Source organism: Falco biarmicus, chromosome 1 (assembly GCF_023638135.1).
Source record: "Falco biarmicus isolate bFalBia1 chromosome 1, bFalBia1.pri, whole genome shotgun sequence".
Taxonomy (NCBI): domain Eukaryota; kingdom Metazoa; phylum Chordata; class Aves; order Falconiformes; family Falconidae; genus Falco; species Falco biarmicus.
Genome location: NC_079288.1, coordinates 85,973,174 through 86,034,121, shown reverse-complemented (window position 1 = coordinate 86,034,121; position 60,948 = coordinate 85,973,174). Strand labels below are relative to the sequence as shown.

Here is a 60,948-nt window from a genome sequence, read left to right as displayed (position 1 = left end):
TTTATTTAAAAACCTTACTCTGATGGAAATCCTTTCACCAGAGCTTGTTTCCTACCACCATCTGCACAGCAGCCTGCCCTCCTCCTGCCCTCCTCCACTCCCACGGGTCATGGCTGCATCCGGATTCCTCCTGCAGCATCTGGGAGAAGACAGGGCTGGTGCAACTCCTTCATCCCTGCATGACGCAGAACTGAGGCTGTCCTCTTCTGACTTCTTTTAATCATAAATTCTTGCATGTGGGAGTGATTACCCTTGTGGAATTACAAAAAAGTCTTTGAGAAAAAAGGAGGTGGATAATTTGCAGGTTTTTCTTCTTCCCTCCCTCCCTCATCGCCTACAACACCTGTTTTAAAAATCAGACACAGAAACAATTCACAGCGGCGTTTTAGACAGGTTTGTGCATGTATTTGGTACAAAGAAACAAAAATATGTGCATTCTGTTTCATAGAGCTTACATCAATCTGACAGAACTTGAATCACAAAACAGAAATACTCCGGCTAATAAATACATCTGGGGATGAAAAATAAAAATCTATACATAAAAAATTCCAATGTCTGCTAAAGAAAATGTACACTTATATACACACTGTAAACAATAGTAATGCAACCCAACGGCAGTCCAGCTCAGGCTGACAGACCTTCCTTCTCCCTTAAATAGGACTCATGAGAGTCTACAGACGTAAAAGTGGCTGTTCACCATCTTCAGCACTCAGTTTGTTGAAGCAGTGAGGTCTGACGATGCAACAGTGACATGAAGCCAGTGCATTGAGGTGAGAGCTGCTGGGTGACCAAGGTAGAGGTGTGCTGGGAAATGGCCTGCTTGGCAGATTTGGAGAAACAGGGCCATACCCTCAGCTACTTATACCCTTGTGGGGCCAGGGGAGTCAGTGGGATCAGACCAAATTCACCTCCTGAAAGTTTGAGCCCCTTTTTCCAAACCTGGGAGACCTTGGAGGTTAAGGGAATCAAAAAGAAATGCAGAATTTTAGATACTCGGGTCATATTTCATACATTGTCCTTCTTCCCTGCCAGCAAAGGCATCTTTGTCTACTCTACATCAAGTTCCACATGAACAGCCTCAGAGTCCAGAGACATTGCTGCTTCTGACGAAAATACTAAATGAAAGGGGGCTCTGGATTAGGTGGGAAACCAGTATTTTGCCTGAATGCAACACAGCAGAGCTCCAGAGTCACCTACAGCACCGTCTAGGGTATTTCTTGGGGCCAGATCAAATGCAGTAAGTAAAAGAGCCAGAGCTGAGGCATTTATGTGTGTGTATGCATATGTGTGCTTAAACCGACTTTATCCTTATTTTCTCCCTTGTAGGCCTGTTAAGAATTGGGATGGAGAAGCAGGAAACATCCAGACTAATCCATCTTTCCCTTCTGGGTGCTGTCAAGGGGCTAGAGGCTGTAAATATAAGTATTTCAAAATTGGAAAAAAAAAAAGAAAAGGAAAAGTATATTTAAAACATCAGGGAGAAGCAAAAGCAATAATGTCAACTCATTCATGGGAATGTCAGCAATTGCTAAAAGCCCCTGCAAAGTCTCCATTTCTGGGAGAATGTCTGCCCATTATAGGAGGATGTCTGCTATTTTGGGGATGACGCACATATATAAGTATAGTAAAGTGTGTATGCGTAATTGTATGGTCACGGGTGCACATTACTGTGTCTGTGGGTGCCTGGCTGCGGAAAGACACCAAATAAATCTGCTCCTGAGCATCAGAAAGCACTTAATAGCGGATGTCCATCTTCCTCCTTGACTAGACTTTCACTTCTGATGATTTCTCTATCAGCTCATTCTAAACTGTGCCCGCAAATTGCTTACATTATACACTTGCACGGGTTAGACCTGTAAGACAGTGTCACCCAAACAGGGTCCAACAATGCAGATCTGGGTGCATTTTCTCCCTCCAACAGTGGCATGTGTGCACGTGCATCCCGAGAGGTGATGGAAGGCAGGAGGGATAATGCTTTCACTTTGACCTTCCAAACATCTCTGCTCTTCAGCAATCACCCTCTCCCTGATACCTTCTCTGCTATGTCCCCAGTGCCAGCAGTGTACTCTCCCATTAGGATCCCCCAAAAGCCCAGGAAACTCGTGGCAGCTGCAGACCTTAGGCTGCAAAATGTCTTTCTGTGTCACCCTGTTATCACTGTAGGGACTCACTTTCCTTGAAGGCCAAAGAAATGGGGGGAAAAAAGATGCATTTCCACACAGAGGTTCTCATGGGGTATTGGGTCCTTGCTTTGAACTTCTTAACCTAGCAACCTCTGGCTGATTTTGCAGATGCTGGCTAACATGCAGACAGTAATGAGTCTGGGTTTGGTGCAGGTGCAATGCTGCCCGTGTGCCTTGGTGCCATTTGCTGCTGGCAGGAAAATATTTGGATAAAATCTGCAGGTCTTTGTGCAGTAATTCATCCAGTTTGGAGTCTTGCATGGAGTAAAGGGCAGAATGTTGTTAAGGGTGTTGAGACAGGGCCAGCTTCAGATATCACGTCCCAGTATGCACAGTATGAAAAAGTAAAAAAAAAACCTTTTCCTCTGTTTTGATTTCCTTTAAAGCAAATGGACATCAGAAAGAAAGGTGGCGTTCTCTTTGCTCTGCCTAGGAGCCTTTCATTTTCCTTTGGTAGCCACCCTTAAGAAGATTAGCTAGATGTGCTGTAGGCACATTCATGAAAGACTCCCAACGGGTTTGAGGGATAGAGTGCTGAAGTGGATGGGTTTCCATCCAGGACACATTGAGTGCCATGTTTCCACCTCTTGACTTCATGTTCCTGTTCTTTAGTCACCTGGCTTGAGACACTGCACCTCAGATCCAGACTTTGCCTCCCCATCTACGTGTGTTCTGCCCCTTCTCACAGCTTAATCTGATGACAGCTCTTTGTAGCTCATTGCCTGTGTGAAAGTTGATAAAACCAGTGCCTGCAGTACATGGCCAAGTAGAGTTTGGGTGACCATTTTCTGAGTTGCAAAGCATGATTTGTGTGAGCCTGGCTGAGGCAGGTCATGGCTCCCACCTCCCTGAGGTGTCTGGAGGAGGCCACAGTGCACTTCTGTGGGACATCATGCTCTGGGGCTGTGAGCAGGGCAAAAAACCCCCTTATTGGCATTTCTTTTGACCATGCTAGCGGATATAACCAAGGGCAATTGTTGATAGCCACCAAAGGCTTCGATGTACCAGGTATATGAGAAGCCACTTGGGAGAAGAGTCACGGGTGTGCCCCTGGATGAGGAGAAGATCCGTCTACATGAGGGAACTTCAACTGCATGTCAGCTCCAGTTTAGCTTTGACTCTACGGGTAATAGGAACTGACCCCAAACTCAGCAATCGACCTTTCCTGAGCCACAGGGCAGGCTGACATGGGCCTGAGTGAAGCCCCTGGGATGTGTCTTTATTCCGTGGTGTTTGAGCGAGACAACAAAAAGAGCAAGAAGGGGACAGAAAAGGCTGGGAATGACTGACACCAAAAGCAGCCGCTTTCTTTCTGTATCACAGAGGAATGTGCACTAGAGCAAGGTGGGCTGCAAGTGTTTCACCAGAAAGTGAAATGAGAAATGTATCAGGAGTTGGAATTAGAAAGAGAGACCTGCACACCTGCTGGCATCAGTGTATGCATCTGGACTGCTCCTCTGGCCTAAACCCAGGTTATGCGGAAGGGGTAAAGCTGTGGTTGCTGCAGACGTGATGACTGAGAGCCAAGATCCCCCCACCCTGCTTGGGAACACGACAGTCTGCTTGCCCTCCAAAATAAATGCCTTTGCTGGAGGTCCTGTCTGGAGGTCCTGTCCTTGCAGACCTGCAAGCTCCCAACCCATTATCTAAAGGATCAGAGCTAGCTACAGCTCAGCACTGTCCTTTCTGGGTGGTGCCTCTGGATGGAAACGTGATCACATGTACTAAGGCAGGGTTGGCATCTTTTGGGGTTTGATCTTTCCATTAGATTTTATGGTGGTGTTTTTAAGGCAAAGGAGACATCCTGATTTCCCTTAATTGCACAGCTTCTTCCAGAGCCAAAGATAATCATCCATTGGAGGAAACAGCTCTTGTCCTAAGGCGATATCCACCCCACATCTTCCCCTCCTGCTGTGGCTTATTGAAATGGGATATGCTATTGGCTTTTGTTTGAGGAACCCATCATCCCACAGAAGGGGCTGAGCTCTGCGTAGGGGATGCTTGTATAACCTTTGGGCAACTGCATTTTATACCTGATTGCTGCTTCCAGTCTGCCTGACAGACCCACAGATGATATCCCTTCACGCTTCTGCTGGATACCTCTAAAGAAACCATGGACAGCTGTCCCAGTGGCTTCAAATATCTGTTTCCCTCAGCCCGCAGCAGTCTGTTAAGTCATAGGTTTGATAGTCAATGGTTTCTGTGAAGTCATGAGGGATCCCAATAGAGACAGACTCCACCTCGGTTTTGTAGGTGGCTGTCACCCCCCCTTTGCTGGAGCCACCCCGGATTTTGTTAGAAAGGCTGTTCATCTTCTCCTTCAGCTGGGTGGATGCTGGTTTCTGGAACGGAGTGAGCATTTTCCAGCCCTTGAAGCTGAGTGTTCGCCTCTTACTGGCTCTCTCCTGCAAGGAGGAGTTAAATATGAATGAGCTGTTCAGGGTGTTAATCCTGGGTCTCAGGTCTGTCTCAGAGTCTTGCACCGAGCTGTTCATGGAGGCTCCTCGCCAGTGGTGGTCATAGACACGCCAAATGGGCCGTCTTCTGTGGTGGCATTGGCACTTGAGCAGCCTGATGAAAGCTCGCTTGAACTCTTTGCTGGAGCAGGGGTAGATGATGGGGTTCACGCAGCTGTTGAAGTATCCCAGCCAGAAGATGATCTTGAAGACAATTTCAGAGGGCTTCAGAGATGGGAAGAAAGAACCTTGGAAGAGATTAAAAGAAATATGGTTAGAAGAAGAGGGAGGTTGTGGCAGTGCAGGGTAGAAAGGGTGGTGGTCAGTCCCCTCTGGAAGAGGCAAGACCTGCAGAAAAGTCTAAATGTGTGATTCTCCTATTAGGTCCTTGGTTAGCGATGCTGTTGCCACCAGACTGAAGAACTGGCCACTCCAGGACAGCAAGGCAATGATCCTAAAGTGATAGTGATGGATCACACTGTGTCTTTGGCAGGGGTGTCCTATCCCCCACTGCAAAATGGCTCTTAGCAATGGACCCAGCACCCTCAAACACATCTGTGAGCCATTGTGGCAAGCCCATACAGCCTGGAGAGAGGCTTTTAGTTGTGGTAGAAGCTACACAAGTATGAGCGGTAGTGGGGATGGAGGGTTTTTCTCACACATCTCTCCAGAAAACCATCCAGCAACATCACCCCCCACCCCTCAAATCCAGCATAAACTGGGTTTCGAATAGATTCCATTCTGGAGGAGAAAATCCTGGTGCAGGACCAAACAGCCTCATGGCCAAACATGTGTACCTCATTGTGAGTTCAGCCATCCTGCTCTGAATTGATGCAGGAGACTTGCACCCAAGAGGTATCTTCCACAACTGGGGCCAGGCTGCTTTCTGAGACCCTATAGCAGGGGCTGAGGGCATCACTTTGGGGAACAGGTTCAGTGGTCCCATGCCTCCCTGGCTTATCAGCACAAGACCACCAGCCCCTGTCATATTTCAGATCAGACAGAGAAAATGTGGCTTGGCTGGTTTGCATGGAACGGTTCTTGGTGCCTGCCTCTTCCTATGTGTCCACTGTACGGTTCACCACTACCACGTACAAGGATGGATACAACCCTATTGCTGACACTGATGGAAGAGCAACACCCCTTCATCTCCTACACATGTATTTTGGGTCATCATTGTCACCCGCCCTCTGTTCAAATTTTGCAGTGATGCTAAGGTGGACTCTTGAAGTGGGCTTAGGTAACATCCACTGCTCCCAGCTTGTACCTGCTACTCGAAAACTCTTTTGTCCTCTCCAACCCCTGTCTATGCTTTTGTGCTAGAGGTTCCTGGTGGTTTTCCTGGTGAAAAAGCTGGAGATCTTTTTTGCAGCCACAAGATGTCAGTGTTGCTCCCACATGGCCCACCACAGCCTTCCCCACTCATCTGAAATAACTTTCTGACTCAGCCTTAATTTCTTTTAATTTTAGCTCTGGATGACAAATTGTGCCGCCATGTGACTGAGCGTTAATTTGTATTTTAGTAAATAACATTAGCTCTGGATATCGTTATTATTTGCTCTGTGCTCAAAAGCCTGGTGTCAAAACAGTAAAGCCGGTGCCAGGAGCCAGAAATTCGGGACTGACACTACAGAAAAGGTCCCCAAGCTGTTTGCTGGAGAAAAACCATCATCCAAGAAACCCAGAGCACTGGTTTCAGCCAAGCTTTCTTACTCCCCTCCCTAAAAAGTTTAGAAATTACAGCCAGACTCAGCATTAGGTATGTGGGCTATTCCATCACGGGGACGAGGGAGAAGACAGATCTCAGCATTTTCTGATGGTTAGGCAGGGAAAGCACAGATGCAGCCGTGCAGCTTAAATATCTGCTTAAGGCTAACCCAAGCTATAAGGCTGGAGTATGTGACGGCTGTCAGAACGTGCTGAAGGAGTCGATGAAATAAGGACAGTGAGCAGGAGTGATGTGTCTGCGCTGGGAAGACCCGGGGCCATCATGGGAAGGGATGGCATGTGCCGTTCAATGAGCAGCTGCTGGTGTTGCAGCCTGTGGCTTTGAACAGAGCACTCATGCCGGGGTTAAGTTTTGTAGAGGCAATGACCCCACCTTGGTTGTTTTGATTAAAAGGGTTTATTCTTTCTGGGACAGTGGTGAGCTTTATGGGTTGGTGCTAGGCTGTTGGAATCCCCCCATCCAATTCTAACCACAGCAGAAACACCAGCCCGAGTGTTTAGCTAGGAGTTTTTAAAACCCCCAGTGGTGCTGGGGACAACCCCCCTTTGCACTGCACGTAGCATTTCCTCAGTCCTCCATCCAGCTGTGGCTTTGAGCCTTCCCCCTCTCTCGCACCACCCCCAACCCGCACCCTGGAGCTACAGGCACCATACAACGCTTTGGGCAAAGTCGACCAGCGGTGGCTTTCCAAGCCCAGCATCAATTCCTCTCTTCAGTCTCAGGTCCTGGCAATAGCAGGTGGCTGTTCTCCTGCCCAGATCCACCCTGTCCCCATCCTGCCCGGGCAGCAGCCTCTGCCCAGAGCCCCCTGCTCTCTGCAAGGCAAGCCCTGGCTCAGCCCTAAGGAATTGCCTTGTCCCTGCTTGACCGTGCTCTAGCTCAGTGTGAACATTTGGGGCCAAGACAGGTGAAGGACTTCATGAAGCATGTAATCCTGCTCATTCCCTTGTTGGGGAGAGGTTTCATGCCTCAGTTTCCCCTCTGGAGAAAGAGGCTCTTTTACAGTGTTGCTGTGACCCCTGTTTTGCAGCACCCTGAGTTCTCAGAGGAGTCGCATCTTTATGTGGCCTTTTTAATGTTAAGAGAGAGGAAAAGAAAACAAAAAGCTATGGTAACAAAGCAAATAAAAGAAGGGTCTATTTAGAAATGAGGCTGGTAATTATGCTTGAGCCAGGCTACTTAAGAGATTGGTGCTTGCTTAAACAGCCTGATGGTTGTTAAAATAATAACTTGCATCTAGTGTTTAGCAGTTCATTGCACAATGCGGTTTCTGTACTACATGCTCTGTCTTTTGCATCCAGATAAACCCCACAAAATTAAAAGAAAAAAAAAAAGCTACGAATTCTCTGCATTTCATCTTTGGCTAGAACCTTGTGTACATCTGAAGACAAGGGCCTCATTACCATGCAAATAAGCGTGCCTCTTGGAAGAGACGTGTACTGAGTGCATCCACAGTTTCCCCATTTGATCACACTGGGATGAACAGAACTAGACAGGGAGTCCCCAGAATAAGGTCCTTGGCTGGTGAATTTGCACCTGCTAGAGCATCAGGCTCTCTTGATAGGTGCTGGGAGGCTGCATGTGAAGAAGGGTGGTGGGGTCTTATTAAAGGAACGTGTAACGAATGGAAGAAATTAGCTCTTGCTTTCATACACATGAATATGCAACGATATTTTGAGAGGGAGGGGTTTTGACCTGGGCTGTGTAGCAGTTACTGTGCAAGAGCATGGATGTTGTTGAGATGTGTGGAAGACAGTACTGAGTAATGGACACTTGAAGAGTTCAGGAAACACATGGATGTGTCAAAGGTCCAGAAACAGAAGATGGGAGTAAAACATCAGATACAGCAACACAGAGTGATGCACCAGCACTTTAGCCTGATACCTCAGTATAAGAGCACTTTTTGATGATCTGGCCCCGAAAAGAATCAAAGCCGGAACAGGGCAACATCAAAGAACAGCAAGCCCAAGTACTGTATGACCTGTGCCACAGCACAAGTTTGTGAAACCTGTTCTTGTTTCAAAGAGGAGCTCTTCCTACTCACTCAAAATCAGCCCTCTGGACACGTGTTTTGAGCATCCAGCTCAATGCTTCATGGCAAAGCTTGGTGTACTTTCTAAAGGAGAAGGTAGTGACACCTACCTTGGGGACATCCACCCGTAGGGTGGTCTTGGTGTGGTGATCACCAACATTATGTACAGTATATATGCTGGGATCTGGCAACTGCCTGCCATGCTGGAGCATCTGGGACTTAGAGAAAGGACAACGGAGGCCTGGCTTGCCCTTGCTGTGCTTGAACAGGACTGCTGCTTGTGGGGGTAGTGCTACCAGCAGGGAAGTCTCCACCCCACCTAATCAAATCCACACATGAGACACAAGACAGACCTCTGAGGTGCCCCTTCTCCACCCTGACTGTCTACTCAGTGATGCTTGCTGTCCTGGTTGATGGAGGATCCTGGTTGTATCTCAGTGTAGGATGCTCCAAGGTAGAGTGGGATGCAGAGCCTCATCCTTCATATTTCCCACTGCCTTGCTGAGAAGGCTCCATGTTGGCTTATGGAGATCCTGCTGAGGATTTTGTCTTCTAATAAATAAAAATTTTATAATAATACTGCTGGGGGGTTGAAAGTCCATTTGGGACCTTTATAACTTTTGTCATTTTATAAAAGGTCATTCCACATCTTGCAAATCTGAATCCTAGTGGTAGAGCTGAGTCTGAGCAAGGGTTGCAGGTCCTGTTGTAACCCTAGATAATTATCTTCAGGGTCATTAAGAAATTAAGAAAGTTGCAGGGGAGCTCAGGAAAAACTTGTCTGCACTGTGCAAAGTTCCTGGACTCACAAACTAAATGTGATTTGAAGACTGAATTTCATTCTTTTGAAGGTGCAAAAGTTGAGCCAATAAAGTATGTGCTCTGAAGTGAAAACAAACAAATAATTTATTTGCTCTTCTTCCAGCATGTGTGTATGTGCAGGACATGCATATGTGTGTGTTTGCTGTGTGTGTGCACCTATACATTTTTTTTCCTAGTTAATGTTACCCTGCTCCTATCTGGGGAAAAAACAGCTAGGTACAAATCTCTGCAGCCACAGGCATGCAACACCCTGTGTTGGGTGGTTAGGGGCTGCAATCTTCCCTCCACATATCCAAACACATATTCCAGGGTTTTTTTTAGGTTGTTTGAGCACAATCTCATGATCTTTCCTTGTGTGCCCTTCTCCACCCTGCCCTCCCCATGACTCACTTGAAGGTGATATCACTGGATTGTTTGGAGAGTTGCTGGTCCCAGTGTTCAACACTCCAAAAAAAAAAAAAAAAAAAAAAGCAAAGCAAGAAAAAAGACAAATGCACAAATGAAAATGGATCCGGTCCAATCTAAATTCTGGCCCTGGTTCCCAGTACGCAGCCAGAATCTGTGAGCAGGCTTGCTTTCTGCCGCAGTTGGCAAAGAGCATCTTTGTTTTAAAAGGTCCCTGCTTTACAGCATGTCCTGAATAGTCCATGGCACAAAAATGCTGCAGATGTGACAGCAGGTGGGAAAAACAAAGTGCCAAAGTCATGCCCCAATGCCCTCCCACCTTGAATGGGGAATATGGGGACTGGCAGGGTTGTTCATGCTGACAAGGGGCCTTGCTGTTGCTTGGTGTGGGCTTTGTAGCAGGAACGGCCCTGGACAAAAATAGCTTATGGAGGGCTGGACCTTGCAGGTGTTGGTGGAATGCCATGGAGAAGGTAAATAGGGAGGTTTATTCACTACCTTTTCTGCTACAAGTGGCATCACAGGAGGTGGAGACCAGCAGGTGGTAGGTTAAAAGCAAAGAGGAGGAGATGGTTCATCTCACAGCATGTTGCTCAGCTGTGGGTATCCCTGCAGGAGGAGGCTGTGGATGCTAAAAAATGGCCAAACTCATGCAAAACATCTCCCAAGGTGCAAACTACTCATGTTCTTCAGTGAGGAAGCTCCAGAAATCCTTATATAGGATTAGGCCTGTGGTGGGGACAGGTGTCCCATCACATGAGCTTCTTCTGAATGTGGCCTCAAGGGCCAGGAGGGGTCTGAGGATCCCCCCGCAAGATGCATCAGAGCAGCAAGTCAAAAGAATTGCAGCTGGTATAGGAAAACCCCTAACATAAGAGGTACCACAGCTGCTGAAGCTCACTGTGGGTTCTCCTGGCCAAAGAAATAGTCAGTCTCTTCTTTTTTCCTGGCTCTTACAAAGTGAATTCATTAAATCTGGTCTGAAGTCATAAAGATCTGCCACTTTCTGCTCACTACACAGCTTGCACCCCTCCTTGCCAACTCCTTCCCAGGCCCCCATGATGGACAACCTCGTTCATGTGACTGCTAAGCTATGGGAGAACGGGCTGGAGATCAGCAAGGATTTCTGCCTGTGTGGGGGGCTGGGAGTCTCAGCTTCTCTTTCCCAGCCTTCTCCTCCATCCATTACTGACCACCTCCACTCGGCATCTGTAGGCGTACCAGGGTCCCTAGAGGGTTAACACCTCCTTGCAGCTGGTGGTGTGTCTTGGAGTGATGAGGGAGTTCACTGCCCTCCTAGCATGGATCCAAGAGCTGCTTGGCGTAGGGAGGAGGACAGCATGTTCGCAGTGACTCTGGCGTTTTCCCTAGAGGACGATGGCGTTGGGATATCGGGTAGAATTCCTCAGGCCTGTGAGCCTTCCAGCCAACCCCACATAAACAATGTCACAGATAAACGAAAGCTTCCGTCATGCCAGTGCAAACTCCAGCAAGCTGCCTGCGTGCCTCTCTGAGCACAGGCATGCTTGCTTGCTCCATCTTCTACACTCTGACCTGGCTGAGAAGTAAAGTGGGGAGAAGTTACCCCTCCCCTGCCCATTGCTGACCTTCTAGGCACTGTCACGTTGACCCAAGTTGATGGCTGGAAAGGTGATCCCATGGAGCACCTGGCCATACCACAGCCCATGGTGGGATGTGCTTATCTGGCGTGCGAGGTCCCCATGAGGAGGGAGGGCAGCCTGTGGGGTGGTGGGGCTCAAGGAAGCATGGTTTAGTCTGGGGGTGGTGGGGAGGTTGCAAAGGTGGGAAAGACCGGTCTTGTGTGTGTCAAGGGCTCTGAAAAACACCAGTACTCTCAAGCAGGATCTCAAAGCTGAGGTCTGAGTGAGGTCTGCTTGTCAGCATGAGAAGGATAATGCAGCAGAGCCTTGTTCTGCTCATTCACTGGTCTAATTCATGGTCCCCAAAGCTGTCCCCTGACCTCTAGACAGTATGTTTCTAGTGATGTCTCCAAAGCTTTCCTCTAAGTTGCAGCACATCAGTAGGGCTTTGAAATTGCCCTTCATTCCTCTCAAATCTCATGTTGGAGCTTTTCTCAAAGCAGTCCTGTGAATCTGGATCCCTGATGGAGTCACTACCATAACGGTGTTTCTGTGGCCTCACATTTCCTGAAAAATGTGTGTCTCTTACGTGAATCACCTAACTGAATTTAGGTATCTGAGCAGGTCCCTGGGCTCCTCTTACCATCAATGGTTTAGTCGGTAGACTCTGCAGTGAGAATGGAGTGACCCATCTCATTGTAAGTGTAAGTCTGTACCGAGCAGGTGGATCACACTAGGTCTCAGATGACTGGACCCAGACTCCTGGCTCATGGGCAACCACATCGTGGGCATCCAAGGTTACTCCTGATGGATTTCACCCTAAATGTCATTGGCAAGAGATGGTGTCCTCTTCTCTTAGGAGGAACTTCCATAACTTCCCAAGCATCAGTTTTTCTCCTGTGCAGGACAGAACTCTCATCACAGGAAGAATTTCACCAGTGAGCCTCCCACAGTGGTGAAGGGTGAAATAACGAAGAGTCACACAAGAGCATCTACACCTTTACCCAACAGAAAGCCAACAATGTAATTTCGAGCCTTGGATTGCGCACACTGCTAATTTGCTTAGCATGATCCAGCTAGACCTCACCACATAAATGTGGTCCAGGGAACAGTTCACTCCAGATACCATTCCCAAAAAGCCATAAGGACCTGCCAATGCAGTCCTCCAACATTGTCCCAGCAGGCTCTGCACCCTTAAATTACCTCCATATACCCTCATGCCACATCACAGGTCATGCAATGCAAAGCGTCTGTTTCAGACTGAAGATCCGCTCTGGTGGGCTGCCACACAACACACCCTGCTCTTCCAGAGATTCACAACTCTACAAAAAAGTAATTATGTTGTAGGGACACTGGGACACTGCATGGAGCCCAAGAGAGGCTTTGGACCAGGTGCTCGAAAGTACTTTGCTCTAGTCTGCTCTACTGCCCTTGCTCTGGGGGCTTGTGGCCATAAACATTCTATTTTCTCTTTTATTTTTTCAGCAGGATTGCTGACCCCTAGTAGTTTGCTTGGTTCCTGAGCAAGTGGTAGTTAAAACTGTCATTTGCTGGATACTGTTTAGAGTGTGATGCTACTATAGACAGGTGAGGGGACGCACAGAAGGTTCAATATGCCAGGTTTCTTGCAAAGGCACTGGCCCTTTGGCTGGGGGCACATAGCTGAAAGCAGCAGCATATACCCAGAAGGTCATTACATTACATTCTCCTTCCAAGGACCTGGGTGTCCCATGCTAGCACCATGCACAAAACTTCGTTGCTCTGAACTGAATATACTGCATTGCATCCTTCATTAGGGATCTATAAAGGAGAAAGTTGTGCTCAAGCTAATGAAGGAATAATTAAGAGATTGTGGCCTGCTAGTGTAGAGGGGTTGATATATAGAGCCCTGGGTGTGGACACGGGTCAGGAAGGGATTGCTGTCAACCCTGTGGCATGATGACAAAGCCATCCTTTTGAAGTATATATGTCAGCAGGATCAGGATTAAGAGGAGCACTGTGAGCAGGGATTGAGAGGGCGCACAGAGAGGGTGTCGCAGTTTGCACCCCTGTTGGTGCAGAAGGTCTTGTGAGAAGGGCCATGTACCCTGCTGGTAGCCCCCACAGCCCAGGGAAGCACTCTAGGTTTCTGCCAGGATGGTGGGCACTCGTCAGAGTTAAAACCAGTGTTTCTACAGAGGAAGCCCCTGAGATGTCTGACACTTCCACCTAGATGGAACTCAGTACAGAGGGTAGGTTGAAACAAGTGGGCAGACCCTTCTCCTGCAGAAAAGGTAAGCACCTGCAAAAGACGTGCACAGGTTGATGATCTGTTATGTCAGGTGGCCAAGTTGTAGAAAACAGTTAAAAGGCTGTGTGGTATTAGAGGGACCAAGACACAGAGAGAGAGGTGTTTTCAAAGCCGTGCTCCTGTAGTGCCCGCCACATGACAGGGTGAGGCACCACACCAGAGAATGAGGCACTTTGGATCCTGGTGGCCCACAAAATCAGGACTCTGCTTCAGTTCCTACCCTACAGTATCACAACCAGAACCAGATATGAAGCTTTAACAGCTGTAGACAGCTCTGAGCAAGGTCTGCAAGGAGAAATTGTACCAGAAGCACACAGTGGATACTGCAAAAATAAATGTTGAGTGCTCATAGTGGGTCGCTCTGTTAAGGGGCACCGAGGCTCTCATCTGCCAGCGTGATGGGGAGGCACGTGAGGTACGGTACCTCCCGGGAGCTAAGGTCCAACATGTTGCCAGAGGCTGCCAGAACTTGTCAAGAGTACAGATTACTGTCTGCTGCTGCTCTTTCATGTGAGCATGAATGACACTGCAAGCTGGAACCTGGGCAGAATCAAGGAAGGCTACAAAGCCCTTAGGGTGCAAGCAAAAAGTATCGGTGCCCAAGTTATCTTTTCTTCCAATCTGCCAGTCAGAGGAAAGGGTGCACTCAGGAATAGAAGTACAATGCAGATCAACTTCTGACTTTGTGGATGGTGCTGTCATGAAGGTTTTGGCTTTTATGGCAATGGAACATTCTTTGATTACTATAGCCTGTTCGGGAGGGATGGGATCCATCTGTCTAGTAAAGGCAAGGGAATCTTTGGCAGCAGGCTGGCCAACTTGGTGAAGTGGGCTTTAAACTGAAGGCTTTGGGGGGTGGGGTCCAAAGTGGCAACACTCACACTATTGCAACCGAGGAACAAGCCAGGCCAACCAGAGCAGCAACAAATGTTCCTTAGCTGCCTCCCAAGAAGAGAACCAGAAGACCAACCACCTCAAGTGTATGTATACCAATGCACAGCACCTGGGGAACAAACAGGAGGAACTGGAGCTCCATGCTCAGAAAGTCATGATATCATAGAAATAACTGAAACCTGGTGGGACAACTCTCATGACAAGAGGATGGCAATGAATGGCTATAGACCGTTTTGTAAAGAAAGGGAAGAAGAGGAGGAGTAGTTGTGCTCTGTGGTAAGGAGAACCTTTAATGTATGGAAGTCAGCTACAGTGATTGAGGAACTCCTATCAAATGCCTCTGTGTTAAGATCAGAGAAGTTGTCTCCAAGGGGGATCTTAGAGCAGCATCTGCTGCCAATGTCCAAACCAAGATGATAAGGCCAAAAAAGTAATATATGGGTCACTTAAGCAATGAGAACAACCAGCCATTGGAATAATCTCCCCAGTGAAGTGGTGGATTCCCCAACACTGGGCACATTTAAGATTTGGCTGCACAGGGTGCTGGGCCATCTTGTCTAGACCTTGCTTTTGCCAAGGAAGGTTGGACCAGATGATCCTTGAGATCCCTTCCAACATGGTGTTCCATGATTCTACGAGTTTTTTCCTGCTTCTTAATTTTTAACAGGAGCTCTGTGGACCCTACCCAGCCAGGACTAGGCAGAGGAAAAGGAGAGAGATTTTGAAACCACACCTGCTCTTGCATACTGCAAACCAAGTTCATTCTATCACAAAGCTTTTAAAAGGGTTAAAGCAATGCTTTCATCAGGGAATGAGGAACAGGACGAAATCTCTCCATTGTGGAAGGCAATGCTGTCCCGTCAGCTTCCACATGCCTGTGATGAAACCAGGACTTAGGCTCTGTGTAAGGACTGCTGCTGACCATTAATCCTGGGCCACCCGATGAGCCCATTACCATGAGTATTTTGCTTACTCTGTGGTGAAGAGCGTGGCTGGTTCAGTGCTGGAAGGGGACTGTACAGAGGGCTTGGTAGCCCCAAGCTTGGTGTTAGGCATTATCCTCCCCATGCCCTCAAACCAAGCTGTCCATCACTCCTGTCAGCACTGCCCTGCCCAGGAGCAGCCTTTTTAGCTGCTCGGTTCATCCTCCATAAAGTGCATCCTCCATAAAGACCCTCCATAAAGGGCAGCAGATTCAGAGCCACAGACAATGCTGAATACATCAGTCAGTAGGAAGAAGGGCTTTGAAAATGAGTCAGAGAATTAAAAAATATTATCTAGCTTCTGGTACAGAGTCCCTTAAAGGTAATATTTTTGCAATGCTATATGTGTATCCAAGTGCCTGTTCCTTAATGATAATAGCCTGACTCCAGCCCCAAAGAGGGCTTTAAAACCAATCTTAAAATCATGAGACTCAGCAAAAGGATATAAATAAAATCAGGAAGGAAAAAAAAAAAAAAGCCTGGAAGATTGGCCAATCTGGCAAATCCAAAGGGAGATATCAGGAAGGCTCTTATTTGGCAAATGCAAATGAAGAAAAAAAAAGAAAGAAAAAGTCTCCTGAGAAAAGGAAAAAGTCAGGGTAACTGAGTCGCATGTCAAAAGCTCTTGTCTTGCTGCCTGAGCAGGAAGGAGACTGGAATCCATGTGCTGATGTTAGAGTGAGCATGGCAAGAGAGCACAGTGAGATTCTTGCCTGGATGGTTCAACAGAGGAGACACGCTTGGGGCTGTCTTTGAAAAGAAAATTTCCGTCTGGCTCAGGATCTGAATGCACACAATGGCCTTGTGGGGTTGCTAGGTTCCCTCCAGGCAATGTAAAAACCAGCTTGTCATTCAGAGAGGAGCACTCCCGTGGCTCTCGTCCTGCCAACGCGGGAGCATCCTGAGCATGAATGTCTTGCTGCATCCAAGCCTAGGAGTCTCTTCTCCACACCACAGCATCTCGGCCACGCTTCTGGGTAACACAGACAGTATGACCAGTCCTCGGGGAAGGGAAGCATTTATGGATGAGCTGACTATCTGCCAGTTGCAGCAGAAGTAAGCCATAGGAAGGACAACTCGTGGACAGAGGTCCAACCATAGGCATAGGTTGCAAATAACAATTATCAGAGATGCTTCTTATTCAAATCCTGTGTGAGTTTACCCATGACTCAAACAGCATGATGGCAAACTGTGTAAGTTCTTGGGCTTGGATAACTTTGTCCTTAACTGCTGGCTTGCGTAATGCTCTCTTTCGGTGGACCATAACGTTTCACAGCAGGAGGCTATGTTCTTACCTTTCTGCTGCTTGAATTGCTGTCTCACTGGTGTGATGCAGCTGGTTAAATATAGGAGGCTAGAGCCATTCTAGACAGCCTGGTGTATCCTGGTGTACTGGTAATGTTTCAGAAGAATGTAGGTCTTTGGTAAATTGTCTCATGTCAGCCAGACCTGTGCAGGTGCCTCAGAGATGCTGGGGTGGTTCAGATGGCACTAAAGACTGGTGTTTAGGTTAATGAATTGAGCCCTGGATAGCTGGCTTTTTTACTCTAGCACAAATCCACCTCAGCAAAATGAGTCTCATACAACTGGTGACAAGTTACCTTGGGCTTTGATCTATGATCTCCCAAGCAAACCTGTGTTGTGCCAAGCCAGTGTCACAGCCACGAAGACCTTTAATCCAGTGCTTTTATTATGCACAGAGAAGCAAGGGAGGTTGGCTACTTTGGAGTTATGTGGTAGCTGGTTTGGGTGTGCAGGAGGTCACCCCCACCACAACCAAAAGCCTTCCTCTCCTCACTCTGTGACATGAAGAATTGCCTCAAGTGCTGCCTTTTAAGAAGACCCAAGCACAGCTATCCAACACCAAAGGTCATCACTACCATCAGTGCCTGCCGCAGGTTTCTATTCCCTTCATGATGGGCTGCAGGATTAGTCAGGAAAATAAATTCTTACATGGGATTCCTCTGGAGTGGAGGCAAATTCACCGTGGGGTTGGTTAGGAATATAACCTTCACATTCCTGTCTGGCCAAAGCCCCCTGTAAAAGGTGGTGTGTGGGTTATGAGGGAATTTCTACCTCTTTGGGGTCCCAGGCACCTCGCATTAGGATTCCAGTGGATCAGTGTTTCAGTCTTTTGCCCAGGCATTTCAATGGCTGACCAGCCAGCTGAGACACTGTCCTGATATAGCCTGAATCCATCTTACAGGGTTTAGCTTTCGAAGTCTGAGATAAACAGAGGGAAGAATTGATGCTCTCAGGCAGGTGGAGGTTGCAGACTGTGGAAGGGACAAATGTTGGGAGAGGTTCCCCATGCACCTTATGGTAATGTAACATCTAATTGATATTTGGAAATACTGCATCACATTCTCTCTTAAATGTTCCTTCCATGGACTACTCCAAAAAATCAACAAAAACTTCATGATCATCAGCATTATTACTTAAAGAGATGAAAATATTGTATATAGAGGGCAGAGAACTTACGTACATACTGAACTAAGAATAAATGCCAACAGCCAAGCAAGAGAGGTGCCAAAAAGGACTCTGGAGGGTCAGCTGAAGATTCATCACAATAATCTACTAGAGAAAACCCTAGGTGTTATGACGAGAGAAGCAATGACAAACTTCCCAGCAAGTTGGGTAAGTTAGTAGAAGCATTGCTGTGGCTTAGTCCTGTGATAACACTTTTGACCTACATATTTCATGGAATATCATCAGAGGTGGTTTTTTTTGCAAGAAGACAGCAAAAATGTTTCTTCAGCCCTTGCCACAAAAAGCTGTCTGCTTCTGTATCTGTAAATAGTGAATGGACACAGCACAGGGTTTCAGACCAGTGTTTCTCCAGCTTTTCTGAATCAAAAAAATCATCTTTTTTTGCAGACTGGCTGGCTTCCTTAAAATCTGGTTTTCCATGAACCATTTACCAAACCTTCATGGACCATCAAGATCTGGAGACCAGAGCTGGGAACCACTGTTCTAGACTACTGGTTCTCACATTTGTTGGCAGACACAAGGGCACTTTGTGGTGAACGCTCCAACCGGCTGCTTCTGTGCAATGCCTTTTAACAGCTTCCTTACACCTCCCTTTGCCAGTGGCTACTGTTCCTCTGTGGCCACTGTAAACAGAAACCTGGCTTCAACTCACCTCCAAGATAAAATGTTCCTTTCTATCAAGCTGTCTCTTCCACTCTGGTCCAAAACATTGGGAACGTGTATTTTTTCCAACTAAAGAGCAAGCTTGGGAAATCCTGTGGAGGGGAACGATTCTCAAGCAAGTCATCCAAGTCTTGGAAAAACCACTGTGTTTGCTGGGTCAGACCCAAGACTACTCTTTGTTTTTCCAACTCAGAAGTTCTTTTCTCTGCACTTGGTTTTCTAAGAATGTGAACTCACCCGCCCCGTCCTGTTTACAAGCTCGTAAATATGTAGATCAGATTTGGCTGAGGGGTAGGCCTTGGAAGGGCTGAATCCTGCTGGGAACACATGGCATTTTATGTACAGCGAGGCCAGATCTGAGCTGCACAAAGGAAAAAGGCAATTTTTCATTGGGTCCAACCCAACCCAGGAAAAACTTCTCCCCCAGAGCAAAATGCATGAGTCCTAACTTTAATTTACAGCATGAGGTGAGCAGAACTCACCTTGGGTGAGCATCACCAGGACCCAAACAGAGATAGCATCATTGATCTAGAAGGATGCTACAGTGGAAGGTTTACTTAAGCTGATTGCAGGTAACGCTGGTGGCTCCGAGTCTGGAGAACTTGCTAGTGGCGGGATGCCAATATTTGGAAAACACACTATCAAGGGGAGGTGTGGGAGCTTCCTCAGAGTGTTTCCACTGCGCCGGTCCCAAGGACATTCTGTTTATATCAGATTTGGGCAGACAGCACGTCACTGGCCATGGAGCCTGGCACCGCAGCACTTGCAGCCCGCGTCCCCCTCCCGACGTCGCTGGCTGCAAAGGATGCTGAACAGCATCCTCCAGAGAGCCGCACCGCTGGACCCTGGCGCTGTGACGTTGTTGAGGAAAGGGTGGAGAAGAAAGAATGGGGGAGGTTGATATTTTCAGCTCTGATGAAAAACTGGGACTGGCTTTGCAGGCTCTGGAGGGGTTATTGAAGACCAGCCAGCCAACTTCTTGTTTCTTTTCAAGCTTGGAGGGGAAAATCCTCCAACGCCTGCCCTGTTTCCGCACCCAGCTCCAAGGCACAGCCCTTCTGGCTATAGCTTGCAAGGAAAAATCTGCAGTTTCTCATTGCTTGCATTCTCAGTCTTTCTGTTGGTTTTCTTTTTCCAAAAAAAAAAAAAAAAAAGAAAGCTAAATTTTTTTTTTCATATTTCCTTCTTCTCACCCAACCTGGAATTATTCAGGGAAGATAGCAAAGAGTTGCTCTGTCTCGCCCCAGCCCTGAAGGCCACCTTTCAGCTGATACCAAATTCGGAAAACATTGCACGTCAAAAGGAGATGTTTTCCCTCTCTCAGAAAACAATGGGTCAATGTAACAGGGCTCCAAAAATATAACAGGAATGGTGAGATAACAACATCCTCATGGCTCCCGACAGTTCCTGAAGCCCTTAACTTCATAAAGCCTTTAACTGATAAAGTCTCCTGGTTGATGCTGCATCGGTTGCCTGCAAAGGATCCCTTTTACTCAGTCCTTTCCCCTGTCTCCATGGGGAGGGTCATGTCATCTGTCTGATGTGACCAGCTGTACATCTCTTATCTGATTAGTTGGCAGTGATGCACTTAAGCCATATCTCTGCAGGTACAGTGAACAGGGACAGGATAACAGACCACATTTTGACTGAGGGGCAATAGGCTGTTAGCATGGTCCCTGGCATGACTTTGTCCTGGACATGGTGCAATGGGTAGCAGAGCCAAGGGATGTACCAGATCCCCATTTGGGAGGGTTTAGCTGTGGCAATGCCAGGCACATGGCTAACAAATTGACCCTGATCCCTTGTATTTACTAGCACTGACGTGATGGGGGGACCACACTTTGTGTTTGATGCTGTACAAACAGAGAGTGGTAGGAAAACCAGTCCCCGAAGAGGGTGTTTGCTGACTAATGCTGAGCAGGGGTTCCCTGCATGCCTGTAGGACACACAAAGTTTGTACCCCAGGATTTGTGATCCATGACAATATGTTTGGCAGCTTGGATGGGACAGACTGCACCATGTTAGGAGAGGAGATTGCTTGTGATGCCTGAACTAGAGCAGTCCCCAGAAGAGTTGGTGGCATGGTATAACCATGCACAATGGTGTCAGTACCTGTTGGTGGGAAGGGGTGACAAGCCCAGAAAACATAGATGGTTGGTATTTTTATTACCTGAGCAATCCACCCGAATGTCATGGCTGAATAGAAAGTAAAATGACATAAAAGGCAACAACTGGCTGCCTGGTTGTCTAAGCCATAGAGCTGAGCCTGGGACAAGCACAAAGATGATGCTGGGGAGGACCAAGAAACGTAGCAGCAGACCAACCATTGTAGCATGGTGGTTTTGTTTAAGCTTTACAGCCACATGGAGTTTTAAGGACACCTTTCAGGAGAGAGAATGCAAGAAACTTCCTGCACTGCCTGATTTAAATACCTGCACAGGGCAATGGGATCTCTGCTGAGAAGAGATGAGTGTCTCAAAGTGCTTCATTATGGTGATGAGGCTCATTCTCCACTGACATGCTTCCTGCTCCATCTCTGTCCTATCTCTATTTCTTTTTAAATCTCTGATCCTGAAGGGAAAGGATGGAAATTCGCATGTAATTTTCATGGCAATTTGAGTATCTCCCATGAGATATCTGTCTGCCTCTCTCTTGCCTTTTCATTAGATAAACAAGACTTTTCACCTCCTCTGCTCTTCACTCACTGCTCAGAAGTAACAGACATGAGATCTGCGGTGCACCCCCTGTCTTGATGTGGTCTTAACTCCTAATTAACTTTTGGATATGCTAATTTTGCATATTAACTTCTCATTCCAGGGAAGTGACCCTAAGTGGACTTCCCACCCTTGCTTAGGAAAGTGCTCCTTCTGTGGACAGCCCCTTTCAAGGCAGGAATCAACCCAGGTAACTATCACCTTCTCTTCTTCCATCATCACCAATGAGTTTCTGACTTGCCACCTCCCTCTTAGGAGACTTTGATGGGTCCTCATGTCAAGGGAACAAAACCCCCATGCTGTATATATATAACTTGCTTTGCTTGTGCACTCCCGCCAGCAATGTTGTCTAAAGGCAGGGAGTCTGGGCGTTTGACAGCAGGCTCCCAGTGGGTCTCCAGGATGCCTTGGTCAGTAGGTCCTCAAGCAGAGGTATTCAGTATTTTCTTGTGCAATGAATCTCTGGCTGGGTAATGAGACTATATTTGCTGTGAGAGAGGAACCAGATTCCCTACAATGCAGATCCCCTACAAATTTTGCCTCCAGATATTCATAACCCTGAAAAGAGCAATTTCCCTGGCAACTGAAACCATATATGGTTTCACCAGTCATATACTTCTTCAAGACTACCAACTTACATGCACCTAGAGACAAATATCTTGTAAGAGTGAGTGAAGCTAAGCCACCTGATGATCCTTAACATGGATGTCATGGTACAGGCTTTAAAGGCAGTTACACATTGAACTCTCAATAAACTCATGGGCATTAAACGTGAAAATATCTTCTGAACATGATGGTACCCAATGCCAACCCCAGTATTGCTTACATTAGCAATACTGTCAGTTCTGGATCAGTATTCATGCCCACCCTGAACAGTAGTATCACATGGGAACATGGTGCAACAGTTCGTTAGAAGAATATTTTTACTTCCAGTAATTGTTGATGACTTGCTTTTACAGCTACCTCCCTCACAGAAAGGCTGTCAAGGGTGCTGGCAAAAAGGCATGTGTGATCCACCTAGGAGTAGCATTTCACAGAGCGTTAAACAAAAGCTCAGATCATAAAAAAAGCCAAGAACAGGAATATATCAACCAGACCAAGGAAGACTGAAAAATGGAGGTTGCTCGTATGGAAAATCATGTCCCATTTTGGTGCCTACAGTGCAGAAAGGAAGTCAAGGAGACAGAAAATGCTCTAAGGAGCTCTGCAAGACAATGCAAAAGTCTGGAAAACTTTGCTTAGAGCATGAGATTAAAGGATTTTGATCTACTGGCATTATCATGAGAAATGGAAGTGACTTGCTCATGCATTGTGGTGAAGTATAGAGGAAGATGTTTCTGATAGCAAACATATCTTTAACATAGCCAAGGATGGTAGAAAAATGTAATGGCTTGAAGTTAGAGCTAGATAAATTTACCCTGGAAAGAAAGCAGTCAGTTTTAGTAGCAACACTAGAAAGCAGTTGGAAAGAGCATAACTAGAGACATGGGTTCTCCATTATTTGCCATCCTGAGTTAATGCTGAGTGTCTTTCTAAGGAGAAAACTGTTTTTGAGTAATGAGGGAGCTGAAGAAATTATCGAACAAGTTGCTTAGGGTTGCAGTCATCTGTAAATCAGAGTAGGTAGTTGGAGCAGCCCCTTCTAGCCTTGCAAACTACAACTATCACCTGCAAACTCCATTCCAAAATGCAGTAGGTCTTGAATACAGAAGAGTTGTACAAATCATCATGTCACAGAGGGTCTTCAGAGACGATAAGTGCAAGAACTGTTTGGGAAACAGTTGGTCTGTTCCAGTAACTGCTTTAATTGGGAATAGCAGTGGCCCTTTATTCCCCATTGTGAGATCTTTCCCTGGGTTTGACACATGTACCCTGTGATGTCTAAATTTCTATGCATTTGATCTTAATTAGAGGCACTGACAATGAGTCAAGCATCTGTGTCAAGGGGTTTAATTGAGTATGATGAAGGTTTTGCTTGTTGGGGATCATGTCAACATTTAATTAATTACAATGAACTGCAATGTTGGTATTTGAAACCAGTTAGTCTCTCTGTACTCTTACATCCAGAGCTAATATCCTTTGGTGTGCTAGTAATTACGCAGAGCAAACAAAGCTGGGAAGAAATAAGCACTACAGAGTGCTGTCTGGGACCTTCCTCTCAAAGCAAGCTGCTGCCACTTTCTGACACTGATGGCAAGGTCTGCAAGGATGCCATGAACAGAGACCTGAGCCAGCTGCGAGCAGTTATTCAGGTTCCAGCAGCATTAAAGCTGCATTTTTTGTGCTGCTGAAGGAATCAATGTGTGACATGCTAATATTGCTTGGCAGCTCTGGGGGCAGCGTGGGGAGAGCAGCCTGGGGTGTCCTTGTGCTGTGCTGTTTGGTCCCTGGCTACCTGCTCTGCCTTGTATTTGTGGGGCCCACAGCCCACCTGGGAGTGGTCCTAAGGACCCCCAGAGGAGCTGGAAGAAAAGACATAGTAATGTAAAACTCCACGAGAAAGAGCTTTTCTAACAACACTCCTTTCTCCTGATGTGTGAGCTTTCCCCTCTCAGTCCAGCAGCAAATGTATAACCAAGATCAAGAGAAGAAAAAACCCTCAAGCAATTGAAACGGCTTATTTTTTTTTTTTTTTAAAAAAAATCTCCCTTCTTCTAGTGCATTCCCTGGGGAGACTGTCCTAAGGCCCCCACAAAATTATCTCCAGGGCAAGCAAACAGCCTCTGCCAGTGACCCTCTCCTGTGCTTTCCTCCCTGCAGCCGCGCCCCGCGCTGGCAGGACAGGTGCCAAAGGACACATGCTCACTCCTGGCCATGCCCAAATGAGGCAAATCAAACCCAGGGCAGCCCTGCCTGCAAACACTCAGCAAGCCCTGCCAGCACCACAGTCCTGCACAGCATCAGCATATGGCATCGAGAGGCTTTGTGACCTGGCCATCCCACCACCCTGCATTGCTTCTCTTCTCGGTGATGGGCAGGTGACTGCCTTGTTCCTCCATTCCCTCTACATGATTCCTCTCCCGAAGGTGTTTCCACCTTATTTCCTTGGCTCTCCTGTTCAATGCCAGCTGCCTGTGACCTTTTCCTCTGCCATGCCCCTGCCACCTATAAGGAGTGAGGTAGACATCTGCTGAGAGCCTCAGAAATGGAGTTAGCCATGCCAGAAACCAGCCTAAGCCTTCAAGATAAACCATAGGGAGAAAACCAAGTGGCAGGATGGCATCATAGCTGCTCTCATATTTTCCCAGAGATACATTAGCTTCCCAGAGATAGATTAGCTTCCCTCCAGGAGGATGTCTCAGCCTCATGAAGATAGGTCAGGGAGAAAGCAAGGAAGCTGTTCTCAAACATCTCTCAAGGTGAGTGCATCTTGCACGCCTGCCCATGTAGATCCAGGCAAAAAGAGGTTGTTATTGCAGCTTTTTTCACCTTGGATGAATCCTTTGACTCCAGGTGTCAGACACCCTGTAGGAGATACAGGCTTTCTCATGAAAAGATCTCAAATCCCATGACTCCAGCACAGAAGCATCTGGGGTATTGTTGTATCCTACTGTGAGTCTTCAGTAATCACCACCCTGCTCCTGACTTTGAGAGGTCCCCTCAGCTTCTGCTGGCCCAGAGGAGATGGGGCTGCTCTTCTCTGACTCATCTGGGGTCCATGTCACCTGGACCTCTCGCTGCAAGGTGCTGAGGGAAATCCTTGAGGGATGGAACTTTCAAAACATGACTGCTTTTCTGGGCCAGACTGGGCAGCTAGAGCTGGTCCGCTTTCCAAAATGAAATTAATACTAAGAAAATAATGGTAACAATATATCTCTGGCAAATTGGCCAGGATGCTTTTTGGGATGTAGGATAGAGAGGCTGAAAACCTGAGTGTGAACATAGAATAGCAGTGGCTAGGACGTGAGGCTCTTATGTCCCTGGGAAGCAAGAGTCAGCATAAGACTATGAGAGAAGGAGATGGCTCTTTTTCAGTGAATACCTAGAAAAGTACGGCGGGCCAACAAACATACTTTCCTCAACACTAATCTCCAGCCAGAGCTGCAGTGCCGGACTTGTCCTGGATGGCTGGAAAGGGGGGTACATGAGGCAATGAAAAAACAAACCTGTGTCTCAACACTCCTCTTTTCTAGGAGCCAGATCTGCAGGTCCAGCCGGCACTTCAGAACTCTCTCTCACCACCGTCCCCCTTTTTAGGGAAGAACAGAGTGTTACTCTGAGGAGCCAGCTGCAGCTCTAAGAGGCTTTACAGAGCCTGGCCTGGCCTTGTATCTCTGCCAAGCAATCACCGTTGATGAGTGCCTTTAATAAATATAGTTTATTCTAAGTGTACCTTGGATGCTGAGCTCTCTGTTGGGCGAAGCCCGATGGCACACAGAGTGACCTCCTGGCATTTGTCTCTAGAGGAAAGCATAGTCCCCTGATCCCAGCTCTTCCAACAGTATATGCCGATGGATGCTATCTCTCAATTATGCATCAAGCCATGCAGCATCACTCGGATGCCCTGGTCCTGTCAGCGTATGCATCTGGCTTCCAGGTGCACGACCCAAGACAGCGGGGAGCAGGGCAGCAATTGCTGTTTGCAGCCAGACAACTCCTCTGCTGTTTTAAAAAAAAATGCTATTGCTGTTCTAACTGAACCAAGCTCTCACTCAAAATCTGGATGTAAGCATGTATCTGTGTTGGGGTATGTGCATGAAGCAAAAGGTGTTTGGGCTGCTGCTCCTGTCTGTGGGGCCCAAACCACAGAGAATATATGAGGCGGGGCACTTCTGCCTTCTGCCTTGGATATCTGGAGGTGAGGCCTTCCCTAGCACCCCTGGGCATTTTTTAATCCTCCCATTTAATTTAGAAGGCTCAGACCACTCCGCAGATGAATTTTCCGTGAAAGTTCAGCTTATTTGGTTCCAAAACTGCCCACAGCCATGGGGCTGCCCAATGTCTAATTTCCAGGGTTGAGTCTCTTCAGGTGTGTTTTAGTACTGTCCTCCAAGCTTGAAAGCTCACATTAGCTCAGCTGTGCTTGCCCTGCTCTGGTAACCTCTTTAATACCACTTAGAAGTAACTACAAGACATGAATACACTGCCATTACTAATAACGGTGAAGTTCACGCCTGAGCATGCCCCAGCTCTCTGCCAACAGGGAAGGAGAATGGGATGGACTCTTCCTGAATCCAGCTGGATTTCACCTCCTGTCTGCCAGTGAGCAAACATGAAGGAGCCAAAGATCAGAACTTGCACCACTCCTCTGCAACTAATTTTTCACAGCCCCATGAAGTCTGTGTAATTTCCCAGCTGGAATTGCATGGGGCGGTGCTGTATTCAACCCTCTTCTGGGAATCAAGCAGCAAGCTGTTCAGCAGATGTGCCCTTATGCCATGCTTCAGGAGAAACAAGGACAAATGAAAAGACTGACATGTCTGAGTCCTGCTTCAGTAAAGATATGGGGATGTCAGCTCAGAGTCCTTCCTTGACAGTGGCACATCCATTTAAAACAAGGATAGGCTCCGTGGATCCCAGTTACCTCTGGATGTGGTGGATCTTATAGCAAAGAGCAGAAGCAAGAGACCTGCACAACGTTCACCTAGGCACACACATGAAGTCAAGGCTCGCTGGAAGGTGAAGTTGTTGGGATAAGTACAGGCAATGATATGGAGGGAGTGGGCAAAGTGTTTGCACAATAGTAGAATTTGTTAATCTTCATGGTTGAACTGAAACAAACTGTTTAAAAAGAAGGAGAACCACTGCGTGACAGAAAGAAACATAAAAGAGATGTTTTCAATGAGCCAAAACAGCTGGACTCAGATTGTCAGGGGTCTTCAAGGGTAGGATTCATCCCACCAATTGACACTTAAATTTAATTAGCTGCATGTGAGCAAAAGGCTCATTTCCGATGCCCGTGTAGAGGTGCCTTGTGCTGTTTGGCTCTACACAGGATACCCAAAACTTACACAGGGTTGGAAACTGTGACACAGGACCTACAGGAGATCTGGTGCTTTCTGGAGTAGAAATTGGAGGTGAGCTGGGACATCCTAGTACATCTTTAATGGGAAGAGAGTGATGTCCTATTCATGAATAACATGAAGCAGCAAAAGCAGAACCAGTTTCATCGCACCAGGGCAACCAGAAATTCCCGTGTAATGGAAATACTCTACTACATACTCATTATACGGGCCATTACACTTTTTCTCTGACTTGTGGTTGGGGGAGGACTAGATCATATCTTAAGACAATTTCCAGCCCTAATCATCCCTATTTCTGCAAAGCCAGTGGTGCAAATCCCCATGATTTTAATGTGACAAGAGGGAATTTTTAAGACTCGGTTTTTGAGGAGTGTGTCAACCCATACTCAGGAACAGAGCTATCTGGAAATCCAGATGCCTGGTTGTGGGAAATTTCAGTGCTCAATATTTGTTTTCTTTCAAAAACCAGAATGCAATAAAAAAAATGAATTAACATTTCTGAGGAACTATAAATTGAAAAAAATAAATTCAAAGACCCTCCAGTGCACACTGCTGTCTAAAAGGGATGTATCCCTGGAAACCTGGCAACTACCAGCTGATGTGGAAACACTCACTAATCCGTGAAGACAACTATGCCAACAGCCAACCACCAACTACTAGATGGATCTGCACTGTGGGGCAGTCTCACCCTCTTCTTCTCCATCCTCCCCAGCCACAGGGTGCAGAATATGCCAGGTCCTTGGCCAGCGATGTTTCCTGGGCTTTCCCTGGGCTGAGCCACACAGGATATCCAGGCAATGGAAGTCCTGCGGTCCTTGGCATTCATCAATCTGGGAATCTGGAGTGTCTTAAAGTCCCCCAAATTAACATGCTTGTAGCGGGAAGCCTTAAAGCATGAGAAAACCCTTTCTGGAGCCAGGGTGCTCAGGACTTCCAGGTTACTTGCATTAGATCCAGGAGTCAGCCCTGGGTTAGTGCAGAGCTGCCAAGGTTTTCACTTTGCTGGTTGCGTGGTAAGAAAGCCATGGAAACTTGGCATCAGCGGGCTGCCCTGGAGCTGTGAGTAGTGATTGCAGTAGAGGTTGTTAAACCTGGGACATTTCCGCTTAGTTTTCCAACTGGCGTTTTCCATTGAAATCCTCCTTTGCTGGCCAGCACCCAGACCCGCTACTTGGGTATCTCGTGACTTCGGCGTCTGCTTAAATGCTTCACTGACTTTGGGCCAGCGCACCCAGGAGAATGGCAAGTGCTTTGCAGATGTGCAGCAGGTGGCATCCATGCCCCAGGTATTACAGTGACAAGGCTGAATGTGACCGATCTGCATTTGCTGCTGACTCTGGATTGATACTGGAGAGCACAGGGCCTCCTGGCACACCTGCATAAATGAAGGAGAAGGGGAGAGGTTGTGCAGATGGATAATTTCTCCATCCTCATTTTAACTTCTGCCAATTGATTTCCTTTTCCTGTTTCTCACTCCTCTGCCTTCATTTAAGTAACACACCATTTCCCAGCTCCTTAATGCAAAAGATGCCAATCAGTCACCTGCAGGCCGTTAAAATGCTGATTGTGTATCTGGAATCGCCATTTTCAGGTTGGCAAATGCAAACACATACAGGTCTGCAGGGCAATGTTCGTGCTTCGCAGCAGCAGCGTGGGTGCCATCGGACATTTCAGCCCTGCACCCCTGACTGCTGTAGAAACCAACACTTCCATCCCCAGCTGTGCTGGACTGGGCACAAAGTTAAGCTGCTGATTTGGAAGTACAGAAGTGATACAAGCAACGGGAAACAGAGGTCGGTTATTCTTTTGATCACTGATGAGAATGGAGGACAAAATGCTTCTACTCAGCCAATTTAACTTTCTGTTTGAAGGAAGTCCTTCCAGTTTTTGGAGAAGATCAAAACATGCCTTGACAAATGGCTGCTGACTATCAGAACCTAAGGGGGATTTCCCATTTGAGCTCTCTAATAAGGTAACTTTGGCTTCTCTGCTAAATCAAAACACAGAGGCACTCTGCTGAGTTGCAGAACACCCTGCGCTGACCCTGTGGAGGAGACAGGGAGGGGAGCATGGCTGTCCTGCTAATCCACAATTTCCAGATGACTCCCAGTCACTGGGGTGACATTGCATCACAGAATCATAGCATGGCTTAGGTTGGAAGGGACCTTTAAAAATCATCTAGTCCAACCCCCCTGCTGTGGGCAGGGACACCTTTTACTAGATCAGGTGGCTCAAAGCCCCATCTAGCCTGACCTTGAATGTTTCCAGGGATGGGGCATCCACAGCTTCTCTGGGCAGCCTGTTCCAGTGTCTTGCCATCCTCATCATAAAAGATTTTGTCTTTTGTCCAATCTCAACCTACCCTCCCTTAGTTTAAAACTGTTGCTCCTTGTCCTGTCATTACAGGTCCTGGTAAAAAGTCTCAATTTTTCTTAAAAGTCCCCATTACATATTGAAAGCTGCTCTAAGGTCCTCCTGGAGCCTTCTCTTCTCCAGGCTGAACCCCCCCAACTCTCCCAGCCTGTCCCCACAGCAGAGCTGCTCCAGCCTCTGACCATCCCCGTGGTCCCCTCTGGCCCCGCTCCAACAGCTCCACGTCTCCCCTGTGCTGAGGACCCCCGAGCTGGAGGCAGCGCTGCAGGGGGGTCTCACCAGAGCGGGGCAGAGGGGCAGAGCCCCCTCCCTCGCCCGGCCGGCCACGCTGCAGGGGATGCAGCCCAGGGCACGGGTGGCTCTCTGGGCTGCGAGCGCACAGTGCCGGGTCATGCCCAGCTTCTCATGCACCAGCACCCCCGGGTCCTTCTCCTCAGGATGGCTCTCAATCCCTTCATCTCCCAGCCTGTACTGACATCCTGCCCTGCCCTTGCACTAGGGTATTTAAACAAGAAGTTATTGGGTGATATGAGATATTCCCCTGGGTGCTGGGTGACAAATCAGTCCAGACTCCACTGATGGGACTCTGTGCTCAGGGAAGCAGGGGGGCATTGGACCAGCTGGGAGATTACTCCCCAGAGGAGATCCTGTGATAAAGGTGGTCTCTGCCCTCCTCACAGTCTGGGACTTCATGCTCTTTCATTCATTCCTTTTGACCTCCCTTGGCTTGGTTCCCTCAGAGACCTCCTTGAGGAATAAAGAGGCCTGGTATCAATTAGCTGTATGAGACAGCTGGTGATAATCTCCTCTTTGATGTCCTGACATGGAGAAATCCCTGGATGCTCCCTTTGAGAGAGAGGAAATGGTCCAAGTTATGGGCTGGCTCTGCAGATCACCAGGGCTCCCTTGGTACTTAGCCTGGGAATTTCCATGGTCATGAATCTGCCCTTGTTCCTCATCTCCTGTGGCACAGGTGTCCCAGCTGTTGCCAGTATGAGGAGGTGTGGGCGATACCATCCATGCCGAGTCCCAGAGAGGGATTTCGAGGTAACACTGGGAAGAATTTGGCTCCATGGCTGAGCCTGACTTGATGCCTGATGCTGCTCCCATGGCCAAGTGCACCGACACCATGCAAGCCAACGATGTCAAACTGATCCCTCCTGCCTGGATTTTGGGATAACTCAAGGGTGAGTATTTTTTAAGGGATGGGTGACATCCTTCCTCACTCTCTGCCACTGCTAACAGTCCATGGCTTTCCTTTGAAAGAGGCCACTTGCTCCCCTAAAATGGCTTTTGGGATGTACGGAGCAAAAAAGGTGCATTTCAGTCTGGGACTTGTTCTGCAAAAGGAAACTGAAAAATGGATACAACCAAGAAATGTCCTAATAGTTCAAAACAGTAACATGTCTCTGCTTTATTACCCAGCCTTCTTAATCATTTTACACAGAGAGATTCCCAAGAGCTTTAGACTGTACCAGGATATGTATTCTGACACCATTCTCATGCAGCCTGCCAGAAAAAAAGACATCTGATGATATCAGGGCAAAAATATATTGGTTGCCTCTTTCATTCACTGAAAAGCATACAGATTGGAGGAGACAAACACAAATTTTCGTGTAGGGCAAACTCGTAAAATTATCTTGACCAAAGCAGATGAGAGAGAGAGTATTTGAAAAACAAATGCAAAGTTTCAATACTGAAACCTTTCTAAGCAGAACTTTTCTTTTGGGGTGGGAAGAAACAGGCATGCTGAAGTACTTTGTAGTAAAATTTGCTTACATTTATGTTTACAACCCAACCCAACCCAAATTTAATCAAAACACGAAAGGAAATAGGACACTATGGGCCAGTTTGAAAGACAGAGTTTAATTTTCTTTTGTTGACCCAACAATTCTCCCTCTTCCTTCACTAGACCCTAAACCTGCTGATAAAGGACCATTACCAGCCTTCCGGATCTCTCTTGGGTGATTCAACAACCTCATTGTCCAACTTTTCACCAAAACTATGCACATTTTAATGCTTGATATTCTTCTGTGCATCTGCTGTAGACCACTTGTGACAAATGTGATGGTGCCTAGAGGTCAGCAATTTGAACGGTTAAGCTCACAAGCCCAAGGCAACAGAACCTTTAGAGTGAGGAGTTACCATTTTGCTATTGGAGTTCCAGCTCCTACACGTGTGCCCCTGGATGTAACTGAAGTACAAATAGATTTTAATATCAGGAATAACAAATAATGAATTGTTCCCAAATGATCATATTCTTGCATTCTCTGTTGTTTTGTTGGTTTTGGTTTTCTAGTTTGTTTGTTTCCTGTTTGCTAATGGCAATAAACAGCTCGGTTTGCTTTTGATTTGAAAGCCTTTTCTGCATGATTTTGTAGGCAATCACATATTTAATGGAAGCATCTGTCTAATGGGATGCTTTCTGCTCCTTACCAACATTCAGTGTCATAGAGGCAGAGCTACAGCTTAGTACTGACATCAGCCTTGGTGGCTTCTGCCAAAACCCACTGCAGTTCACCTATCAAACCCTGCCCTAGTGTTTCTGTTTTGTCTAGGGAATGAATCGGAGAAACAGGCAATAATGACAACCCAGGAGAGGATGAAATCCAGGGAAATCTTGCTAATGCTGCAGCTTTTTTGAGTGACAAGCCTAACACCATCAGAGCTGGTTAAGAGAGGCTTTCTGAGTAGGATGGAGACCAACAGCCACTAAATAAGGAAGGATTCAACCTTGTGAAGGAAGGAAACAAGCTCTGGGTACAAGGATCTGTATCAGGGTGACAACAGTGGGGACTTCAGTGGTGACCCAAGTGCAGACACCTAAATTCAGTGTCTTACTTTGCAGAGCCATTGAAGATGTCCAGGCCAATGCCTGGGTGCCTGCCAGACCCCTAAGTAGGACTTTTTCTGACACCAAGAAACAGAGGCTATTGAAGGGGAGGAGGGAGAAGAGCAAAGCCCCCTGCCTGAGGGACTGGGAGGTGCTTGCAAAGACAGGTGGGTCCCAGGGGAAATTTTGGGTAGTGTGGATGGGAGAGGACGGAACAGCATGGCTAAGCATAAACAAAGGGCTAGCCAAGGGAAGAGGTTACTAAATTTTTCATCCAAGGGAATTTCTAACCTTGAGATCCATTGCTCCTGTGGCTGGTGCAAAGGTGTTTTATTTTTCATGGGTGCTGAGTGCTGAGCACTGGTGGAGGTACAATGCACGATCACCTGTATTGAAGAGAGCCTGCTTTACCGTAGCCCAGGCTAACTTCCAATTCCTGTCCACCTGAGAACTTTACTGATGGAATATTTGATAGGAAAGGAGGGGGGGATCCAGGTCCTGACACCACCTTTAGCTGGCCCAATCCTTCTGTCTCTTTCTTCACAAAGTGATTTTTCACAGACTGTGACACCTTTTTCAAGTGCGTGTGGTAGAATTGCCTCCTTGATGATTGCAGTTTGGAATAAAATAAAGTCTCCTTGGTCCCCTGCAAGCTTTATCCTTGGAAGTGCAAGTCACTCCTGGGCTGGAGAAGGAGAAGGGTGAGAGGCAGGCAATGACAAGAAATAAATAGAGAGAAAGAAAAATGGACTTTCCCAGATCATTTTTCTGAGGTGCTTGACCCAGTCACCATGGTGACCATGAGCAAGCGTTTGAGAGGCAGGATGACTCATGTTTGGCAATGGAGCAGCATTTCTTAATCCACATTTCAGCAGTGGCTGATGGGGACCTCGCAGCTTCGAGGTACACCCCTTCCAGTAACATGGGGAGCTGTTTCCAACTGAGCTTGGAAGGAAGGTCCTTTGGAAAGTCCCTTAGAAAGCAAAATGGCAGTGAAAAAGATGGACTTATGAAGTAAACCCTCTGGTGCAATCCTGAGCATGCACTTGGACATGGCAGGTAACATTCATTTATTCTTTTAGACATTCTTCCTTGGACATCTCTGTGGTATGGCTCAGAATTCTGAGTCCAAACCTAGCGCTGACACAAAAGCCAGAGCACCAAGCTGCATAGGTTGCACGGTGGCAATCACATGGGACACGCGCCAACACAGTGCAAGTGGTTGCCTTCTCCATCTCTTCTCCAGGTGGACCTGCCACTACCGTTGTTACTAGCATCATCAGGATTACCAGAAAGCACTGCTTGCCCAGACACCCATTTGTTTGGTGCAGCTTCAAAAGTTTGAGTGTAACGTAGAAGGTTGGTCTCCCAAAGTATCTAAACCATCAGTGATATTCTAAAGGGGAGTAAATCCACATGAAGCAGTGGAGGAATATGGATGATAAAAAGGCAAAAGGGATTTCATTAGGTGGGATGACTTTTTGCTTGTTCAATGCAGCAAAAAGAGGCTACAGGGGAAGAAGACCTCTGACCAGCTTTCTGCCAGGAGGGTGAACACCAAAGAAAGATTATAGCTGCTTAAGGAAGAAGATGATATGGACACAAAACTAAATGATTGCAAATGAGGCACGGATATGTTCCCACTGCAAACAATAAAGTTTCTGAGTTGAATGCAATAAGATCCAAAATGGCCCTCCCAAAGGCACAGGCAGCAGAGGGTCAGAGGCTGGGACACACATGAAGCTCAAGTGATTTTGAACGGGATCAGGCAGTGACAGCTACTCCTTTTCCATGTGGTGACGGCTGCCTGTCGTATTTGCCCATCAGAGCCACAGAGGGGTGCAGGGAGGAGGAGAGACAGGGAGAAGAAGAAGAGCTATGAAGGAAGTAGGTCCTTGAGGGACTGCCAATGCACTTGGTGGGATGGCAGACGTGATCATATTTCTGGCTACGTTGCTCTCCAATGGCTTGTCTGGATTCTGCTGTGAGTCACCCAGTTCTGCTTTGAGCCGTAAATGCTTGGGTTTGGAGCAAATTATTTTTGTTCCATACATTAGACTGCTAATTTAATCATCTGCAGTTTCTCTAAGTGCATGCTGATAGGTGTGCTGTGAGAAGACAGAGAAAGAAGGAACAGACCTTTTCCAGCTGAATGTGTGGAATAAATCCTGACAGGCTGATGGCCACTTTCAATGTAAACAATCTTCACTCAGCCCCCAACCCCAGCTGCCTTTGGCTCAAACAGCCTCGGACACTTGGGATAGTTTTGTTTTGAAGGCAAATACTTTCCCTTGCCCTGAAACTGCAGCAGGAAAATGAAACGGCCCATGTCCTGATTTCCCTGACCTTTGTGGGAAGTTCATGGATCTGTCCTGTAGAAGCCCAGTAGCCACACTGCCTGCTGGGGTCAGCAAGGGATGTTACTGAAGCCCAAGAAGAGTCTGTGCATCAGGTGTGTCATGTGGAGTGTTTCTGAGCCAGTTCTCACACCTCAGGACTAGCAGGTGGCCAGAGACCTAAAGCTGTGATGGGACAAGCTTCGTGCACACCACCCCCCTATCCAACAGCTTTACTATCACTACATGTCCTAAATGGAGAGGCCAAACCTACCACTGGCAGGTAACTCCATGTTTTTCATCTATTTGGCCAGCTGGGTCCTACTTGCCTAGATAAATGTGCCAAGTGATGAAGCCTAATGGAGAAACAGGTAGGTCAGATGAGTAAAGTCACTTAGAAGACTCTTCCTCTCTATCTTTGCCAGTCAGCAAAGATTAAGCCCTTCTTTCAAAGACTTTTCCATATATTTCTTACTATTCTTGCACTGAAGCATTAGGTGAGCTCTTTAACACTCGACAGCAATGTAAAGGAAGCCAGACTGATCCCTCATAGGCCATCTGAGGAAGAAGTAGTCACCTCTTTATTTTTATTTTCAGGACACAGCTTCAGAATTAGCCTGTGGAAGGGTGCATCTGCCGGAAAGGTATTAACACACCAAGACACCAAACTTCAGGGCACGACCTACACTGCAGTTTATGGGATAGAGAAAGAAACGTTTGTGTGGGCAGGTTAGCACAAGTATTTTCCACAATGGTGTCTGGTTTTCTTTTTAATTTCTTGGGAAGGCAATCCAGGGTACAATTCAAAGTAGACCCTGAGGTTGCCTACGTGTCTGGTATGACTGGAGATAAATGCCCTGGGATTCCTCCTGATGTCTGGATGTCCCTCCAGAAGAGCACAGGGCTTCTCTAGGTCCTGTCTTGCAACCAAAAACCACATACAGTTCCTTCATCTATCTTAGGGGATCTTGGACAGTACCGGGCATATCTTAGGGAAGTAAATTGCAATCAAAGTCTGGTTAGCAATACAGCTCTCTAGACATGGGCAATAATGGGAGCTGAGACACCCAGCTCACATGCAGACCACCTACCTGTAGACAACTATACATAGAAGCCTTCACATGTGAATCTGGTCCTACCCCTCATCTCTTTGTCTACCTGCAAACCAGAAATTAGTGTTTTATAAGAATTATTATATGCCTTGTTTACCAGAGTCATGGATGAGAGGGGAGGCACTGGTAAGGAGGTATTCAGGGAAGGGGACCCAGGGAGGATGATGGCCAAGGAGGTGATCAGATGCGATGGGAATTGGTGCCTTCTCCTCTGTTGCTTTCCTAGGACAGCAGCAGCTATCCACCAATACCCACACCACTATTTCCTGCTCCTTTGCCTGAATGCCAGCAAAACAGCAGTCTCCTTGCATGCAGACACCACTGGGTGCTTTCCTGCCTCCCACATCCATCTGGATCCACTACTTTGAGCTCCTCTGGGCTAGAAATAGCGTTACTGTTTGTACAGCACCTGACACAAAAGGGGCTGAAGCACATGACTAATGGGCTTGTGCATCATTAAGGCTCTCAGACAGATCATCCTGCAGAGATCCCTGAAGTGCTGTAACCGTGTGGTGTCTCTGGAAGGGAAGCACAATGTGATTAATCCCAAATAGCTCTGTTTTGGCAAGGTAGAAGAAAGGAGAGATGCAAGGTTTGGAAAACTCTGTGCTTTACTGCTTCTTCCTCTGTCTCTGCATACTCATCGCTGAGCCAGGAGTACACGGAAAGCAAACCTGGTGACGTGAAGTCATTCTGTTTTGTTTCCCCAGATCCCCAGCCTGAGTGCAATGTTGAGGGAGGCAGACAAGCCCGTGGCTGGCCGCCAGCTCAGCTTCACAATGTATCTTCACAGCTTTCCAGATAATTCCTGTGGAAGGGACCCTGGGAACAGAAATAGCCCATGGCTGAAAAACTTTCCTGGTGTAGTTTGACAAGTGTCTCCTAGAGAACTTGGCTTTAAGGCAGAGGTTCAAGAGCTGGAGGCTGCTATGAAGCCAAGTCCTCTCCTGTCTCTGCTCAGAGCAGGTTGGTGAGCAGCTGATGGTGTCTCCACTGTTGTGTTGTGCATGTGCTTGTGTTCCATGCCCTTCCAAACTGGATTCCTGAAAACACAACTGGGGTGGGAATACACGTGTCAGGTCCCCTGCCCAGGACTCAGGTGAGAGTGGTCTCACCCAGGGCAAGAAATCCCATCACTGTCAGCTTCATCTGGTCACCTAGGGGCTTGAAAGTGGCGCTGAGTCCCTGGGGTTTAGGGCTGGTGCCCTCCACAATCCCTGTCTTTGTCCGTGGGCTGTATCTCAGCAGTTTGTGAGGCTGGTCTGCGGAAATCTGCTGCTGGAAAACAGCCAGGGATGAGATGTGGCATGAGCCTACTGTGCGTTCACCTCCTTCCCTTGGGCCGTCCTGCGGTGGCAATGCCTGGCGCCAGACCATCCTCCTGCCACGGGGGGGGCTCCCATCCCTTTCCCAGTTAGCTTGCCCTAACCCCCTCTTGGCTCATTGACACAAGAAAAGAGCACCCTGCAGTGAAGATATCCCTATTCCTCATTGCCTCTATACTACAATCATCAGGTTTTGGCTTAGGATATGAACTTCCCTCTAAACAAATTTCTTTGTTACCTTTTCCCCATCTCGATGCTTTGGCAAAGCTCTGCTCTGTGGCAGAAGACCTGGGCCAAGACCCAGCAGAGCCCTTCCAGCAAAGGCTGGGGCAGCCTTTCGTAGGGGGGGCTGTCCCCCGCTCAGTGCCTGCGTTAATTGATCCTTGCATGGTTGATCTCTTGCAGGGCTTCCTTATGGTTTTGTTTTTTTTCCCCCATCATGGACATCTTTTTGGAGGATTTGCAGCACTTGCAACCTTGCAACAGTCTTGCAGGGGAGGGCAGGCAGGAGTTCTTTAATTCAGGACATCAGGTGAGGTAATGCCTGCGATTTGCTCTAGCCTTTGACTCACTGGGGGAAACACAGATCCCATGAAGTGTGATAAATAAGCAAACTGCAGGACAGAAGATTCCAGGTCCTGAACCCAGGTGGCACCAACCACCTCATGTTCACAGTGCTCCAGGCACTCTTCTTGGGCAGATATGTGTTGGAGAGAGCTGGCTGGAGCCAGCCCAGTCCTTGCTGTCTCCTGCCCCTCTTCCTTTACTGAGTGCCATCATTGTTCCTACTGTGAGCAATGAGAAAGGCGGCTTGGAATTGTCTGGGGAAGGGATTTCTCCCAGCAAGAATCCCTTGCAGCTGGTGGTTTTTTTTCAGCTACTGGAGGGGATAAAAAAAAAAGTTGCATTTCAGGGCGCCTTAACGACTGAGTTGTGAATTGTTTCAGGTTGGAAACTTCACAGGAGGAGGAAATGCCCTCTCTTTAGCGAGCTGGCAGCTGGTATTCTGCCACCAGAGCTGGTGGTTCTCTGGCTCGGCTCCAAATGCATTAGCTAAGGAGCCCTCTTAGAGAAAGACTATTCATTAGGGGTAGCTAAAAAGCCATATCCTGTTCCAGCCACTCCAGTAAATCCATCCCTGGTCTGATTGCACCCATAAATTACACTGTGGGGAGAAGTGGAGTCTTCTGTTTCCATGTGACAGCTTTATACAGCACCGAAACAGGGCAAGGATAGGCAGAAGTTGCTGATGTGTTAGCCATACTGGAGGGCTACCGTGTGACTACAGGTATGTTGGTGATACCTCAGTTTCCTTAGCCAAAAAGTGATGACAAACAGTGTGGAAATAGATGGGTTATCTCCCTCCCTGGTGACATTTGTGTGTGTGTCCCTTCTTACTATTTAGTCCTTTGAGCTACGGAGCTGGCACTGCTGCGGGAAGCGTGTCCCCAATGCACATTGTGTGGGAAGATGTGAATGCTACCTCTGCCATTCAGGGAGGTTTCTTCACCAGCCCAGGCAGCAGATAATTGATACAACAAATCAACTTCATTTGTTGCATACATTTTTTGCATATTTTGTTCATACAACAGAGAGTTCATTTTTGCCTTGCAGTGGCTGGAATTTGCTTTGGAGGAAGGAGGATGATGAGGATGTTTGGGGGTGTGTGTTCAGGTATAGGTGTGAATGGCTAAAAGGTCTTTGGATGGAAAGTGCTTGTAAAGGGAAAGCCTTCAGAAGGAAGAGCTCGTCACTGTGTTCCTAATGGCATTTTAAAGGAAGTATTTACAGCAAATAAGAATGGCAATTAACTGCCGAATCTGAAAGCAGCTCCCTTGTGAAAGCAGCCAGCTGCTGAACTTTAAGCTGAAGCTATTCCTCATGAACCACCTTCACTCCTAAATCCCCAAACCCTTTCAGCTGCAATGAACTTAAGAGCAGGTGAGTAAACAAAAACAAGACCGTAAAACATGTTTGGCTCTTGGAAACACTTTTGTCAGTTTGAGCATTAGGAGACAGAGCTGATGGTTCTGTTTTGGGGCTCTGCAAACCCTCTGTTGTGTGGTCACCTCAGGGAACCTCAAAGCTTTACCACCTCAGGGCTGCTGGAGATAAGAAGGGATCCCAGTCCAGCCTTCCTGGCACCTAGTTAGCCTCACCACACCCCAAGACTCCTGCCCTCCCTCCTCATCTCTTACTGTGCCTTCCAGATCTCCAACTACTTTCCTTGCCTCTCATCACAGATTTTGCATAGAAACAAGCTACCATCCATGAAGGGCTCCACCATAGCTGTAGAGGGTTGCCTGTCTCTGACCCCACGGTCCCATTCAAGAGGTCCTATGTGAGGGAGAGATGAGTGCTGTCACATACTCCAAAGAGATGACCTTGCCCACTGGGAGCTATCACCCAGCAGGTGCTCCATAGTAACCTGGTGGGTGAGAGGGCTGGACGGGTCCCGTATGTGAGGTCTGCCTGAAAGACTTGGATTACCTAAATCCTTTTTTGACAGGTTGCCAACAACTGGTATGTTATTGCAGACCTTTTTGCACTACAAATGGCTCAAAATAGTAATTAAGCCTCAGAGCCACTGAGACACCTTGTAAAATGTGGAGAAGACCCTGTGTTGATGTGGATGTGCAAGTCTCTAGAGAGGACTAGCCCTGAGTTATGTGGATGTGAGTCACTCTGCACTACTTTGCTGGTGAAAGTGCACGGTTTTCTTCCCATTTTTTCTTCTTCATTTTTCTAGTGGATATAGCCATAGTGGTAATCCTGATGTAGCACCTCCTGTGAAGAGTGAAAAAGCAACACCTTGAACTTTACAGCATCCATCCTCCTCTAGGACCTCGCCCATCAGCAAAAGTCACCAATGCCTGCACCACCATTTAGCAGCCAATGCACAGAGGAAGAAAACCTTGGATATCCTCAGAAGAACTCTTTTGGGTTGATGCATGCAACAGATGGTCCTTGATGACAACCCAAGCGAAAGCAAATGACAATCCCAGGGTTATGAGACCACACTTAGCCTTGCCTCCTTATCACATGACAAGGAAAGGAGGCAATTAGTTCACAACACAGAGCAGAAAACCACCTTTACAAAGCATTGTTAGTACCAGGCTTTCCTGGGAAAAGGTCTGCTCAGACGGCAAACCTGATTCACAACTTCCAGAGGACCAACTCAACACAAGAAGCGTCAAGTTATTCTATAAGGAATGATGGAGAAAAAACACTGCTTTGTACCTTCAAAGCTAGATACCTTAGGCGGACTTCTAAACTTCGTGTGTAAAAAGATTAAGGAAAGGGACCAACCTGGGTTGGTCAAAAATGTCTAAACATCTGTTAGTTGGAAAACTGGATTTTTCACTACACACATTTCATGCCAGAAGATCTTTTCAGCCTTGTTTTGCCCAAACACCAAACAGCCAAACCCTGAAATATTTTCTGTTGTCAATGACAATGTCATTTTTCTGAGAGTTGCAGTTCAGTTGCTTTCCCATTGCTTTTAACTTGTCTGGGGGATGGTATAACCTGTGATGCAACATTGACTAGCACTTGTTTCTTGGTTTAGTGGGAAACGTGGGCTATACCAGGAAATGCAGACTTCCATCACCATGTGAAGGGTGATAAGGGTAAGAGACAGGGAAAACATCTGTCCAATAGTGCCATGCACCGTACAGAAGTATCCAGGGGTAGAACCATATTTTCCTGAACTGAATTTATGTGGAAAGAGAGATTTCAAAGAAAAATCCTATCTCCTCAGGCAGCTCCTGTCCCCATCAGCCACTTGAATTTAGGAGGTTATATTAAAGAGTAGCTGTCGCTGCAAGCACCACTCAAAATCCCACCAGTGTCCATGGAAAGATGATTGCTGAAAATGTGGTGCATCAGCCACAGCCTTTGCAACTGCTGTTTCTGGGCTTCAGCTGTTGTAAAAATGTATTTTCTCATACAGAGAACAAATATTTTAAGAAATTGTCACACACTTTACTTCGAAAGTGGGTTATGTGTTAAACATTGCCTCGTTTAACTCTACCACTGCTCTCTGCTGAACACACAAAACAATACCTTGCAGACAAAACACAGCTTGTATCCTATAGCATAAACCTGCTAAACGAACACTAAGGACGCTGCAAAGGACTCAAAAGATCAACAAGGTCACAGTGAAAATCACATTTGCGAAACTTTGGTTTCTTACATTTAAGGAGTTTAATTCCAGGTTCATGCTATGTTGCCTCTGCAGTGTCCCTGCCATGCCAGCTGTGAGGAAAGGTGGGCGCTCAGTTAAACAGCAGCTCAGCTGAGCTGTTCAGCATCTCCTCACTGGTCAGTATGTGACTCCACACTTCACAAACCCACAGAGCACAAACAGAGCTCCGCTCTGACAACAGAACTATTTGTTTCCTCATGGATATCTGAAGGTACTTAGCTCAGTTATGGCCAAACATTTTGCCAACAAATATATTCTTCTTTCCACGGCTCTTCAAGGAGAAAAAGATGCTTTAGAGCCATTTGACCATCCCATTTACAAAGCAATGCCAAAATATGCCTGTTCTGAGCGTAGATTCCTGAGCCTTTGGTGTCTTAAAGCGTAACTCCCATCAGCTCCAGCTCCAGCTAGAAGTGTTCTGGACTTTGGCAAAGCTAGTCCTGTATTAGGCTTCCAGCAAGATTCATCTCACCTAGTTTAAATGTTTATTGTGTCCCTTGGAACTCGTGATCTTTGGCCTTCCCCAGAGAGGAGGAGACACTGGTGCTTTTGGAGTTTGACTCATCTGGCTGGTTTAGATAGAAATATTAGGACGAGGCCAACTGCAGCCTCAAAATACCTGTTTTTCATTGTTGGTTATGTAGAAAGCTGAAGAGCAACTGGCTGAAGACCCATCTACTATTGGCATCCAATGCCAGGGACTGTCTTTACACTGGAGAAGATGGGAGCAGTGTGTAACAGCAGTCCAGGGGACCGCAGAGGAGCAGTCACGCCCATTACACACCATCAAGTCGTTGCTTTCAAAAGCCCTCCCCCAGCAAGCTCCAGTCTTGCTAAGATGTGCATCCTCAACACCTCAGAAATGTGCTTTTTTTTCACAGATGTTGGCCATATTGGGCCAGCTTTGTCTAATTCCCTGCCCTGACACAAAGCCCAACCCCAATGGAGCAGCATGCCAAGTTTTTGCTCTGACACATGGTATTCCCAGAGCTTTTTAAACTCAAGGTTGCCCCCATCACACTTCTTTTAGGAGCTGAATGCTGTGTTTTTTCCTGTCATCTTTGTCAGGTATGGCTATCTCATGGCAACTCGCATTTGGCAGAACAAATTCAGTCCATTACAAAGATGCAGGATGGAAAACTTTACCTAATAGATAACAATTGAAACCAGCAACTGGGATTTTATTCCAGAAGGGTCTCATAATAGGTACTCTCAGCCCTACCTAGAACACAGCACAGCAAACACATCAAGTGATAATCCTCATTGGTCAATCGGAAGATAATTCAGGTTGCTTTCCCAAGGAAATAAACTCATTTTCTGAAGAGCCTTGAGCAAAGTGCTGTATGTACTCACTAAAGTGAGCACACTCCTAATTAAAACCCTACAGGTAGCACGAAGCCTTTCCTTGCTAACATGACACAGTTGCTAGTACCTGGTTCATGCTGTTTGCTGTGGCAAAACCCATTAAAAGAAATCTGGTAGCAAGAGATTAAGCAACCACCTTTCATAACCATACCAAAGAGCATCCCCCCCCCTCTTCCACTCAATCTTCATTACATCTCATTAACCAGATTATTAGAATTTATGAGCAAATATTTATCCAAATATAAATTAATGATGATATATCAAGCTAATTAAAAACTCCTTCCCAGAATATCCAGGACAAAGTTTTCTGTGTGCAAATATAATAAAACCGTCAGACCCGGCTTAATATAGATTCATTTAATGTTATATGGCGTATTTTGGTATTGGTTCCAAAACTCCTGTTGAGAGATTTTATAACATTTTGCCCACTGAATCACAGTAGTTTTAAGTTTTTCAAGATCTATTTTTTTCCTGTTTGTCGTACATCCATTATAGCAACTCCCTCCAGATGCGTCAAGACACTGCAGTACAAAAACAGACATTTGGCTTTAAATAGTTTTATTTGGTTGGGCAGTGGGTGGACTGGAAGCAGAGTAATCCCGTACATAGGTCATGGGAGACCTGGGTCCTGTTCCCAGTCACTTCCATGGAACACCGCATTATTTTGGCCAGGCAGAGGCAAAGTGCATGTTCAAACCTGGGTGCCCAAATGGTCATCTGAGGTCTCGAACGTAGCATCTTTTGTAACAGCAAAATTGTTCTAAACCTCTCCATCGGTCTCTGGCTTTCTGCACAAGGTAAGGAAGGAACCACATGCATTCACTTAGGCTCCAAATAATCATTTTCTGCTGGCTACCTCCAAACACATGTAGAACGTTTCCCTGTTGTTCTACACTGTGGTGGCTTCTGCACTAGGGCACAAGGAGTCAATCAACACTGTCACATGCTTTAGCTACACAATTCACTCACAGGGTCACTACCCATGTGCCTACTTGTAATTCTCTCCTGCGTCCTTCTGCAGGATGTCAACATGTTCTCCCTGGAAAGAAACCCAGCTCCCAGGTTGCTTTTCCACAGTGTTATCTCTAGTCAGACACAACTAACGCAGATGACTCCCTGTGACATGCCCACCACATGCATCCCTGCTATCGTGCCCTAGGCATGACATTCTAGTAGGCTGTAGCACATCCCTAACGCTATTGCAGACCCTCTGAACTGGAAAAAGAGAAGCAGAAATCACATTTGAGGGCTGCTTAAGAAACAGTATGGTTTGCCCAGGAAAGAAATGGTTTTGCCCTCACTGCAATGCTTTAAGAACAATCTTGAAAAACAGGTCAGGAATGATTTGGGGCCAAGTGTTCTTTCCCTGAGAAAAGGAGATGGACTGGAAGACCCATCCATCCTTTACGATTTAATGAATTGATGCTAATTTGGCATAAGCCCATTTGATGGAAACATCCTGTGGTGCAAAGAAGACGAGAAGAATTTTGCCTCTTGCCTGGATGACGTCCAATAAATCAAACCAGAGCCTGGTACCTAGCAGCTTTTGAGACTCCGTGTCTGTGTCTGCTGGCATTTTTAATGAATGTATAGTTCCTGTGGACTAGGATCAATAGAGGACGTGTGGCAGATGGAATAGTTCATTGCCATTGCTCTTCTTCTAGTTAGATTTGATGCTCTGGGCCATAGCTAATTGTTTCAAAGCAGCTGACCATTCCTTTTCCATGCCAATTCTGCCACTTCCACCATAACTCAGAAAATTTCAGGACATACATGAGACTTCTCTGACAATCCAAGTAATTGAATGGCCTATCTTTCATTCCTCTTTTTAAATCACACTTTTGATTGGGTCCTTCTGTACACAACACAACTAAATAAGTTTGGTTTTCTGTGGAATTGTGTCTCATGGTGGATTTTTAGTGGGTATTTTCTGATGTCTAACCAGTGGCTGAGCTCACTCTGCAACCTTCCTTCTGTGATGGAGAGTATGAAAGTTCCCACTCCTTTACCCATCTGCCCATTTTTATAGGAACTTTGTATACTGTGGACTTTTAGCACTTTCTCAGATGTAATTGAGATTGATGACACGATCCATCAAGTGGTGGGGAAAGGCTGACATGCACACAGGCTCAGGGCAATGACATAAGACCTTTTTGTCTTAGGAAAACATGCTAAATGCTCTTCTACCAGAATTAGATTCTCCACTTCTACCAGAACAGACTTGGTCTCATCTGAAATGTGTTTCTACCTATGTTATCTGCCCCATTGTTTATTTCACAAGTGACAGCACTGCTGTGCCTCTGTGAGCCTGCCTTCTGCAAAATGCTTTGTGAAAGGACTTCTGCCCTGTCAAAAAAAATTCTACAAGAATTATCATTTTTTTGTTTGTTTGTTTGAAGGAGACCTTTCTGAGCCTGGTTTGTGTAGCAGCTGCCTTTCCTTCCAGATGAAAGTAAAAAAGCTAGTACACTGTTTTTCTTAAAAGTATTAATAAAATATTTTTCTTATAAATCTTAAATAATACACTTTCTTAAAAATGTGTATTGGCTTCCACTGCAAACACAGGCAAGTCACCACCCCAAGGCAAACATAAGACCATGAACATGGAAGGTTTTGCTTACACTGAGGGATCCCTGAAGTCATTCCTTATCTGGGTAACCTGCTGCTGCTGGAGGGACAGCGTGAAGGGAGCCTGGGTTATGGCCTTCATCCATGTGTGGCACCAGCTCTGGGTGCTGCTGTGCCTTTCTCACACCAGTCTTGATTTCTAACCAAATCCAAAGGATAACAAACATGGGAGCCCACCACCCAGACTAGACTATGCTTCTTAAAAACAAGGGACATTGAGATGTGTACATCACCATCCTGGGTGCTGGCCCTGACCCCAAGGGTTGGTTGTTTCCTCTTAAGATGCTTCTAGGGTGGTGATGGAGAAGGCCTTTGCCTCCAATCCTGAGACGGGCCCATCTGGGGTCCCACATTGTCTTTGCACGCTCCCCAGCCACTGAAGAGTAGATGGGGAGCAGGGCTCCATCCCTCCTCCTATTATTTCCTTCCTCCTGGATCAGGTTTGAGGAAGCAGGTCACTACCTATCTGTAGGTGTTGTATAGGGGATTCTGGTTCCTGACCTGTTGCATAGCTGCCCACCTGCAAGGATGAAGCCAGCACCTAACTTCTAGGAGGGGTTTCCATTAGCAGAAGTGCCAGTGAAGCCTGAATGGTTGTGTGACTTAAGAGAGATTTTGTCTATTCTCTGTCTCTAATAAAAGATGGAGCTGACATAAGGCTCAGCTTTCTCTCACTCAGGCATCTTGCTTCTATTAAACTTAAAAAAAAAAATAATATTCAAACTAGGATACACCCCACCTCTTTGCAAATAGCTGCAGTGCAGACACCATCAGCGGGGTTAGTGGCCCCTGACTGCTTTTGTAGTCAGGGGAGGGGAAGAGGCAGATTGACACTGCAATTCATCTCATCCTAAGGTGGATGTCCAAAACAGGTCATGTGAGTCACACCTTCTGGCACTCCCCTCAGAAGAATAAAGGGCACTCTGGGTGAATACGATGGATTGATCTTTTACTGATGTTGCTCAGAGAGGGAGATGGACCTTCAGAGGTCCCTTCCAACTAGCATCTTCATGATGCTGTAACTAGCTGAGACGAAGGCACAGGTGCCTGAGACAACCAAAGGGAGATGAATCCTGTCCTACAGAACACCCTTAAACTCCTGGTTCACATCTCTGAGAAGCCTCCAGTTACTGTTCTCTTGACAGGTCTTTGCTAAGGGAAGAGGAACCCTGGCATCAACCACACAACCACCACCCAGGATCCCCTAACAAAGCAGCTCAGTAGAGCTCTACCGCACACCCAGCAAAAGATACAACCCACACAAGAGTTGTGTGGGTAATTAGGATTTCATCTCTTGTTGAACAACCAGCTGCTTAAAAAGTCTCATTAACCACAGAAACTGTTAATTGTGTTAAAACTCCTGGTGATGGCATCCTGTGCTTGGGGATGTGTATCACAAACACAGGAATGAGCCACGTTACTCAGCTGATAAGTAGACTGTAGAGGTATTGGGAAGTTTGCACCAATTTAAAGAAGAATCTGTAGATTATTCAAGTGTGGAGAAAACAGCTGACAACATTTGGCACATGCATAGGTCCTGTTATTTAAAATTATTGGTTATTTTTGCTTCCCAACACTGTTGTGATAAATATTGCTTCTGCATAACTGATGTGGAAACTGTGTTGCAGAGAGTTGCAAGGACGTGTGCAGCCTCATACGGAGCCTGGTGACAGCCAGGACAGAAGTTTCTGATTGCTAAGCAAATACTAAGTAGAGCTGGGAGTGTTTTTTCAGCTGACAAATTTACTTATCCCTAAAAAGTATAACCAGACAGCAGTCAGTCAACAGCGTAAGTCAATGACAACTTCTTGCAAATTCACGTCAAATAGAAAAAAAAGAAAAAAGTCAAAACACTTCAATATTTTCAGAAGGAAATAGAGCACTTATTTCATTTTAATGTGACAGTTCATTTGGAAATGTATCTGAGTACTCATTTGTTAATAGTGTTCCACTCAAATTGAAACAATAAGTTTCACTTCAATTGAAAGTGAATTTTGTTTCCCATGAGTGTTTCATTTTCATTTAAAATGAGTATCAATATCATTTCCAGTTGCCCCCAATTTATTTCTCCTAAGTTTGTCTAACAAGCAAATAAAAAAGCCATTCTACTTAATCATTTACGATCTTTTCAAGGAGAATTGGCCCTGCCATGTTGCAGTTTGTGGATTTAAAGTGAACTTTGCTGATTTCTCCGAGTTTCAGACATGTCTCCTGAGCTGTAAACTCAGAGATTAGATCTTGCAGGAGTTTCTGTTCTCCTTCTAGATAGCATTGAATGATTCTCAAATTTGAGTAGGAAATTGCAATTAATAAAAGGGGGGCTGAAATCAAAGGCAGCATATTTTGTCATCATAAAATAAATGAACTTTTGCTGTGTTTATATTATACATATAATACAGCAGGAAGTAAAGATCAAAGCCATGTTTATAAAGGACTTGGCAAGTTGTGTGCTTGGAGGAAGCAAATGGGATCATGGGAGGTACTTAAAGAACGAAGTTTGGTTTTTTAACCGGTGTAAATCAGTGTATCTCCCTTGACTTCACTGCAAGGGTGGTGATGCACGTCAGTGGAGAAGCTGGTTCAAGGGTTTCAAGGGAGGACAGAGAAGGCACAACAAAATAAAATATTTTTTGCTACTGAAAAGTATTTGCCTCTGTTCGCTCTCTGTTTCCAAGTACTGGGGATCACTCAGAGGAACAGGATCCCAACTCCCAGCTTCATGAGCTGCCAGGTGTAAAGGTTTGAATGAGGTTTGGAGCTGGTTTCTACCCTGCTGATTGACGAGTATCAGATGGGGGCTCAGCCTTTGGGAACTGGCATCTTGCCAGCCCCACAATTCCCGAACTATTTATTTGCAGGCTACAAAAATCCCCCAATGCACCCGGTCAATTAAGGAGAAACTGAGGCACAGGCAGGCAGGATAATTCATCCTGGGTCTTGTAGCAAGAAAAGTTCACTGCAGCCTTACTGCTCCCTGCCTGAGTTATACCACGAACTCCCAAGCTCACGCAGGATGAAAACTCTTCACAGCAGCAATTTCAGCCCTACGAAGTGCAGAGACAAACACACCAAATACCACCCGCACCCAGAGAGAGAGACTGAAGCAAAGAGGCACAAGACAGCAGCATGGTGAGACCACCCGAGGGACACCTCAGCTCCCACCGCTTCCGGTGAATTATCCTGCTGAAGGGCAGGTGGGGACTGAGTGGCCTCAATTATGTGTCAGCCTTGGGCTCCAGCTGTTCCCAGGGGGGGACACAGTGCTGGAGGGAGATCAAAACCTCACCAGATCAAAATCTGTCCTGTGGTCACGATGCTGTTTCCACTGACTTGAGAGGCAGCTTCAAGCAAGAGGGTTTGAAAAATCCTGAGAAAAAGTGCAGAACTAGCTGTAGCGTTTCCCTGGCTGCAGGGTTAGTTGAAGCCAAGTGCCCAGTGGGCTGCGGGACACGTGGGTCCCACCCAGTAGATGGAGTGACAGACCTCCCTGCTTTGCTGAGCTCTGTGCAAAGGCCATCGTCAATATTCAGAGTTATTTTAATCTCTTTTTCTCCCCTTAGCTTTAGCTACACCGTTCCAGAAGCTTAATCAGGTGCCCTGAGCTGGGTGCCCATTGTTACGTGAGGTGGTGATGGGGAGCACTGGTTTTGCATGGCCACGGGTAGCACTGGTGCTGGAAGGGGACGTTGCTTTGGGCATCACGCTCCCTGGTGGGCTCTGTGCCCACGCAGCCTCCTCTGCACGCAGAGGACTGCACCCGTTTCACCCGGGCAAACAACTTGCCAAAACTTTTAGAGCACAACTCGTCAGACAACCCCAAATGAGCACCCAGTGACACGGGCACCGTGACAGGGCTGGGAGCTGAGGGCTCGACTCCTGAAGGAGGGGGATCAGTCCTGGGAAATCACTGAGGACCATCACCCTTGCAGATATGACCTGGTCCTGCTCCAAGTCCCTGCACAACCATGGCATCCCGGGAAGTCTGCAAGACTTCTGCTTCAGACTCTGACACGCTCCTTGGGGGGGATGAAACCTCACTCATCTGCAATACCTTCTCCAGGTCACAACAGAAGTGGGAGCCCTGGGCCCACGGGGGCAGGTCCAGGTGCCCTTCCCCAAACTGGGAGGAAGGGATGCGGGGGGCGGGGACGGCAATGCTGTTTGGAAACCACTGTGCCATAATCACAGCCTGTTTGAAACAGAGTTGCTTCCTCCTTAGCCTGAACTTCATTAATTAAACTGCTGAATGTAGAATGAATTAATTAAACCAATCATTATCCTGCTATTTTATTCATTTGCTATTTACTTTGATTGATCATATGATTCTGATTAATAAATATTGAATAAATATTCATTAATTGAATTAATTAATCACTGGTTTATTCACCTATCAGTTACTTACTCCTCACCTCCATGCAGGAGTTGTGTCCTGAAAGTTTGTCCCAAGAAGCAGTTCCCCAGGGGTTCAGCCACAAGCAGATGGGCTGGGATGGGGGACAGTGTCACTTACCAAAAGGCAGGATGAAGAAGAAGGGGAACCAGCAGAGGATGAAAACACCCACGACGATGGCGAGAGTCTTGGCTGCTTTTTTCTCACGGGAGAACTTGAGGAGTCGCACAGAGAGGGAGCTCCTGAAGTTGTGCCCCTTGCTCCTAGTGCTGGAGAGAGGCTCCTCCATTACGCTGCGGCAGTGGATGCGCAGTACCACCTCCATGGATTTATTCCTCTCCTTCTTGACCCCTGCTTCCAAGCTCCGTGTGGTGCGCCTGGCCACCACGTAGATCCTGAAGTACATCACCAGGATGACCATGAGGGGCAGGTAGAAGGAGAAGAGGGAGGAAAACAGGGCATAGCCCGGCTCTTCTGTGATGCTACAGATGCTCTCATCTGGCGGTGGTGGCTCCTTCCATCCCAGCAGTGGCCCAATGGAGATGACCATGGAGGAGAGCCAGACCACCACGAGGATGACCCCCGCCTTCCTCTCAGTCATGATTGTGGGGTACTTAAGGGAGTACTTGACACCAATGTACCTGTCCACGGAGATGATGCACAGGCTCATGATGGAGGCAGAGCAGCACAGCACGTCCACCGCTGCCCAGATGTTGCAGAAGATGCGCCCAAACACCCAGAAGCCTAGCACCTCCAAGGTGGCCGAGAAGGGCAGCACGGTGGTGCTGAGCAGCAGGTCGGCAATGGCCAGGTTGACAATGAAGTAGTTGGTGACTGTCTGCAGGTGCCGGTTGCAAGCCACAGAGAGGATGACGAGGATGTTCCCCACGATGGCCGAGAGGATGAAGACGGCCAGGAAGACCCCAACGCCCACCGCCTGCACATCCAAGGCGAAAGTCAGCGTGGTGCCGTTGCCTTGGGGGGTCTCCTCACCTTGCAGCCCCCAGGACCGGTTGGCACCGCTCTGGCCACCCTGTCCCGTCCGGTTCCCACTCAAGCTGCCATTGCTCAGCTCAGGGAAAGTCATTGTAGAGAAGGTCTGGGCTCCATGGAGGGCGAGGAGAAAGCGATGCCGAGGCGTAGCCCCCGCGGCATGATCCCTGCAGCCTGCTCCAGGACTCGCTCCGCACCTTGCTGCCCCGCTGGGTCCCCGCAGCCGGGGTGGAGGGATGGATGAATGGATGGGTAGGTGGGTGGGTGGTGGGTGGGGGGCAGCGGGATGCGCGGCTCCTCGCCCCCCCCCCGCCCCCAGCCAGCCCGTTTCACACCGGCCGGCTGCGCTGCCCCCCTCCCCACGCCCGGCTCCGGCTGCCGCTCAGCCCCTCCGCCGGCCCGCCCGGGGGGGGCAGCGAGCTGGGTGCGCCCCCGCCGCCCTCGCATGCTCCGCGGGCTGCGCTGGGCAGCGGCCGGCAGCGCCCGGCGGCTCCGCTCCCTTCCCGCTCGCACCGAGAGCGCCGGGAGGGGCGAGGGAGGGAGGGGGGCCGGGCCGGGGGTGTGGGGACCCCGCGCGTCAGGTGCCGCCGGAGGAGGGGGGGAGGGCGGGCGGAGGAGGAGGAGGAGGCGGTGGCAGCGCTGCGTGGCGGGACAAGGCGAGCCCGGGGCAGGGTGAAGCCGGCGGCAGCCCCGGCGGGGGGAGGCGAGATGGCGGGAGGGGGCAACACGCACTTGGGGGGCCGGCACCCACTGGTGGGGGGCAGGCACTCGGGAGGGCAGCAGGAACAGCGGGAGAGGGCAGGCGCGCACCTGGGGGGCAGGCACCCACTGCGGAGGAGAAGGCATGTCCAGGGACGGGCAGGCACCCACTCGTGGGGGAGGGGGGGCACGCAGCGCTGAGGTGCAGACACCCCCGGGGTGGGGGTCGGGTGGTACCCCGGGGGTGCAGCCGCCGCGCCACCTGACGCCGCCAGGGGGCAGCAGAGCGCAGGGTTTGCCCGGCGGCGCGGCGGGTCCCCCCTGCCCCGGGGTCCCGGCGCGGCGGGGCTGGGGCTGCCCCTTCCCACCGCCCTGCGCCCTGCGTGCCCCCCGGCGCCAGCGTCCCGCCAGGACGGTGCCCCGCAAAGCTGGCAGGTCCCACCAGCCCCATTATCCCACTAGGGGGATTCCCTGCACGGCTGGCAGGACCACCCCCCCCACCCCCCAGCCCCATTAGACCGCTAGGAGGATTCCCTGCAAGGCTGGCAGGTCCCCCCAGCCCCATGATCTCGCTAGGTGGATGCCCTGCAAGGCTGGCAGGTCTCCCCCATTATCACACCAGGAGGGTGCCCTGGAAGGCTGGTAGGTACCCCTGCATCCAGGGCTGCCAGCTAGCATCTTTCCTATGCTAACCCTGGTCCTCCCGCTCTACCACTCCTACCCAGGTACCCTGCTGGGACTGCAAGCGCGGCTGCCCCTCACTAGTTCCTTCCGAAAGCAGAAGGGACAATCAGTGTCCTGCATCCAGGGACAGCTGTGATCGGCAGCTCTGCCGAGCTCTGTGACTTAACCCTGCTGCAAGACTTGGAAACGGCAGCTTGTCATTAAAACATATAGGCACATACTTCTAGATATTTTAAACAGGGCTGGTTTGTTGTGTGGTTTGGTGGGGTTTTTTTTCCCCCCCCTCCCCCTCCCCCCACTGATAAAAGCAGATCCTGTTTACACTGGTTTCCTCCCAGTGACCCTACCCTCCTGCCTCCATACATTGCAATGGGGACTGACCCCAGTGTTGAACAGGCGCTCTCCCTCAGCGCCTTTCTACTGTACACAGGAAATATTTCCTTGCAGTGTGTTTATCCATGATTTTTCAACTTTTCTTTCTTAAAAAAAAAAAAAATTATTTCAAAGGGCAGTTCAAGTGGACAGTGAGGTGGTTTAACTGTTGCTCTATCAGAGCATGAGAGATCTGTTGATTCACTGGATATGACGGTGGACAAGAAAATATAATAGTGTGTTTAGTCCTTTACTTTTCTTGAAAACCATTGCAGGAAATGACATATTTTTAGTCTTCCTTACTTCTTTCATGAATTTTTCCTTAAGATTTCCCCCTCCTTCCTAGAGCTGGATTTTTGACCCTGTTGGGAACAAGTAAAGTAGAGCAACTGGAAAAATCAAGCAAACAGAAACAAATACTGTACAAGAAAAAAAAAAAAAAGGTGGTTTTGCTTAAAAAAAAAATCCAGCAAACCCTTTGGTTGGGTTTTTTTTTTAATGTGAATTAAAGAAAAACAAAACCAAACACCCAGCACTTGAGGTCAAATTACTCATTTTCCTTATGTTTTGATGAAAACATGTCAACTACCAAAATGAAGTATCGTTTCTTACTGGGAGCTAAACTCAGCACGAGATGATCTCAACCCGTGGAATTTTGTAGCCGTATCTTTGCAGCTACACAGATTGCTGTCCAGATAAATATATCTCATCCAATCTATCCAGTGACATACAGAGATAAAGAAAACATGAGCCTTTCTCCAAAGTTAAGGCTGGACTGAGCTGCTCATGTGCAGTGGGACTTGAACCACCTTTTTGGTCAGAAAGTGCTTACAGATTTCTCAAGGGCCAGTGTCAGGACGGGGCCAGGCTCTTCCCAGTGGTGCCCAGCGACAGGACAAGGGGCACAAACTGCGACACAGGCAGTTCCATCTGAATGTGAGGGAGAACTTTACTGTGAGGGTGGCAGAGCCCTGGCACAGGCTGCCCAGAGAGGCTGTGGGGTCTCCTTCCCTGGAGACATTCAAACCCGCCTGGACACAACTGTGCAGCCGGCTGGAGGGGAACCTGCTCTGGCAGAGCTGGACTAGGTGATCTCCAGAGGCCCCTTCCAACCCCAACCAGTCTGTGAGTCTGTGAAAAGGAAAGTTGCTCCCAAATGACATGATAGGAAATGTCATTAGGGTGAAGACTGCACCTGCCCTGCATCTTGCCCTGCCTGGGTGAGCTTTCCTCCTCTCCTGATCTCTCTGAAGACAACCTGTCCACATTGCTGAGAGGCTTGAGCTGGCATGGATGGCAGGGTTCAAATGGGATGCAGGGGTGGGATAGCTGAGCTGAAGGTGCACCTTTTGGTGGGGGTAAGGCTGGGGGCTGCCACCTGGTGTGCTGCTCAGGACCTGCCCCAACCATGCATAAACCTTTGAGGTTGCACTGATGCCTTTCCCCTCCCGACCAGGGCAGGGAGAGAGCACGTCCCATGCCATCACCACAGCTCAGCTAGCGAACACCAACTCATTAAGATCCAGTTACCTCATTGCTTTCCATCTGTCTCCTTGTTTCAGTCTAAACCAGGGTTATTATGGCTGATTTAAACTAATGAGGAACAGGTTTATACTAATGCACTTAGACCCCAAGAAGTCTTTGGTTAGGTCTGTGTGGAGGAACTGAAGGGCTTGAAGTAAACACACATAGAGATCTGTGAGCACCAGGGACCCTGCCAATCTGTTGAGCTTGAGCTGAAAGGAGGTGCAGCTCCTTCCCCTGGTGATGTGTTAACACCTCTTTTTTCCCTCCTTTTCCCCCCTCTTTTACCCTTTTGTGACAGAGGTTATCCTAGGACTTGGGTAGTGCCATATAGTGGTGTGAACAGGGCTTTTACATGAAAAGACAGACATACACACCTGATGAACAGTGTTTGTCAGACTGTAATTCCATGTTACACCTGATTCTTGAAAAGGAAGGGTAATTTTTTGCTTCAAAAGACCACAGGTTAAAGGATTTTAGTCACCATTTACATGTCCTCTGGGTTTCTAACAAGCAGAGTGGTGCCCTGGCTGCACTCTTGCTCTGCAAAGGAAGATTAGCCATGGGGCAGGTGCCTGCAGCATCTCCCGGATGCAGAGTTGGGGGAGAGGGATCCTGCTCACATTCAATGCAGAACAGTGCTGAACTGATAATATTGAAGTGACTGTAAAGGTAGACCTGCCTTGCATTAAGCAGGACATCCGAAAATCCTCTGGGAACCCAAGATCAGTCCCCACTGCATGTCCCTCTGAGGCCATGTCCTGCTGGAGGTTTGTTAGCTCTGGGGCCCTTGGTGTCCAGCTGAGCCCAGGTCTTCAAGCATGTTTAAAAATGGGCTAGAAGTGACTGCAAGGGATGATTCAAACCTGTACTGCTGTCCCCCAAAGTGCCCAAGGTGGGGCTCCTGAGAAATCCCAGATAAAGACAGTAATTGGGAGGGGAAACGGGCAAAACATGGACTGGACATTCCCAGAGAGCATTAGAAGTGTGACAAATTTTTCTTTTAATTGAGGTTAAGGGATGAGGGCTGGGGTGTCTGTAAATTGCCCATCTTTGTTGTGAGGAAGTTATTTTGGCTTTGCTGTGGGGAACTCTTTTTGCTGATGTAAGTGAGGCTTGTGAAGATTGTGTGATGAATGTATGTTTTAGTGGTGGTGTTGGATTGTTGCAATTTTATTTAAGTCTAGGAAAAAACAGGCTACACTTTGAATGTTTATGTCTTAATTAATGAGGCGAGAAGGATAAAGAGAGGAAATAGCTTATATTAGCTAACTGATAAAGGTGGGGCAAAAGAAAATCAGACAGTCCTCTTATGACATCTACCTAAAATTGCCCAGACATGTATTATACTGTCCCTTTTCCCTCCTTTTCCTCTCCCCCAACCATCCCAGCCGCTATCACACCAACACCATTACTACATTTACTGTTTGCCAGTTTTCTCCTTTGCCTGCAACTGTGTCTGGTTTGGTTTTTAACAGTTTACTACCTTCCTGCAGTTCTGGTGGCCATCAGCAGTCCCCAGGCCACACATGGGAAGGACAGTGGTGACCTGGCCGAAGCCCCTTTACTGAAGATGGATCTGTCCCTTCCAAATCCACTCTTCATGGTGGCTTTCTCCTCTTGCAGTGGATTCCCTGTCCTCTTGGTTAGAAAGTCTCCTCTGGTCTAGCCTAAACTTATTTCATGGCTTGTTGCCGTCTATGTGGAGAGTATTACCTTCCTCTTACAGGTTTTGATTTAATTTTGGAGCATATAGAATAGAAAAAGGCAAAATAAAGGGAAAAAGAAAAAAAAAAAAAAAGGAGAAGGGTTATCAGGCACATTAACTCCTTTCTGACCACGCTTTTAGTGCAGTGAAGGTGCTTTTACAGAGCCTGGCTGTGATTAGCAGTGAAGGCTCATGGAAGCAGAGATTATTTTGTGTTCCTGGGTGCAAGAGCTGACACGGCAACTAGGGGTCCAAGGCTGAAGCTAACAGGAGCCCCTCTGAACTCAAGCCGAGCAGTCTCATAGAATGAGGTGGCAAAGCATCTTTCAGGCCATCAGCAGTCAGTGCCCATTGGCATGCACGTGCTCCAGGCACTTCAGGAGGAGCAAGCCCCCACCCCAGGCCTCAGACACAGCCTAATTTGGTGGACAGGAGCCAAGGGAAGATGCCAGATGTTTTGTGTGCAAAGAGAACAGCTCTGAGTGCCACGCTGGTATCTGGGCAGCCAAGGCAGGTGGGCTGGGTAGATGGAACAAGCAGATAAGCGTGGTTTATAGAGCTGGTTGGACATGTTTGTTATTTCAGTGGGAATGTTGATGTGTTCAAAATGAAGCATTCCTCAGAGATGGTTTTTTTTCTGTCTTTTGCTTTGTTGAGAGCCATATAATAAAATACTTCAATACCAAGCAGAACATTTTAGAGATGCATTTCAAAACACTTTTTTTTTTTTTTTTCAGGGGGAAATGAGCAAAGCATAAGGCCAATTACTTCAAAAATTACAAACAGAATTAGCAATTAGCAGAACAATTGCTAATGGTGATGTAAAAAGAGCAGTCACTGATGTATAGAATAAAATAAATAATAACATAAAAGATAAATCACAGCAGAACTAAATATATAAATTAAAATGCTACAATAGGTCAAAATTTCAACGAAAGGTTTCTCTGTTATCACAGAAAAATATTACTGTTGGCGGTTTTGTTTCTTTGAGAAATTTCACTTTCCCCGAATGCCAGCATTTATTTGCCGTTAGTGTATTTTTTCCTACGAGTTAGAAGTTCAGACCTCAAAAGGCAGCCAAGGCTAGAGCCCTGAACCAAAGCCCAAAGACCGGTGAAGGTCTGCCTCTCATGGCTGACTCTTTTGCTCATAAGTAAAAGTCCTGAGAAGCAGCTTTTGGAAGAGGATACCAAACTAGGACTAGGCCCACAAAGAAGTTGTCATGAAGTTGTTCCACCCTGGCAACGGTAAGACAGCCATAAAACTTGAGAAAGTCATTGTCCTAACAGCTGCTATTTAAATGAACAGGGGCTGTAGGAGCTGGATAGAGAACTGGAGATGTCGGGAGCTCTAGGAGGAGGGGTGGGTTAGCAAAGAAGATCCTTGGCATTTGGTTTGAGGATTTCCCTTTGGCAATCAGGAGCAGAGGACAATTGCAGGGCATGAGGGTCTTTGGCCTTGGAGACCACATAGTGTCCTACATGGTGCATGCATGTGAAGGCACCTCCAAGCTTGCTCCTGCTATAGACCTGTCCAGGTGTCATCCTGGACAGGAGGGGATGTGGGCAGGGAAGGAGGTGGGGGAAGGTGGTGTGGCCACAAGGAGAGAAGAATGTAGAACAGAGGGTGAGAATGGGTGGCCTGGGGTTGCTTTGTTGGTAGAGGTGAGCCAAAAGGGTGAGTTGACCCATGTGTGTTAGTCCCAGCCAGGAGCATGCTTCAGAAGCAAGGTAATGATCTTGGTTCTAATAGAGCACAACAGCCTAAACCCTTTTGGTAATTCAGTTTGCATGATGCATAAATGTAAATGTACAACATGTAAATATAAATATAAATATATTATTACTATTTTTATAAATTCAAGTTATACTGTAATTTCTCCCAGTAGTGTGTTTGTTTTCTTAAGAGAAGACAGGGACCTCCCAGCCTTCCACCCTCTCATTTAGCACAAGTAAATAAAAACAAGTATAAACACATGGCATGAAAATGAGTAGCATCAGCTCAAACTAAAATTAAACTCCGCAAACTGGGTGCTGTTCCTCAACTTTGCCTTCAGTTAGAAATAACCAGAGTTACTTCAGCAGCTACCTTGTGACAGATTAAAAAGATCCGGGTTCAATGTGTGTGAGGTTTGGTGTTTGTGTTTTTTTATAAGCCACCTAAAATATTGAAGGATGAGGAATAAATGTTGGATTCATTTATTTCTGTGGCATTAAGTAAGTTCACCCACTGACTAGTTTCCTCACCTCATGCCCACCTTGAGGTAGAAGTCAATAACATGTGTGCTTGCCCAGCTACCGGTGGGCACGGACACATGGCACAGGCAGAGCCATGACCTGTGGGTGGCTCACTCTGGAAACTTCACCTGGAAGAAAATCTCTCTTGCATTAATATCTTTAGTCACCAGCTTTGTTTGTCTCCTCTTTGCTGCTGGTGTTTTTTCTGTTTCCTTCTCAATTTAATGCTGTGCATACTACAGAGACCAAATTTTAAACAGTGGAAGTTGAGATTGTGCTTATATAAAAGCACACGAGTGTCTTGTCTCCGTGAAATGTTTGCAAAGCATAGGGGGTGTGGGGGAAAAAAAACCCTGCAATGCATCATTCTTTTTCCTGCTTTTAATGCCAACAGCGAGTGGCAATGCCTGATGGAGGCTCGTTCCTGCAGTTCCTCTCAGTGCAAACAAGGGCATTTACCAACCCTCTGGGAATGAATCCAGACACCTTTCCTCCCCCCAAAATAATGGCACCATCCTGTTTTACATCTTCTGAGATATTTGGCCCAAAATACCAAGGTGCTGCCCAGCTGGCTTGCTTCTCCATCCAGCTGAAGCAAAATCCCTCCTGCCAGAGGTCTGTCTTGCCAGTCCTGGTGCCGTGCAGCGCCAGCCAGTTCGGGCTTTGCTCGCGTAGCCAGTGCTTGTGCTCCAAAGGTGGCCCCTTCAAGAACTCCTGTGCTACCTGGGAGTGTGCAAAGGCTGGACTGAGCTTGGTCACCTCTTTGCTTCAAAATCTTAAAGACTTTTCAGGGTCTATAGCATGGGTAATTAGGGGCTGAGAGAGTTACAGCTCTTCTGTATGTCTCGCTTTTTCCTTCTGATCAAATGCAATCCATCACAGCGCTGAGAGCAGGAAGATGACATCTCTTTATCCCTGTTTTAACACCGTGATGACCAGTTCAGCCTCCCATGAAAGGTCAGAAATGCTTTTCTGGGTCTTTTTACTTGGACCCTCATGTGGCTTACCTCAGCTTCTGCAAATCCCACTGTTAAACCAACACAGAGCGTCCCCATGACTGATGTTAACCTGACAGTTTCCTAGTCTGGGAATATTATTTCCAATAAAGAAGTTGCATATGTATAAATATACAAAGTTATTAAAGGAAGAGGAGAAGAATATCTCTAGCTGCTGATCCAACTGTTGCAATCTGATGCAACCTACAGAGTTAAGCATGGCAATGAATTTAGCAACAGGCAGAGCGATGGGTATGTAAAAGCATTAGCCAGATGTTTGCATTTAGCCTGACACATGTAGGGTAGGCTTGTTCTCTTCCCCCTGGCTCTACAGTGACTGCATGACTGCATTCTGATTTAGAGGCCAGAAGGGAACATCAGCTTCATCTTGGCTAGTAAAAACAAGAAAACACTCTAGTTTGGAGGTGAACTAGGTCAGAGAAGCCGCATTAAGGTAGGTAGGTTAAAGAAACGACCTTACTGCGATGGATAGGTTATTTGGATGGCAGCATCAGTTTGTTATTAGTTGTTCCCAAGTGATTCTGTGCTGCTTTGTCATTGCAGTCAGTGAACTTGGCCTTCCAGTGCAGGGCTTTCTGTTAGGAAGTGGAGCCAGGGAGGAGAACAGGTAGTAATAGATAAAAATATGCCTGGGTCTCCAGAGCTCGAAAGAGCAACTGCTTTGAAAGCCAGTGACCATGTGCAGATGTATTTACCAGGTAGATGCCCATCCAAGGAGGAAAAGCAGGTAGTTTAAGCCCTTGCAAGGCTTAAATGAGATGCCTTGAATCAGACTTCTTGGTTGCCTACTGTAAGGATGTCTCTTCAGACGGGAAATGGTACGGAGCTGCAGTTCCCAAATTTCGTCACTGGTGGCTTTGCTTCTCAGTACCAGCCCTTTTTCTGCAAATGAAATTTCGTGGTGTTTGGAAATCTTCCACGTGGTTCCCAAACCCCATGGAAGTTCAGCAGCCTTACCTGTGGTTGTGACACCTGGCTGTTGTGGAGAAGGGGAGGTAGTCATCTCCTCTTCTGCAGTGCTTCTCCAAGGTGCTTTAAACAACACTGTTGGGTGAACTTTTAACCAGGGTATTCCTAAAGCTGAAACTTCTCAAGAAACCACTTGGTAACTGTCTCATATACCTGATTTCCTGATCTCCTAGGGAGGAAGGTGGGAGATCCAGACCTCACACGTGGGATCAGATCTCTGCCACTGGTGAAGGGCTAGCCTCATTTACCGTGTCCTTCAAATTACACATCCCAGTTGGAAGGAAGGGGTTAGAGATAAATTTCAGAAATATTTTACATATTATTCCCCAGTTAAAGACAAAGAAACAAAGGTATTAACCAAGATCCTTCGGGGAAAAAAGCCAAATTTTCTGTCTCCGCTGTTAGATTTCCTGGATCACCATGGTCCCTGGTGAGCCGAGCTCAGCTGCCCCACAAGGCTGCAGGTTGCAAAGGCTGAGGGAGCTGAACTTCAGCCTGAGGATATCTTGGCAGCATTCAATGTGCAAACAGCCACCATTTTAGAGAGACTGGCTTTGTTTGGTGCTGTTCCACCCACCTCCCCCCTTTTCCCATTTTGAGCATTCCCTTGGAAGTCAGAGAGTTCTTTTGTGGGGACACTGTCAGAAGGTGGCTGCCACACAACATGCCAGCAACATGCTAGGTGTCGGAATAAGTTATCTCAGGGCACTTGGTAGGGTCGTGCTTCCTTCAGGTGATAAATCCACGGGGTCAGTATGCATTACGACCTCTTAACAGAAACCCAGGTCTGACATGCAAGTCAGGAACAAACTCCCAGAAAGTACTATCCAAATCAATCCTTCTGATCTTGGCTATTAGGGATCTTGAAACCTAATGAGTCAATCAGACAGAAGACGTGACTCCCAAAGACTCATGGAAATTACTTTGGAGAAGACAATGAATAATCTTCTTG

The 60,948-nt window shown here is 47.4% G+C and overlaps 1 protein-coding gene across 1 annotated transcript; it reads right to left on the bottom strand.

Annotated features, from left to right (window-relative positions):
* Positions 1 to 379: 379 nt before the first annotated feature.
* Positions 380 to 51,060, bottom strand: ADRA1D (adrenoceptor alpha 1D). Its single transcript, XM_056325287.1, has 2 exons — positions 49,915 to 51,060; positions 380 to 4,887 (listed from the first exon to the last, which is right to left on the bottom strand). Exons 1-2 carry the CDS (start codon positions 50,879 to 50,881, stop codon positions 4,319 to 4,321), a joined length of 1,536 nt encoding a protein of 511 aa, XP_056181262.1. The 5' UTR covers positions 50,882 to 51,060; the 3' UTR covers positions 380 to 4,318.
* Between the last annotated feature and the right edge of the window lie 9,888 nt (positions 51,061 to 60,948).

Excerpts from the sequence above, each read along its gene's own strand:
- ADRA1D (XM_056325287.1), bottom strand. The coding sequence starts at position 50,881 with ATGACTTTCCCTGAGCTGAGCAATGGCAGCTTGAGTGGGAACCGGACG. Across the intron at positions 4,888-49,914 it reads CTTCTTCATCCTGCCTTTTG|GTTCTTTCTTCCCATCTCTG; the intron begins GTAAGTGACACT and ends ATCTCTTCCAAG.